The sequence below is a fragment of the Gymnoscopelus braueri genome, assembly GCF_963280865.1.
Source record: "Gymnoscopelus braueri genome assembly, chromosome: 19".
Lineage (NCBI taxonomy): Eukaryota > Metazoa > Chordata > Actinopteri > Myctophiformes > Myctophidae > Gymnoscopelus > Gymnoscopelus braueri.
Window position 1 is genome coordinate 9489784 of NC_137621.1, and position 70346 is coordinate 9560129.

Genomic DNA, 70346 nt, shown 5'->3' on the forward strand with positions numbered 1-70346 from the left:
CTCATCCTAATCCCATAGTGCTATGTGATGTGAACCTCTGCTGACCTGCAGCCATTTCTGGCATTGCTATTATTATTTTTATAGATTTTTTGGCGCCTGAATCGGGATTGGGCTGATTAATGTACAGTGTGTTATGATTGGGCTCAGGCAGGGCTCGGGTTTCAACTCATTCAGGCTTTCATTTTCCATCCTGTTGAGAACTAAACACCTCGCACTGGGTGAAAAGGGGGATATACCTGGATGTGTGGGCAGGGCATATCCCCGCCCAACATAAATGATCGGTGGGAGTTTTTGAATGAATTCGGGAGAGGACTGTTCACCTTCAAATGCCTTTACCTGGATATGCGTCTCTCTTTTCTCTGCTAGGGAATCTTCCCATACACGTGTGATGTGTATATTTCATAAACATAGATACAAATCTCAGTCATATGTTTGCTTACAGGTAGCCTACAGACAGGGGAGCATATTCAAAGAGGTGGCTGTTGGCTGACCAGGGTGTGGGGTTAAGATTAACATTCTCTTTGTTGTTTACCTGGGAGGTTCTATGCACGTGTCTCCATCCCCTTCCTGTCCCAACAGTTGCAAATGTTTGGACCGGGTGGGGGCTCACCTTTGAAGTCTGACACACCCATACCTGTACCTCCTCTTTCTTTAGATCTCTCTGTTATAAAGACTATACTGAAATGCGACTTGGTGTGTGACACTCAGTGGCCGGCAGGCTGCTGAGAGGACCTCAGGGTCCATGGAAGAGCTGTTTTGTACTGTTTTGTACATATGCAATAAATCGGAAGCAAAGAAACCTCACTGACCAGTGATGACTCCATTCATTCTACCACCATTCATTCTCACCACTGGGACAACAAACTAACTACAATATGGCGTTGTTGGCAACTACAAAAGTGCAATAGAGCCTTTAAGGCCGTGGAAGAGATACTTCACGTGTAAATGAGCTATTTGTTCAAACAATGGGAGGTGTGGGGTTCAGAGTGGGGGGGACTAGTTTACAGAAAGGACATACGAATAAAGCATGACACACACACACACACACACACACACACACACACACACACACACACACACACACACACACACACACACACACACACACACACACACACACACACACACACAGATCAGAGTGCAGTCTTGGGGCAAATATTGTACTTTTGCTCCACTACAATTATTTGAAAACTTTAGTTACTTTGCAGATATAAATGATTACATTATAAAACATACATTAACCACTTTAGCCTTATTTTATACCTAAGCTACGTTTAAGGGTCATTAAATGGATACAATTATATCACAAACAAGGCTTACTTTATGTGTGTTTTCGTGTGTATTTTAGGGGGTAGAGATTTACATGCAGGCACAACATTTGCATGAAAGGTGTTGATGGGTTCAGTGGCCCTATTGTCTCAGGTCTCTGAGACAATAGGAGCACCACCTCTATCACCACATTAACCACTTTAGCCCTATTTTATACATAGGCTATTTGAAAATAGCCAATCTACAAGCTTGTAGATCTGCTATTTTCAAACATTTTAATACTTTCACTTTTGGTACTTTAAGTATATTTTGATGCCAATACTTTTTTTTGCCAGACCCAGAGGGTCGGCCTACATGAGGCTCTGCCCCCTTTCGTCCATACATGGGCGAAAAAGACCGGCTGTATAAAAGGGACCCTTTCTTCTCCATACATGGGCATAAAAGGGACACAGGCTGACACGTAATACGAAGTCCGTCATACGAAGTCCTTATAAAGTACTAGGAATTTATTCTGGGTCTGGCAGAACCAGGTCTCCTGGTCTTGTTACTATTACTCAAGTAACATTTTGAACACAGGCCTTTTACTTGTTTTTATATTTTTTAGTATTTTTATATTGTGGTATTGCTACTTTTACTTAAGTAAAATATCTGAGTACTTCTGCCATCACTGCCAAAAATACAGGTTACCACCAGTCATGTGGTTAATAAACTATTTAGTGTGTTTTCTAGTCTAGGCCCAGTAGTGCTCAAAAGAACAAAATGTAATGGACTTTTACTTGTAACAAGTAAGAGCATTTCTACATTACACTATTGATTCTTTTACTTAAGTATAAAATGTCAGTACTTTTTTTTGTGCTTGTTGTTTAGTGCAAAGCATTAGTACAGTACCTCTACATAGTAACTTTTAACTTGTTAAAACTAACTAAACTAAGTAAATAGTTTATTTCCAGTCTCTCTCTCTCTCTCTCTCTCTCTCTCTCTCTCTCTCTCTCTCTCTCTCTCTCTCTCTCGGTGGGGAGGGGAACCTGTGTCAGATTCGTCCAAACAGAGATTTCAAACGTTCGAACTGTTTGGGCGGTTGGGTGAATTCATTCTTCTCACCCATGTACTGCTGGCCTGTTGATGTTTTCGGACTAGCTTTGTAAATGGTAAGCTGCTATTTTATCTAATTGTAAATCATTAGTAGGTTATACTGTTTATTGTATTTACTTTGATCAGTTCTCTACAGTCTGTTTGATCAGTTGTAGGCTAGTGTTTCTTTACCTGTATGAGTTCAGATTGTTTTAAAACATGTGGCCTAGTTAAGTAGCTATTAGTCAAGTCATATGCCATGATTTAATTTGTCAGCATAATGCAGTATAGTAAAATACACATACTTTATAAATGTTAGTAACTAAAGTTGGATTGCTTTGTAGTTTGTCTTTACTATGGCTACATAGAATACAATGGCAAAGCATTGCTTCATCCCACCGACCCCTAAAATTATATTTGCAGGGAGCATTCATTGATTTCCCCACTGTTGACGAGGAAGTTTTAAAAGGTACTACACACCCACACTCTTCTTCTTCTTCATTTAACTTTTTTTTTTGTGCACTCCTGTTTCAGTTGAAGTTTTCTGAGTTTTAATTGCTGTTATATATTTTACAGTTGTTGGCATCCAGCGGTACATGTGTGAGGACCTTTTGGAGTTTTAACAGGTAATCTCCAGCACACACTCTCTTTTTTTTTTCTTTCTTTCTTCTTTTTGTTTAAGGCTCGCAAATTCAGCAAGAAATTATGTACTTTTACTTTGATAATATAAGTATACTGCTGCTATTCCCTGCCAGTGCAGTGAAACTGTCTCTCAAATAAATTGCAATTTGCATGTCAACAGTCAAAGGACAATGGCTTGGTAGAAGATTCAGCAGACAGTCAGCAGACAAGACAAGACAATACACACACACACACACACACGCACACGCACACGCACACACACACACACACACACACACACACACACACACACACACACTGTAGTGTGGTAGAGTGTGGTAATTGTATTAACATTGTTGTGTTCCTGTTTAAGTGGTTTTGTGGTTTAATTGTAATTCATTTTTTTCCTTCTCTTTTCCTTCAAGGCTTCAAGGACTGCCATTTTGGATCTTCAGCCCTCCAGCAGTCCAAAGTTCAGGAGATCATCTCCAGGACCTCATACCAAACGCTGCATTCTCCAGGACCAGCAACTCCAAAGATGGACTGCCATTTTGGATCTTCAGCCCTCCAGCAGGAAGAAGTTCACAAGATCATCTCCAGGACCTTGTACCAAACGCTGTGTTCTCCAGGACCCAATGCTTGACGACAAAGAGCTTGAGGACCACAAAGTATTTTTCGTGCCGCTCTATGAGCTTGTACATAGCGAGATCTGCTGTAGATCTGCTGTTTTTGAAAATGTGTGCAAATCTTTGAATATATGTTTTTAGTGAGAACATTTTAACTCAAATCTTTGATTCTGGGGTCCCTGGAACAAAATGTATTTCTTTATTTTCTGTATTTCTTCCTGTGGATTATACCAGGGACAAATGACTTGGATTTAGCTCTTCCTTGGACCCACCCACCGTGGATTACACCAAGTAGCCTACAAGTGACTTTGTTTTCCTCTTCCCCCTATTTTTCTTTGCTCTTCCTCATGGCACTACTTGCTGACTATACCAGTGTCAGTCTACTCATGTGGATTATGCGGTCGACACACACTGACATTTTGCACCGTAATCCAGTGTATAACGCACTGACTTTTGTCTTTTATTGTGTTTTTTTCCCCAAGCACCTTAACTAACGTCTATCCAAGGTATATCATGCACAGTATACATTGCTGCTATGTTCACGCACATATCTTATCTCAGGCACTAGTGTGAATATATAGACACGAATTTCACCCACTTTTTTTTATTAAACCTGTGATTTGACAATAAACCTGATTCTGATTCAGAATCTTTGAATATATGTAGCCAGGTGGAAAATAGTGTTCCCACAAATGACCACTAGATGGCACTTTACCGTTGTGGGTTTTCTCAGACTCAGGGTACCTCAAGGGGAGTAGTAGAAGAAACAGGAAGTGAAGCGTCTGCCATCTTACTATCACTGTCCATGCTTGTGAGGAGTTGTGGAGGAGTTGTTGATATTATATAAAGTGGTAAATATACTTAATCTGTTCCTTCTGTACAAAATGATCAACAGATATGCAGTAACATGATTGTATAGAATGTAAGAAATGTAACGTTTGTCAAGGATGGTCATATTATCCATTTGATGTTTACAGATTGTGTTCACATGCACTGATCAGTCAGCACTTTGAGTAAGGCAGCAGAGAAGTGTCATGCAGCTGTGTTCTGCAAGCATTGTAAGTTTATTTCTAGACAATTGTTCTTTTATATGTATTGTTTGAGAATGTTTCATTTTGTCCATTATGCTGAAAGTATATTGTGTTCATTGTATAGTGCTGAAGAAGATTGCTGAAACCTGTGTTACATTGTGCATCTGTGTGAGCACCAAGATTTCATGTAGTGAGTACATTATGAGATATGTTAGCTACTTCAGTTCATATTGATGTACCAAATGTTTACTGTTCTTTGTAAAGTAACTGTATGTGATTGTGTTTGTTTTCTTTTATTTTCGTTTAACAGAGAAGTTATCACTACAGTTATTTTGTGCATTTAAGTTCAGGATCTAAGCTGTCTATATACAGAAGCTGAAGTTATTCAGTCTAGTGACCAAAGACTGTGAAAGGCCAAGAACTGAGAACTGTGACCAAGGCCTGTGGTCAAGGACTGTGTCCTATGAGAATTGTCTGAGACAGACCAATGTGATTTTGTTTGTTTTATTCTTTTATTTTGAACACCGGATTGGAAACTCTAAAACCTTATATTAATATTTCTCTCACCTTCTGAGAGTAATCAGATAATAAAATAACCCAAATACAGTCTTGTGTCCGGTGTCATCCATATCACCAGGTCACATTTTGGTACCAGGAGTGGGGTTATCAATAATTTTTTTGAGTTTCCTGAGTTTTTTTTATAAATTAGACAGATTATTAGAGTGCACAAATAACTGTAGTGGTAACGAGCGGCCCGGTGCTGGAGAGGATTTGAGACGGCGAGGCCAGTCTGGAACTGCTGTGGAGAGCCAGTGACCAGACCGCTGAGATCCACACGCCACTGAGGACGTGGAGGAAGAAGATCATCGTAGGAGAAGGAGACGCAGTCATCACCAACTCCAATCTGCAGCATTGCAAGTGACTGAGTGAGTCAAGACTGCACAGAGACATTTCACCATGGAAGGGGAAGACGCCACTCCTGTTGAGCAGTTGCAAGCCCAGCTTTCTGAACTGAGTAAGAAACATGATACAGCCATGGAAGCTATTGCCACTTTAACTGCGTCAAACAGGTCATATGTTTATGTGCCTAGAGAGCGTCAGATTGAGCCCTTTAGCGGCGACCCAGACAAAGACGGTCGCTCAGTGGAGGAATTTATTGAGGAGGTAAATCGTGTAATCAGGACCAGAGGTCAGAGTCCTGCAGACAAGGTTGATTTCATTCTCTCTCTTCTAAAAGGGTCTGCGTTAGAGGAGATCAGATTATGCAGTGATGGAGATCCTAAAGATCCTAACGAGTTGTTCACTTTGCTACGTGAGGCTTATGCAGAGAAGCGTACCGTAGCTCAGCTGTTACAAGCTTTTTATGGTCGACAGCAGAGAGAGGATGAGGATATTCAGGAGTATTCCCATGCACTCTCCCAGATCCTACGGCTAGCTTTGAAACAAAAACCAGATGCTGTATCGGATGCTAAGATGGCAGTGAGAGACCAATTCATTGAGGGTGTGCAAGATTCCTCTCTTAGAAGGGAGTTACGCAAGATGGTTAGGGAGAAGCCCCAGTCCACTCTGTTAAATGTACGTGAGGAGGCTATTGCCTGGTCCCTTGAAGAGAAGCCCTGTAACACTAAGGTTGCCAAGAGCAGGCAGGTAGTGTGTGACAGTATCAGGGGGGAGGGCCAGTGCTCTGGTAATACATCTCAGAAGTCTACCACACTAGATGACCTTGTCAAAGTGATGGCAGAGCAGAGCAAGGCTATAGGGGAGCTAACCATGGCGTTTAAGGAGAGTCTCACTCTCAAGGAAACATTTAACAGAGACAAGGGTGGAAAGCCTAGACTAAAACCCCAGTTCACAGAGGATGGGAAGCCCATTTGTTTTAGATGTAAGGAGGTGGGACATATTGCCAAGGAGTGTACACAGCGCAAACCAGAGAGCCAGCCTACTACCAACAGTGCATCTAATCAGGGAAACTAGCACCCTCGGAGGCCACGAGCCGGGCAATCCGAGGGCAGACTAAAGGCTCTAAGACCCTTAATCGTGAGCGATTTCTTGAGCGCGCAGTGGGTGAGTGTCGGGAAGTTAAGGTCCAGATTGGGGGGGTTCCAGTGAAGTGCCTGTTAGATACAGGGAGCCAGGTCAGTACCCTTTCGGCATCCTTTTTCAGACAGCATCTACTAGGGAAGGAAGAGGATGTGATCCCCACAGCCAAATGGCTCAAATTGACCGCAGCAAACAATCTGCCAATACCATACTTAGGTTATGTTGAACTGGATATGGAGACTATGGGGTTAAACATAACTGAGTGTGGTTTCTTAGTTGTCAAAGATCCAACCACACAGGAGACAGTGAGGGAAAACACAGAGTTGAGTAAACTAGGAAAGGGTTTTCAGGAACCAGTGCCAGGCCTCATTGGTATGAACATAATAAAAAGATGCAAACAGTTGGTTACGGCTGAGTTTGACATCACTCTTGGAGGAGAACTTGATCCAGACTGGGGGGAAGCCTTCCAGCAAGTACAGACATGTGAGTTAGTAGGGAAGTCATCCACAGCCAGGATAACAGGCAGAGATGCTGTACACATACCTGCTAGTTCTGTTTCCACAGTGTATGCAAAAGGGATCAAACCAGCGCCTGACGATAACACTTACATGTTGTTGGAGCCGGCCAACACACCCTTACCAGGAGGTCTTGTGTTGTTGCCCACTGTAGCCGAGGCCACTAGACATATATTCCCAGTGCAGGTAGTGAATTTTTCTCAGGAGGATGTATGGTTGAATCCTCGGACCAGGCTAGGCATATTGTCTCAGGTGGAGTTTGTTGACAATGACCAGACAGAGGTGCGCTTCCAACGTATTTCAGCTGACCAGGAAGAAGTAACTATTGACCAGAAAGAGAGACAGATCACAGAAAGTGACATTCAGGCAGTACTGGGTCGGCTACACATAGGAGGCACAGAGGAAGAGCAGGCTCAATTAGCTGTACTTCTAGCCCAGTTTTCAGATGTGTTTGCTTTCCAAGATGAGGATCTGGGTTACACTGACCGAGTCAGACATGAGATCCACTTAGTAGATGACGTGCCTGTGGCACAGCCCTACCGCCGTATACCACCTACACAGTATAACGAGGTTAGGGAGCACATCACCAATCTGTTAAAGAAGGGTGTTATCAAGGAAAGCACTAGTGCTTATGCTTCACCGGTAGTTCTAGTCAGGAAGGCTGACGGTAGTCTACGACTATGTGTCGACTACAGGAAACTAAACTCAAAGACCAGACGTGACGCTTTCCCTTTGCCACGCATTGATGAGTGTTTCGATGCCTTGCATGGTGCAAAGTTCTTTTCAACTATAGACCTTGCTAGTGGGTACCATCAGGTCGCAGTACATGAGGAAGATAGACCTAAGACAGCCTTTACAACACCCTTTGGGTTGTATGAATATTCTAGGTTGCCTTTCGGGGTATGCAATGGACCTGCTACTTTTCAGAGATTAATGCAGGCGACAATGAGTGACTTGGTATTCCAAATCATGCTTGTATATCTAGATGATATTCTTGTGTACTCACAGTCCTTTGAGGATCATCTAGTGAGGCTTGAGAAAGTCCTGCATAGACTGAGAGAGACAGGGCTTAAGGTCAAGGTAGAAAAGTGTCACTTTTTGCAATCAGAAGTACGGTTCCTTGGGCACCAGATCTCAGCAGAGGGCATAGGGACTGACCCTGATAAAATAGCTGCAGTGAAGCAGTGGAAGGTCCCCAGTACAGCAAAGGATCTACGGTCCTATTTAGGTTTCTGTTCTTATTACAGAAAGTTCATAGAGGGGTTTTCTCAGCTCGCAGCCCCATTGCATGACGTGGTGAATGCCTGTAACCAGAACACCAGCCCGTCCAGGTCTAAACAGCTGTTTGGTAGTTTATGGACTACAGAGTGTCAGGAAGCTTTTGAGCTGCTGAAGGAGAAACTCACCAGTGCTCCGTTGTTAGGTTATGCTGACTTTTCTCTTCCTTTCACTGTTGAGACAGATGCCAGCAGCCTAGGATTAGGTGCAGTCCTATACCAACAGCAAGGCAAGACTAAAAGAGTAATAGCATATGCCAGTAGGAGACTGCGTAATGCAGAGAGGAATGACAGGAACTACAGCAGTATGAAACTTGAACTGCTTGCCCTTAAGTGGGCAATATCAGAAAAGTTCAGAGGTTACTTACTAGGCTCTAAATTCACAGTCATAACAGATAACAATCCCTTATGCCACCTTAACACAGCTAAGTTAGGCGCCATTGAACAACGCTGGGTAGCTCAGATAGCTGTTTTTGACTTTGAGGTCAAGTACCGCCCAGGCCGCTGTAACACGGCTGCAGATGCCCTCTCTAGGCAGCCGTTAGCAGGGGAGCCCAAACCATACCCAGATGACCTTGAGTTTGATGATTGTATAGCCATTTGTAATCTCAGAAAAGGTACAGCTCTGAGTCCAGAGCTAGCTACTGCAGGGATTAAGAGTTGTACAGTGAGACAGGTTCGTGCCTCAGAGGCCGCTCAGAGTGTAGATGGAAGTGATGGGCAGGGTAACTCCCCCACTTTGCCTGGGTACTCTAAGGAAGAGTTACGCCAGTTCCAGAGCACTGACTCCGCACTCAGTACATTCAGACAGTTCTGGGACAGGAAACAGAAACCCACCTTTAGAGAGAGAACAGGATTAGTCAAGCCTGTAAAGTCCTTACTTAGACAGTGGTCCCGGATTAAGGAGGTAGATGGCTTACTCTATCGTGTGATAGATGATGTTCATGTAGGCAAATGTCACCAGCTCCTCTTACCTACCTGTTTGAAGGAAACGGTCCTTGGGAGTGTGCATGATTGCATGGGGCACCAAGGAATAGAAAGAACACAGAGCCTTCTTAAACAGAGATGTTTCTGGGTAGGAATGTATGATGACGTAGAGCAGTGGGTTAAACAATGTCAGAGATGTGTCCTCACCAAAATGCCACAGCCCAAGATACGTGCTCCTATGCAGTCGTTTTTAGCCACACGGCCTCTAGAGGTGGTTGCTGTAGACTTCACCATCTTAGAACCGGCCTCTGATGGTCGGGAAAATGTTTTAGTAGTGACAGATGTGTTCACAAAGTTCACACAGGCTTTCCCTACCCGGGATCAGAAAGCAGATACTACTGCTAAAGTTCTCCTCCGAGAGTGGTTTATGAAATATGGGGCCCCTGCAAGGCTACATTCGGATCGGGGACGAAACTTTGAGAGTGAAGTTATTGCAGAATTGTGCAAACTTTATGGTGTAAAGAAAACCCGCACCACACCTCACCACCCTCAGGGGAACGCACAGTGTGAGAGGTATAATAGAACACTTCATGACCTTTTACGTACTTTGCCAACAGAGAAGAAGCGCCGTTGGCCTGAGCACTTAGCAGAGCTAGTCTATGCCTATAATGTGACACCTCATGCGACTACTGGTTATGCACCTTACTACCTGCTGTTCGGGGTCGAGCCACACCTCCCTATAGATGCTCTGTTGGGACAGGAGCCAGTGCAGGATAAGAAGCATGATTGGTTAATAGCACATCAGGAGAGACTTACTGAAGCACACGCTAGGGCAAAGGAGTATTCTGAGCTGAAGGCAGCAGAAAGGGTGGAGTTAGGCAAACACAAAGTGTATTGTCCTCAGGTTGATGTGGGTCAGTTGGTGTACCTTCGCCACAGACCTCAGGGCAGAAATAAGATCCAAGATGCTTGGGGTCCTACTGTTCATAGGGTGGTTGAGATCCAAGGTACCACTCATACTGTAGAGCCTGTGGAGGGTGGTCCAATTAAGACGGTCCATAGAGTTGACCTTAGACCATGTGTAGGCCCTGTTCCTGCTCCCAAGAGTGAGAGAGTTAGTGCCCCTACAGTGACACCTGTTCATGCCCCCCCTGAGTCTGTCCTTGTCTATGCAGATCCTGAGTGTGTAGTGTTAGAAGAAGTCTCTTGTCCACAGCTGCACCAGGGGGTAAATATGGACAGAGTTGAGGGTCAGGATGTCAATGGAGAGAGGGGTGAGACATCTGATGGTCAGGACAGAGAGGACACAGAGTCTAGAGATGATGCTGAGCCAGTACATTTGACATCTTCTGATAGTGAACCAGAGGTAGAAATACATGTTCCGATGACCAGAGAGAACTCAGATAGGGATATAGGGGTTAATGTACCTGTTTCTACAGCACGTAGGACTCAGAGAGCAAACGCTGGGATACACCCAAATCCACACCATGTACCTAGATCTGCATGTGATGCCATTTCACCCAGAGTTGATGTAGTGTGAGGTTTTGATGGAAGTTAATAAGATTAATTAAGTCACCGAGGACGGTGACTCTTTTGCAGGGGAGTATGTAGCCAGGTGGAAAATAGTGTTCCCACAAATGACCACTAGATGGCACTTTACCGTTGTGGGTTTTCTCAGACTCAGGGTACCTCAAGGGGAGTAGTAGAAGAAACAGGAAGTGAAGCGTCTGCCATCTTACTATCACTGTCCATGCTTGTGAGGAGTTGTGGAGGAGTTGTTGATATTATATAAAGTGGTAAATATACTTAATCTGTTCCTTCTGTACAAAATGATCAACAGATATGCAGTAACATGATTGTATAGAATGTAAGAAATGTAACGTTTGTCAAGGATGGTCATATTATCCATTTGATGTTTACAGATTGTGTTCACATGCACTGATCAGTCAGCACTTTGAGTAAGGCAGCAGAGAAGTGTCATGCAGCTGTGTTCTGCAAGCATTGTAAGTTTATTTCTAGACAATTGTTCTTTTATATGTATTGTTTGAGAATGTTTCATTTTGTCCATTATGCTGAAAGTATATTGTGTTCATTGTATAGTGCTGAAGAAGATTGCTGAAACCTGTGTTACATTGTGCATCTGTGTGAGCACCAAGATTTCATGTAGTGAGTACATTATGAGATATGTTAGCTACTTCAGTTCATATTGATGTACCAAATGTTTACTGTTCTTTGTAAAGTAACTGTATGTGATTGTGTTTGTTTTCTTTTATTTTCGTTTAACAGAGAAGTTATCACTACAGTTATTTTGTGCATTTAAGTTCAGGATCTAAGCTGTCTATATACAGAAGCTGAAGTTATTCAGTCTAGTGACCAAAGACTGTGAAAGGCCAAGAACTGAGAACTGTGACCAAGGCCTGTGGTCAAGGACTGTGTCCTATGAGAATTGTCTGAGACAGACCAATGTGATTTTGTTTGTTTTATTCTTTTATTTTGAACACCGGATTGGAAACTCTAAAACCTTATATTAATATTTCTCTCACCTTCTGAGAGTAATCAGATAATAAAATAACCCAAATACAGTCTTGTGTCCGGTGTCATCCATATCACCAGGTCACATATATATTTTTAGAGTGAACATTTTTAACTCAAATCTTTGCTTCTTTGCAAAACCAAATGTCCTGGTTCTACCCATGCTGGCCACTGACACTCATACTGCTTTATTCAGACCCACTGGGTGTATCCTATACCTCCTTGGTAATGTGGGATACAGCGGCAAAGTACCTGCCCAACACCACAGTGTCTAGGCCCTAGACACTGTGGTGTTGGGCAGGTACTTTGCCCAACACCACAGTGCCTCCTTGGGACATGTGTTCGGACAGTAACCAGGCGTACTTATTTGGGGCATGTCATTTATTTGTAGCAGATCTACAAGCTCACAGCTAGTTCATCGGGGCATGTCATGGGCATGTCATCTTTGTCACCGTGCTAGTAAGTAGGGTGGAGGCGCTGCAACCTCCCAGTGGAGGCTTCTTACTGGCAAGTGAGCCAGTAGGCACAACCCTAGACTCTTGAACCCTAGACTCTAGGGTTCAAATCCACCATGGTGCATAAGTTGAGGGTGTGATGCCCATATATTAGTCTGGGTGGTTGTGGGTGTGATGCTTTGCACTAATTCTTGCCCTATAGGGGAGCAGGGTGGGGCTGATTGCTCATTGGAGAGCACCTGGGCCCGGTGCCTTCAGGAGGCTATAAAGGCCCCACCCTGGCCAGTCTCTAGGAGAAGCCTGAGAGAAGCAGACCTGTCTCCACCAGCTCCAACCCCTATTCTTCATGCCCTTATTATTATGATTATGTTCTTCCTTTCCATCCACACACCTCGCACTACACCATACTTCACACATCCACATCTACACTACTGATTACTGACTCCACACCTCATATGTTCTTACCATGTTCTGTTCATACCTCCTTAGTTCGTTGTCATTAGGTCTTGTTCAATACATATGTATTTACTTTATACCTTCAACCTGGTCTCCTCCCTAATGTTTGTCACGGCCTAGAGCCAAGCTGTGACAAGGGAAAGAAAGGTACCCGCAAGACTATGCATGGCAGGGGCGTCTACCTCCCTGAGCCAAGCTTTAACCTGACCGCATACCTCACTGCACCAGTTGAGTGTCTTCTGCAGGTTTTCAAATGAGCACCCCCATTCCATCCCTTCTGGCCACTGACACTCATACTGCTGTATCCAGATCCACTGGGTGTATCCTGTACCTCCTTGGTAATGTGGGCTACAGTGGCAAAGTACCTGCCCACCACCACAGTGTCTAGGGTTCAAATCCACCATGGTGCATCCGGCTTGGCCAACAGTTAAAAGAACACAATTGACCATGTATGGGCGAGAAAAGTCGGGCGAGGCGGGCGATCTTTGTCACTGTGCTAGTGAGTATGGGTGTATAGGCGCTGCAACCTCCTGGTGGAGGCTTCTTACTGGCAAGTGAGCCAGTAGGCACTATAGACCATATTCACACGGCGGCCATTTTGGAAGTTAACATTGAAAATGCCACCCGTTGCCGTGGAAACCGGGGTGGCATTTCATTAACTTAATAGCAATGTGGCCGCCGCCAATATGGTCTATTGGGCTCAACAGTATATTTCCAGAGTAACCTCCCATATAAAGATATATATATTTAAATTAATTAATGTATTTATCCATTGTTTTTATTTTTTAATTAGTAGGATTAACTAGCTGTGAGCTTGTAGATCTGCAACAAATAAATGACATGCCCAAAATAAGTATGCCTGGTTTCCACATGTCCCAATTGCTTGCCGTGGCCATGACCCATTTGCTGCTGTACTTCTCTCCTGGCCTGATAAAGTGAATGAAACAAGACCCATGGGACAGTTGTTTTATCTTCTTTCTTGCCTGCTCTACACCATCAACCAACTGTGTCACAATCATGTCACTTGGGTGGGGCAGGGGTAAAGTCATTCATGTCCACTCAGAGAATTGCTATTCCCTTGAAGTTATTTTTTATAAAACAGTGACATGAGAACTGATTCATCATAGTGCTAAGATGTCACATTATCACAAAATCTCAAGGTTTCTCATCATCAATCAACAGATGATTTGAATCAGACAGCCATATAAGATTCCATGCTCCTGTAGTACTTGGCCAGTTTGATAGAAAATAAGATGCTGGGGATGAAGAAGATCAGACAAAAGCCCAGACTAAACCAGAAAGTGTTCAGAGACTCCACCATGTCTTCACAGATGATGCTCTCTACAGAGTCGACGACAGCTCTGGCCACCGACCCACAGCGGCCCACTTGGTGTGTCAGGTTGACCCACTCAGCATATGTGATGTTGAGGTTTCCCAACTGACTTTCAACAAACTCTCTGTTTTCAGTCTTGATGATCTGCGCTGTGTATTTTTTGAGGAAATTTTGTGCAGTTCCCACATTACTCCACACATCGCTGACTGCTCTGAGGATTTCCTCCACATTGGATTGAAGTCCCTCTATGACTATAACTTTGAGCGTTGTTATATTTGTCCATAAATTAGATTCAGGTTTCAGATAGCCCTCTACCATTTGCAGGTGTACATTCGCTGTTTCTAGATCACCCTTTAAACCAAGTTCGTTTTTATATTTTTCAATCAACCTTTTAACCTCGTCTAACATTGCAGTGGCATTAAGGAGGCGGATCCTTTTGATCTGCTGTATAAATAACACTTTGAAGTTCATATGTTCTGCCACAATAGAGATGTTTGAGATCTGATCTTCAACTTCATTGCTCAGCAAAGTGATGGGAGTGATTGTAACGTTCCTCAGGATCTCATTCGATACATTGAGCACCTCCTCCAGGTTTACAAGCTCATTCATGTGCAGTGTGTACCACAGAGACATGTTCTTCTTGCAGTTACTGTAAACATCAGTGAGTGTGAGATTTCTTTTCAGTCCCAGCATCGGTCCTAATTCAAATCCAATCAGCCGTGGGGTGTCAATAAGCTTTAACAAAACTCTGTCATTCCAGGGCTTACACACCAGTGAGTAGATGTTCCCTCCTGGCACAAACAGCAATAGTACCACAACCATGAGCAGCCAGGAGAACAGGAAGATGAAACCTGCACCCATTAACAAGAAGTTGCCTCCATAGTGTGCAGTACCTGACCGATCTTTGGGGTCCGCTTTAGGCTTCACTCCCAGAGGGCCCAGAAGTAGACCCAGGATATTACACACAACCACAAGTAGAACCATACAGCACAGGGCCACACCTACTGCCTTTGTGATATGCTCTGCTCTCTCAACCACTGGAGTGATCATGTTGATGTTTTTCTGCAGCTGTTGCAAAGGGTGGGTCACGTTAGTTGAGACAGAGATGAGGAAGTCACTGGTTACATGGGTGGTGTGTTTTTTTGTGTCCTCCAGTTTGTTCTTAATATCCTGAACTACACCCTTGGTGTCATTGATGACCTTCTGATGAATCATCTCCAAAGAAGTGATTCCTTTCTGGAGGTGAGAGTCCCACATCACTGCACCCACTTTAGACTTGAATTCAGTAAAATTCTGACTAATGTACTCAAACTTGAATGTGTCCTCTAACTGTAGTTTTTCAGGAAACTGTTTAAGTGTTTCACAGTCGTCGCACTGAGACCTGCCCGTTGCGTCATTGATGGCCTTTATTGCTTTATCTGTGCTGTCCAAAAGTTCCCTCACAATTGCTTCTTTCTTCATCAATTCCTCCAGAATGTTTTCAAATTCTATCACTAGGTCATTGGTGGTGTTGGCCTTACTGAAGTTGGCCATAATTCCAAACGAGTCCAGGGCAGGGTGCACTTGTCCTTCTAACCTTGTATTGATCTTTTTACCCAGCTTGGGGACGAGCTGACCAAGGTTTTTGGTCAGCTCGTCAACAATCTTGTAGCTTTCATTCACCACGTGGCCAATCTGCTGTGGTACCGCAGTGAAGTAGCTATGAAGGCTGTTTAAAGTCCCTTCGATCTGGTCCAAATCCACTTTGAAGGCTCCGTTGCTCATGAACATGTGTATGTTCCCGATGAGAATCATGACCGTCGCGATGCAAAGAGCTCTTTTCTTAAATTTGGTGCTGCCGGTCAGTTTCTGCTTGCCACGGTGGCAGCCTACCACAAACCCAGCAGCAAATAAAGGCATCAGCACCATGTACAGGAGGCCTATTCCTGTGCACACCAAGAATCCCATCTGGTACCATAACAATTCCTTCATGGTATTTTCATCGAAGAGTGCGTCTCTTCCGTTCTGGACAATCTTTATCGCCAAATTGGTTGGAAAAGCATTTTGTTGGACAATATTCAGAAACGCCCTCATCAGTTCTCCCATGACGCCCATTCCGGAGCAGCACTGCGTTGCCCTGGTAACGGAGACACAGCTGGATCTGGGGGTTCGTCCGAAAAAATCACTCAATTAGATCTGTCGAATAGATTTCTATAGTTAGTTTTTAATAACCCAGGTTAAATGACAAATCGTCTTTTTTTCGTTTGCAGGCTGTTTTTATAGAAAACTATGGTGGCGATGACGACATTGATGATGTCATTAAGTCGTCATGTGTGTTCTAAACGTCATGGCAACCCAACCCTCTACCAAAGCGTGATTAAACCCGGGAAAGAATCAGTGTTATTTTAGATTTTAGGGTTGGCTATTCAAAAATAGCACATATACAAGCTCACAGCGCGTTACTTCGTGTCGCGCTGCGAGCTTGTATTATGTGCTATTTTTGAACATTTTTGAAAAATCTTGAAAGTATTAACAATTTAGATTTTTTTATATAGTAATAATTATAATAGCTTGAATTCATATAGCGCCTTTCATAAACCCTAGGACTCTTTACATCAAAAACAATGAACAAACAAAACAACAAACAACTATATGCTATAAGCCTGAGAGAATAGGTGTCTTTTCAAGGCTGCTTTAACACAATCTTTTCTTCTGGAGGTTCCTGACACAAAACATTTTCAGATGGGGGTCCGCGGCCAAATACACATCAATTTGGGAGTCCTCGGCATAAAAAAGTTTGAGAACCACTGATTTAGAAGGCATTAGTATAATCGGCCTCAGGTCTTAATGGGTTTAGAGAGTTTTTGTGTTCACGCCCTACACATTCTGGTCCAATCAGAAAGCTGATATTCAGACGACAGAGCGAACATCTTCCAGAGGAAACACAGAGAGACAGAAGTGTGATCAACACTTGACTAATGATGTTCAGGTTCATCTTCACTCAGTAACTTTAAACATAGACTGAGGGCCAGCCTGATGAATCAAGCCTCTCCACACGCACGCACGCACGCACGCACGCACGCACACACACACACACACACACACACACACACACACACACACACTCTATACACACACTCTATACACAGACACTCACACCCAATACACAGACACTCACACCCACACATTCAACTGCACACTAGGTATTTGTTGTTTGTCATATCTTATGTTTGATTATTATGTTTAATGTGATTATTATGTTTAACTACTTGTTTATTATTTTTTAGGTGAGAACCCTTTATAAGCCCTTTATGGGTTTCTTTTCTCACCTGCACTTATTTCTGAATCCCATAGTGCTATGTGATGTGAACCTCTGCTGACCTGCAGCCATTTCTGGCATTGCTATTATTATTTTTATAGATTTTTTGGCGCCTGAATCGGGATTGGGCTGATTAATGTACAGTGTGTTATGATTGGGCTCAGGCAGGGCTCGGGTTTCAACTCATTCAGGCTTTCATTTTCCATCCTGTTGAGAACTAAACACCTCGCACTGGGTGAAAAGGGGGATATACCTGGATGTGTGGGCAGGGCATATCCCCGCCCAACATAAATGATCGGTGGGAGTTTTTGAATGAATTCGGGAGAGGACTGTTCACCTTCAAATGCCTTTACCTGGATATGCGTCTCTCTTTTCTCTGCTAGGGAATCTTCCCATACACGTGTGATGTGTATATTTCATAAACATAGATACAAATCTCAGTCATATGTTTGCTTACAGGTAGCCTACAGACAGGGGAGCGTATTCAAAGAGGTGGCTGTTGGCTGACCAGGGTGTGGGGTTAAGATTAACATTCTCTTTGTTGTTTACCTGGGAGGTTCTATGCACGTGTCTCCATCCCCTTCCTGTCCCAACAGTTGCAAATGTTTGGACCGGGTGGGGGCTCACCTTTGAAGTCTGACACACCCATACCTGTACCTCCTCTTTCTTTAGATCTCTCTGTTATAAAGACTATACTGAAATGCGACTTGGTGTGTGACACTCAGTGGCCGGCAGGCTGCTGAGAGGACCTCAGGGTCCATGGAAGAGCTGTTTTGTACTGTTTTGTACTTATGCAATAAATCGGAAGCAAAGAAACCTCACTGACCAGTGATGACTCCATTCATTCTACCACCATTCATTCTCACCACTGGGACAACAAACTAACTACAATATGGCGTTGTTGGCAACTACAAAAGTGCAATAGAGCCTTTAAGGCCGTGGAAGAGATACTTCACGTGTAAATGAGCTATTTGTTCAAACAATGGGAGGTGTGGGGTTCAGAGTGGGGGGGACTAGTTTACAGAAAGGACATACGAATAAAGCATGACACACACACACACACACACACACACACACACACACACACACACACACACACACACAGATCAGAGTGCAGTCTTGGGGCAAATATTGTACCTTTGCTCCACTACAATTATTTGAAAACTTTAGTTACTTTGCAGATATAAATGATTACATTATAAAACATACATTAACCACTTTAGCCTTATTTTATACCTAAGCTACGTTTAAGGGTCATTAAATGGATACAATTATATCACAAACAAGGCTTACTTTATGTGTGTTTTCGTGTGTATTTTAGGGGGTAGAGATTTACATGCAGGCACAACATTTGCATGAAAGGTGTTGATGGGTTCAGTGGCCCTATTGTCTCAGGTCTCTGAGACAATAGGAGCACCACCTCTATCACCACATTAACCACTTTAGCCCTATTTTATACATAGGCTATTTGAAAATAGCCAATCTACAAGCTTGTAGATCTGCTATTTTCAAACATTTTAATACTTTCACTTTTGGTACTTTAAGTATATTTTGATGCCAATACTTTTTTTTGCCAGACCCAGAGGGTCGGCCTACATGAGGCTCTGCCCCCTTTCGTCCATACATGGGCGAAAAAGACCGGCTGTATAAAAGGGACCCTTTCTTCTCCATACATGGGCATAAAAGGGACACAGGCTGACACGTAATACGAAGTCCGTCATACGAAGTCCTTATAAAGTACTAGGAATTTATTCTGGGTCTGGCAGAACCAGGTCTCCTGGTCTTGTTACTATTACTCAAGTAACATTTTGAACACAGGCCTTTTACTTGTTTTTATATTTTTTAGTATTTTTATATTGTGGTATTGCTACTTTTACTTAAGTAAAATATCTGAGTACTTCTGCCATCACTGCCAAAAATACAGGTTACCACCAGTCATGTGGTTAATAAACTATTTAGTGTGTTTTCTAGTCTAGGCCCAGTAGTGCTCAAAAGAACACAATGTAATGGACTTTTACTTGTAACAAGTAAGAGCATTTCTACATTACACTATTGATTCTTTTACTTAAGTATAAAATGTCAGTACTTTTTTTTGTGCTTGTTGTTTAGTGCAAAGCATTAGTACAGTACCTCTACATAGTAACTTTTAACTTGTTAAAACTAACTAAACTAAGTAAATAGTTTATTTCCAGTCTCTCTCTCTCTCTCTCTCTCTCTCTCTCTCTCTCTCTCTCTCTCTCTCTCTCTCTCGGTGGGGAGGGGAACCTGTGTCAGATTCGTCCAAACAGAGATTTCAAACGTTCGAACTGTTTGGGCGGTTGGGTGAATTCATTCTTCTCACCCATGTACTGCTGGCCTGTTGATGTTTTCGGACTAGCTTTGTAAATGGTAAGCTGCTATTTTATCTAATTGTAAATCATTAGTAGGTTATACTGTTTATTGTATTTACTTTGATCAGTTCTCTACAGTCTGTTTGATCAGTTGTAGGCTAGTGTTTCTTTACCTGTATGAGTTCAGATTGTTTTAAAACATGTGGCCTAGTTAAGTAGCTATTAGTCAAGTCATATGCCATGATTTAATTTGTCAGCATAATGCAGTATAGTAAAATACACATACTTTATAAATGTTAGTAACTAAAGTTGGATTGCTTTGTAGTTTGTCTTTACTATGGCTACATAGAATACAATGGCAAAGCATTGCTTCATCCCACCGACCCCTAAAATTATATTTGCAGGGAGCATTCATTGATTTCCCCACTGTTGACGAGGAAGTTTTAAAAGGTACTACACACCCACACTCTTCTTCTTCTTCATTTAACTTTTTTTTTTGTGCACTCCTGTTTCAGTTGAAGTTTTCTGAGTTTTAATTGCTGTTATATATTTTACAGTTGTTGGCATCCAGCGGTACATGTGTGAGGACCTTTCGGAGTTTTAACAGGTAATCTCCAGCACACACTCTCTTTTTTTTTTCTTTCTTTCTTCTTTTTGTTTAAGGCTCGCAAATTCAGCAAGAAATTATGTACTTTTACTTTGATAATATAAGTATACTGCTGCTATTCCCTGCCAGTGCAGTGAAACTGTCTCTCAAATAAATTGCAATTTGCATGTCAACAGTCAAAGGACAATGGCTTGGTAGAAGATTCAGCAGACAGTCAGCAGACAAGACAAGACAATACAATACACACACACACACGCACACGCACACGCACACACACACACACACACACACACACACACACACACACACACACACACACACACACACACACTGTAGTGTGGTAGAGTGTGGTAATTGTATTAACATTGTTGTGTTCCTGTTTAAGTGGTTTTGTGGTTTAATTGTAATTCATTTTTTTCTTTCTCTTTTCCTTCAAGGCTTCAAGGACTGCCATTTTGGATCTTCAGCCCTCCAGCAGTCCAAAGTTCAGGAGATCATCTCCAGGACCTCATACCAAACGCTGCATTCTCCAGGACCAGCAACTCCAAAGATGGACTGCCATTTTGGATCTTCAGCCCTCCAGCAGGAAGAAGTTCACGAGATCATCTCCAGGACCTTGTACCAAACGCTGTGTTCTCCAGGACCCAATGCTTGACGACAAAGAGCTTGAGGACCACAAAGTATTTTTCGTGCCGCTCTATGAGCTTGTACATAGCGAGATCTGCTGTAGATCTGCTGTTTTTGAAAATGTGTGCAAATCTTTGAATATATGTTTTTAGTGAGAACATTTTAACTCAAATCTTTGATTCTGGGGTCCCTGGAACAAAATGTATTTCTTTATTTTCTGTATTTCTTCCTGTGGATTATACCAGGGACAAATGACTTGGATTTAGCTCTTCCTTGGACCCACCCACCGTGGATTACACCAAGTAGCCTACAAGTGACTTTGTTTTCCTCTTCCCCCTATTTTTCTTTGCTCTTCCTCATGGCACTACTTGCTGACTATACCAGTGTCAGTCTACTCATGTGGATTATGCGGTCGACACACACTGACATTTTGCACCGTAATCCAGTGTATAACGCACTGACTTTTGTCTTTTATTGTGTTTTTTTCCCCAAGCACCTTAACTAACGTCTATCCAAGGTATATCATGCACAGTATACATTGCTGCTATGTTCACGCACATATCTTATCTCAGGCACTAGTGTGAATATATAGACACGAATTTCACCCACTTTTTTTTATTAAACCTGTGATTTGACAATAAACCTGATTCTGATTCAGAATCTTTGAATATATATTTTTAGAGTGAACATTTTTAACTCAAATCTTTGCTTCTTTGCAAAACCAAATGTCCTGGTTCTACCCATGCTGGCCACTGACACTCATACTGCTTTATTCAGACCCACTGGGTGTATCCTATACCTCCTTGGTAATGTGGGATACAGCGGCAAAGTACCTGCCCAACACCACAGTGTCTAGGCCCTAGACACTGTGGTGTTGGGCAGGTACTTTGCCCAACACCACAGTGCCTCCTTGGGACATGTGTTCGGACAGTAACCAGGCGTACTTATTTGGGGCATGTCATTTATTTGTAGCAGATCTACAAGCTCACAGCTAGTTCATCGGGGCATGTCATGGGCATGTCATCTTTGTCACCGTGCTAGTAAGTAGGGTGGAGGCGCTGCAACCTCCCAGTGGAGGCTTCTTACTGGCAAGTGAGCCAGTAGGCACAACCCTAGACTCTTGAACCCTAGACTCTAGGGTTCAAATCCACCATGGTGCATAAGTTGAGGGTGTGATGCCCATATATTAGTCTGGGTGGTTGTGGGTGTGATGCTTTGCACTAACTCTTGCCCTATAGGGGAGCAGGGTGGGGTTGATTGCTCATTGGAGAGCACCTGGGCCCGGTGCCTTCAGGAGGCTATAAAGGCCCCACCCTGGCCAGTCTCTAGGAGAAGCCTGAGAGAAGCAGACCTGTCTCCACCAGCTCCAACCCCTATTCTTCATGCCCTTATTATTATGATTATGTTCTTCCTTTCCATCCACACACCTCGCACTACACCATACTTCACACATCCACATCTACACTACTGATTACTGACTCCACACCTCATATGTTCTTACCATGTTCTGTTCATACCTCCTTAGTTCGTTGTCATTAGGTCTTGTTCAATACATATGTATTTACTTTATACCTTCAACCTGGTCTCCTCCCTAATGTTTGTCACGGCCTAGAGCCAAGCTGTGACAAGGGAAAGAAAGGTACCCGCAAGACTATGCATGGCAGGGGCGTCTACCTCCCTGAGCCAAGCTTTAACCTGACCGCATACCTCACTGCACCAGTTGAGTGTCTTCTGCAGGTTTTCAAATGAGCACCCCCATTCCATCCCTTCTGGCCACTGACACTCATACTGCTGTATCCAGATCCACTGGGTGTATCCTGTACCTCCTTGGTAATGTGGGCTACAGTGGCAAAGTACCTGCCCACCACCACAGTGTCTAGGGTTCAAATCCACCATGGTGCATCCGGCTTGGCCAACAGTTAAAAGAACACAATTGACCATGTATGGGCGAGAAAAGTCGGGCGAGGCGGGCGATCTTTGTCACTGTGCTAGTGAGTATGGGTGTATAGGCGCTGCAACCTCCTGGTGGAGGCTTCTTACTGGCAAGTGAGCCAGTAGGCACTATAGACCATATTCACACGGCGGCCATTTTGGAAGTTAACATTGAAAATGCCACCCGTTGCCGTGGAAACCGGGGTGGCATTTCATTAACTTAATAGCAATGTGGCCGCCGCCAATATGGTCTATTGGGCTCAACAGTATATTTCCAGAGTAACCTCCCATATAAAGATATATATATTTAAATTAATTAATGTATTTATCCATTGTTTTTATTTTTTAATTAGTAGGATTAACTAGCTGTGAGCTTGTAGATCTGCAACAAATAAATGACATGCCCAAAATAAGTATGCCTGGTTTCCACATGTCCCAATTGCTTGCCGTGGCCATGACCCATTTGCTGCTGTACTTCTCTCCTGGCCTGATAAAGTGAATGAAACAAGACCCATGGGACAGTTGTTTTATCTTCTTTCTTGCCTGCTCTACACCATCAACCAACTGTGTCACAATCATGTCACTTGGGTGGGGCAGGGGTAAAGTCATTCATGTCCACTCAGAGAATTGCTATTCCCTTGAAGTTATTTTTTATAAAACAGTGACATGAGAACTGATTCATCATAGTGCTAAGATGTCACATTATCACAAAATCTCAAGGTTTCTCATCATCAATCAACAGCCATATAAGATTCCATGCTCCTGTAGTACTTGGCCAGTTTGATAGAAAATAAGATGCTGGGGATGAAGAAGATCAGACAAAAGCCCAGACTAAACCAGAAAGTGTTCAGAGACTCCACCATGTCTTCACAGATGATGCTCTCTACAGAGTCGACGACAGCTCTGGCCACCGACCCACAGCGGCCCACTTGGTGTGTCAGGTTGACCCACTCAGCATATGTGATGTTGAGGTTTCCCAACTGACTTTCAACAAACTCTCTGTTTTCAGTCTTGATGATCTGCGCTGTGTATTTTTTGAGGAAATTTTGTGCAGTTCCCACATTACTCCACACATCGCTGACTGCTCTGAGGATTTCCTCCACATTGGATTGAAGTCCCTCTATGACTATAACTTTGAGCATTGTTATATTTGTCCATAAATTAGATTCAGGTTTCAGATAGCCCTCTACCATTTGCAGGTGTACATTCGCTGTTTCTAGATCACCCTTTAAACCAGGTTCGTTTTTATATTTTTCAATCAACCTTTTAACCTCGTCTAACATTGCAGTGGCATTAAGGAGGCGGATCCTTTTGATCTGCTGTATAAATAACACTTTGAAGTTCATATGTTCTGCCACAATAGAGATGTTTGAGATCTGATCTTCAACTTCATTGCTCAGCAAAGTGATGGGAGTGATTGTAACGTTCCTCAGGATCTCATTCGATACATTGAGCACCTCCTCCAGGTTTACAAGCTCATTCATGTGCAGTGTGTACCACAGAGACATGTTCTTCTTGCAGTTACTGTAAACATCAGTGAGTGTGAGATTTCTTTTCAGTCCCAGCATCGGTCCTAATTCAAATCCAATCAGCCGTGGGGTGTCAATAAGCTTTAACAAATCTCTGTCATTCCAGGGCTTACACACCAGTGAGTAGATGTTCCCTCCTGGCACAAACAGCAATAGTACCACAACCATGAGCAGCCAGGAGAACAGGAAGATGAAACCTGCACCCATTAACAAGAAGTTGCCTCCATAGTGTGCAGTACCTGACCGATCTTTGGGGTCCGCTTTAGGCTTCACTCCCAGAGGGCCCAGAAGTAGACCCAGGATATTACACACAACCACAAGTAGAACCATACAGCACAGGGCCACACCTACTGCCTTTGTGATATGCTCTGCTCTCTCAACCACTGGAGTGATCATGTTGATGTTTTTCTGCAGCTGTTGCAAAGGGTGGGTCACGTTAGTTGAGACAGAGATGAGGAAGTCACTGGTTACATGGGTGGTGTGTTTTTTTGTGTCCTCCAGTTTGTTCTTAATATCCTGAACTACACCCTTGGTGTCATTGATGACCTTCTGATGAATCATCTCCAAAGAAGTGATTCCTTTCTGGAGGTGAGAGTCCCACATCACTGCACCCACTTTAGACTTGAATTCAGTAAAATTCTGACTAATGTACTCAAACTTGAATGTGTCCTCTAACTGTAGTTTTTCAGGAAACTGTTTAAGTGTTTCACAGTCGTCGCACTGAGACCTGCCCGTTGCGTCATTGATGGCCTTTATTGCTTTATCTGTGCTGTCCAAAAGTTCCCTCACAATTGCTTCTTTCTTCATCAATTCCTCCAGAATGTTTTCAAATTCTATCACTAGGTCATTGGTGGTGTTGGCCTTACTGAAGTTGGCCATAATTCCAAACGAGTCCAGGGCAGGGTGCACTTGTCCTTCTAACCTTGTATTGATCTTTTTACCCAGCTTGGGGACGAGCTGACCAAGGTTTTTGGTCAGCTCGTCAACAATCTTGTAGCTTTCATTCACCACGTGGCCAATCTGCTGTGGTACCGCAGTGAAGTAGCTATGAAGGCTGTTTAAAGTCCCTTCGATCTGGTCCAAATCCACTTTGAAGGCTCCGTTGCTCATGAACATGTGTATGTTCCCGATGAGAATCATGACCGTCGCGATGCAAAGAGCTCTCTTCTTAAATTTGGTGCTGCCGGTCAGTTTCTGCTTGCCACGGTGGCAGCCTACCACAAACCCAGCAGCAAATAAAGGCATCAGCACCATGTACAGGAGGCCTATTCCTGTGCACACCAAGAATCCCATCTGGTACCATAACAATTCCTTCATGGTATTTTCATCGAAGAGTGCGTCTCTTCCGTTCTGGACAATCTTTATCGCCAAATTGGTTGGAAAAGCATTTTGTTGGACAATATTCAGAAACGCCCTCATCAGTTCTCCCATGACGCCCATTCCGGAGCAGCACTGCGTTGTCCTGGTAACGGAGACACAGCTGGATCTGGGGGTTCGTCCGAAAAAATCACTCAATTAGATCTGTCGAATAGATTTCTATAAGTTAGTTTTTAATAACCCAGGTTAAATGACAAATCGTCTTTTTTTCGTTTGCAGGCTGTTTTTATAGAAAACTATGGTGGCGATGACGACATTGATGATGTCATTAAGTCGTCATGTGTGTTCTAAACGTCATGGCAACCCAACCCTCTACCAAAGCGTGATTAAACCCGGGAAAGAATCAGTGTTATTTTAGATTTTAGGGTTGGCTATTCAAAAATAGCACATATACAAGCTCACAGCGCGTTACTTCGTGTCGTGCTGCGAGCTTGTATTATGTGCTATTTTTGAACATTTTTGAAAAATCTTGAAAGTATTAACAATTTAGATTTTTTTATATAGTAATAATTATAATAGCTTGAATTCATATAGCGCCTTTCATAAACCCTAGGACTCTTTACATCAAAAACAATGAACAAACAAAACAACAAACAACTATATGCTATAAGCCTGAGAGAATAGGTGTCTTTTCAAGGCTGCTTTAACACAATCTTTTCTTCTGGAGGTTCCTGACACAAAACATTTTCAGATGGGGGTCCGCGGCCAAATACACATCAATTTGGGAGTCCTCGGCATAAAAAAGTTTGAGAACCACTGATTTAGAAGGCATTAGTATAATCGGCCTCAGGTCTTAATGGGTTTAGAGAGTTTTTGTGTTCACGCCCTACACATTCTGGTCCAATCAGAAAGCTGATATTCAGACGACAGAGCGAACATCTTCCAGAGGAAACACAGAGAGACAGAAGTGTGATCAACACTTGACTAATGATGTTCAGGTTCATCTTCACTCAGTAACTTTAAACATAGACTGAGGGCCAGCCTGATGAATCAAGCCTCTCCACACGCACGCACGCACGCACGCACGCACGCACGCACGCACGCACGCACGCACACACACACACACACACACACACACACACACACACACACACACACACACTCTATACACACACTCTATACACAGACACTCACACCCAATACACAGACACTCACACCCACACATTCAACTGCACACTAGGTATTTGTTGTTTGTCATATCTTATGTTTGATTATTATGTTTAATGTGATTATTATGTTTAACTACTTGTTTATTATTTTTTAGGTGAGAACCCTTTATAAGCCCTTTATGGGTTTCTTTTCTCACCTGCACTTATTTCTGAATCCCATAGTGCTATGTGATGTGAACCTCTGCTGACCTGCAGCCATTTCTGGCATTGCTATTATTATTTTTATAGATTTTTTGGCGCCTGAATCGGGATTGGGCTGATTAATGTACAGTGTGTTATGATTGGGCTCAGGCAGGGCTCGGGTTTCAACTCATTCAGGCTTTCATTTTCCATCCTGTTGAGAACTAAACACCTCGCACTGGGTGAAAAGGGGGATATACCTGGATGTGTGGGCAGGGCATATCCCCGCCCAACATAAATGATCGGTGGGAGTTTTTGAATGAATTCGGGAGAGGACTGTTCACCTTCAAATGCCTTTACCTGGATATGCGTCTCTCTTTTCTCTGCTAGGGAATCTTCCCATACACGTGTGATGTGTATATTTCATAAACATAGATACAAATCTCAGTCATATGTTTGCTTACAGGTAGCCTACAGACAGGGGAGCGTATTCAAAGAGGTGGCTGTTGGCTGACCAGGGTGTGGGGTTAAGATTAACATTCTCTTTGTTGTTTACCTGGGAGGTTCTATGCACGTGTCTCCATCCCCTTCCTGTCCCAACAGTTGCAAATGTTTGGACCGGGTGGGGGCTCACCTTTGAAGTCTGACACACCCATACCTGTACCTCCTCTTTCTTTAGATCTCTCTGTTATAAAGACTATACTGAAATGCGACTTGGTGTGTGACACTCAGTGGCCGGCAGGCTGCTGAGAGGACCTCAGGGTCCATGGAAGAGCTGTTTTGTACTGTTTTGTACTTATGCAATAAATCGGAAGCAAAGAAACCTCACTGACCAGTGATGACTCCATTCATTCTACCACCATTCATTCTCACCACTGGGACAACAAACTAACTACAATATGGCGTTGTTGGCAACTACAAAAGTGCAATAGAGCCTTTAAGGCCGTGGAAGAGATACTTCACGTGTAAATGAGCTATTTGTTCAAACAATGGGAGGTGTGGGGTTCAGAGTGGGGGGGACTAGTTTACAGAAAGGACATACGAATAAAGCATGACACACACACACACACACACACACACACACACACACACACACACACACACACACACACACACAGATCAGAGTGCAGTCTTGGGGCAAATATTGTACTTTTGCTCCACTACAATTATTTGAAAACTTTAGTTACTTTGCAGATATAAATGATTACATTATAAAACATACATTAACCACTTTAGCCTTATTTTATACCTAAGCTACGTTTAAGGGTCATTAAATGGATACAATTATATCACAAACAAGGCTTACTTTATGTGTGTTTTCGTGTGTATTTTAGGGGGTAGAGATTTACATGCAGGCACAACATTTGCATGAAAGGTGTTGATGGGTTCAGTGGCCCTATTGTCTCAGGTCTCTGAGACAATAGGAGCACCACCTCTATCACCACATTAACCACTTTAGCCCTATTTTATACATAGGCTATTTGAAAATAGCCAATCTACAAGCTTGTAGATCTGCTATTTTCAAACATTTTAATACTTTCACTTTTGGTACTTTAAGTATATTTTGATGCCAATACTTTTTTTTGCCAGACCCAGAGGGTCGGCCTACATGAGGCTCTGCCCCCTTTCGTCCATACATGGGCGAAAAAGACCGGCTGTATAAAAGGGACCCTTTCTTCTCCATACATGGGCATAAAAGGGACACAGGCTGACACGTAATACGAAGTCCGTCATACGAAGTCCTTATAAAGTACTAGGAATTTATTCTGGGTCTGGCAGAACCAGGTCTCCTGGTCTTGTTACTATTACTCAAGTAACATTTTGAACACAGGCCTTTTACTTGTTTTTATATTTTTTAGTATTTTTATATTGTGGTATTGCTACTTTTACTTAAGTAAAATATCTGAGTACTTCTGCCATCACTGCCAAAAATACAGGTTACCACCAGTCATGTGGTTAATAAACTATTTAGTGTGTTTTCTAGTCTAGGCCCAGTAGTGCTCAAAAGAACAAAATGTAATGGACTTTTACTTGTAACAAGTAAGAGCATTTCTACATTACACTATTGATTCTTTTACTTAAGTATAAAATGTCAGTACTTTTTTTTGTGCTTGTTGTTTAGTGCAAAGCATTAGTACAGTACCTCTACATAGTAACTTTTAACTTGTTAAAACTAACTAAACTAAGTAAATAGTTTATTTCCAGTCTCTCTCTCTCTCTCTCTCTCTCTCTCTCTCTCTCTCTCTCTCTCTCTCTCTCTCTCTCTCTCTCTCTCTCTCTCTCTCTCTCTCTCGGTGGGGAGGGGAACCTGTGTCAGATTCGTCCAAACAGAGATTTCAAACGTTCGAACTGTTTGGGCGGTTGGGTGAATTCATTCTTCTCACCCATGTACTGCTGGCCTGTTGATGTTTTCGGACTAGCTTTGTAAATGGTAAGCTGCTATTTTATCTAATTGTAAATCATTAGTAGGTTATACTGTTTATTGTATTTACTTTGATCAGTTCTCTACAGTCTGTTTGATCAGTTGTAGGCTAGTGTTTCTTTACCTGTATGAGTTCAGATTGTTTTAAAACATGTGGCCTAGTTAAGTAGCTATTAGTCAAGTCATATGCCATGATTTAATTTGTCAGCATAATGCAGTATAGTAAAATACACATACTTTATAAATGTTAGTAACTAAAGTTGGATTGCTTTGTAGTTTGTCTTTACTATGGCTACATAGAATACAATGGCAAAGCATTGCTTCATCCCACCGACCCCTAAAATTATATTTGCAGGGAGCATTCATTGATTTCCCCACTGTTGACGAGGAAGTTTTAAAAGGTACTACACACCCACACTCTTCTTCTTCTTCATTTAACTTTTTTTTTTGTGCACTCCTGTTTCAGTTGAAGTTTTCTGAGTTTTAATTGCTGTTATATATTTTACAGTTGTTGGCATCCAGCGGTACATGTGTGAGGACCTTTCGGAGTTTTAACAGGTAATCTCCAGCACACACTCTCTTTTTTTTTTCTTTCTTTCTTCTTTTTGTTTAAGGCTCGCAAATTCAGCAAGAAATTATGTACTTTTACTTTGATAATATAAGTATACTGCTGCTATTCCCTGCCAGTGCAGTGAAACTGTCTCTCAAATAAATTGCAATTTGCATGTCAACAGTCAAAGGACAATGGCTTGGTAGAAGATTCAGCAGACAGTCAGCAGACAAGACAAGACAATACAATACACACACACACACACACACACACGCACACGCACACGCACACGCACACACACACACACACACACACACACACACACACACACTGTAGTGTGGTAGAGTGTGGTAATTGTATTAACATTGTTGTGTTCCTGTTTAAGTGGTTTTGTGGTTTAATTGTAATTCATTTTTTTCTTTCTCTTTTCCTTCAAGGCTTCAAGGACTGCCATTTTGGATCTTCAGCCCTCCAGCAGTCCAAAGTTCAGGAGATCATCTCCAGGACCTCATACCAAACGCTGCATTCTCCAGGACCAGCAACTCCAAAGATGGACTGCCATTTTGGATCTTCAGCCCTCCAGCAGGAAGAAGTTCACGAGATCATCTCCAGGACCTTGTACCAAACGCTGTGTTCTCCAGGACCCAATGCTTGACGACAAAGAGCTTGAGGACCACAAAGTATTTTTCGTGCCGCTCTATGAGCTTGTACATAGCGAGATCTGCTGTAGATCTGCTGTTTTTGAAAATGTGTGCAAATCTTTGAATATATGTTTTTAGTGAGAACATTTTAACTCAAATCTTTGATTCTGGGGTCCCTGGAACAAAATGTATTTCTTTATTTTCTGTATTTCTTCCTGTGGATTATACCAGGGACAAATGACTTGGATTTAGCTCTTCCTTGGACCCACCCACCGTGGATTACACCAAGTAGCCTACAAGTGACTTTGTTTTCCTCTTCCCCCTATTTTTCTTTGCTCTTCCTCATGGCACTACTTGCTGACTATACCAGTGTCAGTCTACTCATGTGGATTATGCGGTCGACACACACTGACATTTTGCACCGTAATCCAGTGTATAACGCACTGACTTTTGTCTTTTATTGTGTTTTTTTCCCCAAGCACCTTAACTAACGTCTATCCAAGGTATATCATGCACAGTATACATTGCTGCTATGTTCACGCACATATCTTATCTCAGGCACTAGTGTGAATATATAGACACGAATTTCACCCACTTTTTTTTATTAAACCTGTGATTTGACAATAAACCTGATTCTGATTCAGAATCTTTGAATATATATTTTTAGAGTGAACATTTTTAACTCAAATCTTTGCTTCTTTGCAAAACCAAATGTCCTGGTTCTACCCATGCTGGCCACTGACACTCATACTGCTTTATTCAGACCCACTGGGTGTATCCTATACCTCCTTGGTAATGTGGGATACAGCGGCAAAGTACCTGCCCAACACCACAGTGTCTAGGCCCTAGACACTGTGGTGTTGGGCAGGTACTTTGCCCAACACCACAGTGCCTCCTTGGGACATGTGTTCGGACAGTAACCAGGCGTACTTATTTGGGGCATGTCATTTATTTGTAGCAGATCTACAAGCTCACAGCTAGTTCATCGGGGCATGTCATGGGCATGTCATCTTTGTCACCGTGCTAGTAAGTAGGGTGGAGGCGCTGCAACCTCCCAGTGGAGGCTTCTTACTGGCAAGTGAGCCAGTAGGCACAACCCTAGACTCTTGAACCCTAGACTCTAGGGTTCAAATCCACCATGGTGCATAAGTTGAGGGTGTGATGCCCATATATTAGTCTGGGTGGTTGTGGGTGTGATGCTTTGCACTAACTCTTGCCCTATAGATGGGTTTCCCGTTTGTAAACATTGAGGATGATGCGCGCGCAGTGGAGGGAAGAGCCTGTAGAGGGCGCTATTACCCGCAGCATCTCTGGCCACTGTACATTGATAAAATAAATGGTCTTCACCGGGTTTAATGAAAGTAGATTAAATGATGCAGTTTGTAATATCTTCTTTACTCAATAAAAATGATTTGTCGGAAGTTGGATCTGTCTGTATATAATAGCAGCATTATGCCTATTCTGCCTATAATAGCAGCATTATGCCTATCTAAATCCCGAAAATAACAATAGAGTGAATGGCACTTCCGGGTCGTTCTACCTCCCGCATGCGCAGAATGCACACTCTGCTCTGTGATGACGTCGCGCGGAAACCCATCTATAGGGGAGCAGGGTGGGGTTGATTGCTCATTGGAGAGCACCTGGGCCCGGTGCCTTCAGGAGGCTATAAAGGCCCCACCCTGGCCAGTCTCTAGGAGAAGCCTGAGAGAAGCAGACCTGTCTCCACCAGCTCCAACCCCTATTCTTCATGCCCTTATTATTATGATTATGTTCTTCCTTTCCATCCACACACCTCGCACTACACCATACTTCACACATCCACATCTACACTACTGATTACTGACTCCACACCTCATATGTTCTTACCATGTTCTGTTCATACCTCCTTAGTTCGTTGTCATTAGGTCTTGTTCAATACATATGTATTTACTTTATACCTTCAACCTGGTCTCCTCCCTAATGTTTGTCACGGCCTAGAGCCAAGCTGTGACAAGGGAAAGAAAGGTACCCGCAAGACTATGCATGGCAGGGGCGTCTACCTCCCTGAGCCAAGCTTTAACCTGACCGCATACCTCACTGCACCAGTTGAGTGTCTTCTGCAGGTTTTCAAATGAGCACCCCCATTCCATCCCTTCTGGCCACTGACACTCATACTGCTGTATCCAGATCCACTGGGTGTATCCTGTACCTCCTTGGTAATGTGGGCTACAGTGGCAAAGTACCTGCCCACCACCACAGTGTCTAGGGTTCAAATCCACCATGGTGCATCCGGCTTGGCCAACAGTTAAAAGAACACAATTGACCATGTATGGGCGAGAAAAGTCGGGCGAGGCGGGCGATCTTTGTCACTGTGCTAGTGAGTATGGGTGTATAGGCGCTGCAACCTCCTGGTGGAGGCTTCTTACTGGCAAGTGAGCCAGTAGGCACTATAGACCATATTCACACGGCGGCCATTTTGGAAGTTAACATTGAAAATGCCACCCGTTGCCGTGGAAACCGGGGTGGCATTTCATTAACTTAATAGCAATGTGGCCGCCGCCAATATGGTCTATTGGGCTCAACAGTATATTTCCAGAGTAACCTCCCATATAAAGATATATATATTTAAATTAATTAATGTATTTATCCATTGTTTTTATTTTTTAATTAGTAGGATTAACTAGCTGTGAGCTTGTAGATCTGCAACAAATAAATGACATGCCCAAAATAAGTATGCCTGGTTTCCACATGTCCCAATTGCTTGCCGTGGCCATGACCCATTTGCTGCTGTACTTCTCTCCTGGCCTGATAAAGTGAATGAAACAAGACCCATGGGACAGTTGTTTTATCTTCTTTCTTGCCTGCTCTACACCATCAACCAACTGTGTCACAATCATGTCACTTGGGTGGGGCAGGGGTAAAGTCATTCATGTCCACTCAGAGAATTGCTATTCCCTTGAAGTTATTTTTTATAAAACAGTGACATGAGAACTGATTCATCATAGTGCTAAGATGTCACATTATCACAAAATCTCAAGGTTTCTCATCATCAATCAACAGCCATATAAGATTCCATGCTCCTGTAGTACTTGGCCAGTTTGATAGAAAATAAGATGCTGGGGATGAAGAAGATCAGACAAAAGCCCAGACTAAACCAGAAAGTGTTCAGAGACTCCACCATGTCTTCACAGATGATGCTCTCTACAGAGTCGACGACAGCTCTGGCCACCGACCCACAGCGGCCCACTTGGTGTGTCAGGTTGACCCACTCAGCATATGTGATGTTGAGGTTTCCCAACTGACTTTCAACAAACTCTCTGTTTTCAGTCTTGATGATCTGCGCTGTGTATTTTTTGAGGAAATTTTGTGCAGTTCCCACATTACTCCACACATCGCTGACTGCTCTGAGGATTTCCTCCACATTGGATTGAAGTCCCTCTATGACTATAACTTTGAGCATTGTTATATTTGTCCATAAATTAGATTCAGGTTTCAGATAGCCCTCTACCATTTGCAGGTGTACATTCGCTGTTTCTAGATCACCCTTTAAACCAGGTTCGTTTTTATATTTTTCAATCAACCTTTTAACCTCGTCTAACATTGCAGTGGCATTAAGGAGGCGGATCCTTTTGATCTGCTGTATAAATAACACTTTGAAGTTCATATGTTCTGCCACAATAGAGATGTTTGAGATCTGATCTTCAACTTCATTGCTCAGCAAAGTGATGGGAGTGATTGTAACGTTCCTCAGGATCTCATTCGATACATTGAGCACCTCCTCCAGGTTTACAAGCTCATTCATGTGCAGTGTGTACCACAGAGACATGTTCTTCTTGCAGTTACTGTAAACATCAGTGAGTGTGAGATTTCTTTTCAGTCCCAGCATCGGTCCTAATTCAAATCCAATCAGCCGTGGGGTGTCAATAAGCTTTAACAAATCTCTGTCATTCCAGGGCTTACACACCAGTGAGTAGATGTTCCCTCCTGGCACAAACAGCAATAGTACCACAACCATGAGCAGCCAGGAGAACAGGAAGATGAAACCTGCACCCATTAACAAGAAGTTGCCTCCATAGTGTGCAGTACCTGACCGATCTTTGGGGTCCGCTTTAGGCTTCACTCCCAGAGGGCCCAGAAGTAGACCCAGGATATTACACACAACCACAAGTAGAACCATACAGCACAGGGCCACACCTACTGCCTTTGTGATATGCTCTGCTCTCTCAACCACTGGAGTGATCATGTTGATGTTTTTCTGCAGCTGTTGCAAAGGGTGGGTCACGTTAGTTGAGACAGAGATGAGGAAGTCACTGGTTACATGGGTGGTGTGTTTTTTTGTGTCCTCCAGTTTGTTCTTAATATCCTGAACTACACCCTTGGTGTCATTGATGACCTTCTGATGAATCATCTCCAAAGAAGTGATTCCTTTCTGGAGGTGAGAGTCCCACATCACTGCACCCACTTTAGACTTGAATTCAGTAAAATTCTGACTAATGTACTCAAACTTGAATGTGTCCTCTAACTGTAGTTTTTCAGGAAACTGTTTAAGTGTTTCACAGTCGTCGCACTGAGACCTGCCCGTTGCGTCATTGATGGCCTTTATTGCTTTATCTGTGCTGTCCAAAAGTTCCCTCACAATTGCTTCTTTCTTCATCAATTCCTCCAGAATGTTTTCAAATTCTATCACTAGGTCATTGGTGGTGTTGGCCTTACTGAAGTTGGCCATAATTCCAAACGAGTCCAGGGCAGGGTGCACTTGTCCTTCTAACCTTGTATTGATCTTTTTACCCAGCTTGGGGACGAGCTGACCAAGGTTTTTGGTCAGCTCGTCAACAATCTTGTAGCTTTCATTCACCACGTGGCCAATCTGCTGTGGTACCGCAGTGAAGTAGCTATGAAGGCTGTTTAAAGTCCCTTCGATCTGGTCCAAATCCACTTTGAAGGCTCCGTTGCTCATGAACATGTGTATGTTCCCGATGAGAATCATGACCGTCGCGATGCAAAGAGCTCTCTTCTTAAATTTGGTGCTGCCGGTCAGTTTCTGCTTGCCACGGTGGCAGCCTACCACAAACCCAGCAGCAAATAAAGGCATCAGCACCATGTACAGGAGGCCTATTCCTGTGCACACCAAGAATCCCATCTGGTACCATAACAATTCCTTCATGGTATTTTCATCGAAGAGTGCGTCTCTTCCGTTCTGGACAATCTTTATCGCCAAATTGGTTGGAAAAGCATTTTGTTGGACAATATTCAGAAACGCCCTCATCAGTTCTCCCATGACGCCCATTCCGGAGCAGCACTGCGTTGTCCTGGTAACGGAGACACAGCTGGATCTGGGGGTTCGTCCGAAAAAATCACTCAATTAGATCTGTCGAATAGATTTCTATAAGTTAGTTTTTAATAACCCAGGTTAAATGACAAATCGTCTTTTTTTCGTTTGCAGGCTGTTTTTATAGAAAACTATGGTGGCGATGACGACATTGATGATGTCATTAAGTCGTCATGTGTGTTCTAAACGTCATGGCAACCCAACCCTCTACCAAAGCGTGATTAAACCCGGGAAAGAATCAGTGTTATTTTAGATTTTAGGGTTGGCTATTCAAAAATAGCACATATACAAGCTCACAGCGCGTTACTTCGTGTCGTGCTGCGAGCTTGTATTATGTGCTATTTTTGAACATTTTTGAAAAATCTTGAAAGTATTAACAATTTAGATTTTTTTATATAGTAATAATTATAATAGCTTGAATTCATATAGCGCCTTTCATAAACCCTAGGACTCTTTACATCAAAAACAATGAACAAACAAAACAACAAACAACTATATGCTATAAGCCTGAGAGAATAGGTGTCTTTTCAAGGCTGCTTTAACACAATCTTTTCTTCTGGAGGTTCCTGACACAAAACATTTTCAGATGGGGGTCCGCGGCCAAATACACATCAATTTGGGAGTCCTCGGCATAAAAAAGTTTGAGAACCACTGATTTAGAAGGCATTAGTATAATCGGCCTCAGGTCTTAATGGGTTTAGAGAGTTTTTGTGTTCACGCCCTACACATTCTGGTCCAATCAGAAAGCTGATATTCAGACGACAGAGCGAACATCTTCCAGAGGAAACACAGAGAGACAGAAGTGTGATCAACACTTGACTAATGATGTTCAGGTTCATCTTCACTCAGTAACTTTAAACATAGACTGAGGGCCAGCCTGATGAATCAAGCCTCTCCACACGCACGCACGCACGCACGCACGCACGCACGCACGCACGCACGCACGCACGCACGCACGCACACACACACACACACACACACACACACACACACACACACACTCTATACACACACTCTATACACAGACACTCACACCCAATACACAGACACTCACACCCACACATTCAACTGCACACTAGGTATTTGTTGTTTGTCATATCTTATGTTTGATTATTATGTTTAATGTGATTATTATGTTTAACTACTTGTTTATTATTTTTTAGGTGAGAACCCTTTATAAGCCCTTTATGGGTTTCTTTTCTCACCTGCACTTATTTCTGAATCCCATAGTGCTATGTGATGTGAACCTCTGCTGACCTGCAGCCATTTCTGGCATTGCTATTATTATTTTTATAGATTTTTTGGCGCCTGAATCGGGATTGGGCTGATTAATGTACAGTGTGTTATGATTGGGCTCAGGCAGGGCTCGGGTTTCAACTCATTCAGGCTTTCATTTTCCATCCTGTTGAGAACTAAACACCTCGCACTGGGTGAAAAGGGGGATATACCTGGATGTGTGGGCAGGGCATATCCCCGCCCAACATAAATGATCGGTGGGAGTTTTTGAATGAATTCGGGAGAGGACTGTTCACCTTCAAATGCCTTTACCTGGATATGCGTCTCTCTTTTCTCTGCTAGGGAATCTTCCCATACACGTGTGATGTGTATATTTCATAAACATAGATACAAATCTCAGTCATATGTTTGCTTACAGGTAGCCTACAGACAGGGGAGCGTATTCAAAGAGGTGGCTGTTGGCTGACCAGGGTGTGGGGTTAAGATTAACATTCTCTTTGTTGTTTACCTGGGAGGTTCTATGCACGTGTCTCCATCCCCTTCCTGTCCCAACAGTTGCAAATGTTTGGACCGGGTGGGGGCTCACCTTTGAAGTCTGACACACCCATACCTGTACCTCCTCTTTCTTTAGATCTCTCTGTTATAAAGACTATACTGAAATGCGACTTGGTGTGTGACACTCAGTGGCCGGCAGGCTGCTGAGAGGACCTCAGGGTCCATGGAAGAGCTGTTTTGTACTGTTTTGTACTTATGCAATAAATCGGAAGCAAAGAAACCTCACTGACCAGTGATGACTCCATTCATTCTACCACCATTCATTCTCACCACTGGGACAACAAACTAACTACAATATGGCGTTGTTGGCAACTACAAAAGTGCAATAGAGCCTTTAAGGCCGTGGAAGAGATACTTCACGTGTAAATGAGCTATTTGTTCAAACAATGGGAGGTGTGGGGTTCAGAGTGGGGGGGACTAGTTTACAGAAAGGACATACGAATAAAGCATGACACACACACACACACACACACACACACACACACACACACACACACACACACAGATCAGAGTGCAGTCTTGGGGCAAATATTGTACTTTTGCTCCACTACAATTATTTGAAAACTTTAGTTACTTTGCAGATATAAATGATTACATTATAAAACATACATTAACCACTTTAGCCTTATTTTATACCTAAGCTACGTTTAAGGGTCATTAAATGGATACAATTATATCACAAACAAGGCTTACTTTATGTGTGTTTTCGTGTGTATTTTAGGGGGTAGAGATTTACATGCAGGCACAACATTTGCATGAAAGGTGTTGATGGGTTCAGTGGCCCTATTGTCTCAGGTCTCTGAGACAATAGGAGCACCACCTCTATCACCACATTAACCACTTTAGCCCTATTTTATACATAGGCTATTTGAAAATAGCCAATCTACAAGCTTGTAGATCTGCTATTTTCAAACATTTTAATACTTTCACTTTTGGTACTTTAAGTATATTTTGATGCCAATACTTTTTTTTGCCAGACCCAGAGGGTCGGCCTACATGAGGCTCTGCCCCCTTTCGTCCATACATGGGCGAAAAAGACCGGCTGTATAAAAGGGACCCTTTCTTCTCCATACATGGGCATAAAAGGGACACAGGCTGACACGTAATACGAAGTCCGTCATACGAAGTCCTTATAAAGTACTAGGAATTTATTCTGGGTCTGGCAGAACCAGGTCTCCTGGTCTTGTTACTATTACTCAAGTAACATTTTGAACACAGGCCTTTTACTTGTTTTTATATTTTTTAGTATTTTTATATTGTGGTATTGCTACTTTTACTTAAGTAAAATATCTGAGTACTTCTGCCATCACTGCCAAAAATACAGGTTACCACCAGTCATGTGGTTAATAAACTATTTAGTGTGTTTTCTAGTCTAGGCCCAGTAGTGCTCAAAAGAACAAAATGTAATGGACTTTTACTTGTAACAAGTAAGAGCATTTCTACATTACACTATTGATTCTTTTACTTAAGTATAAAATGTCAGTACTTTTTTTTGTGCTTGTTGTTTAGTGCAAAGCATTAGTACAGTACCTCTACATAGTAACTTTTAACTTGTTAAAACTAACTAAACTAAGTAAATAGTTTATTTCCAGTCTCTCTCTCTCTCTCTCTCTCTCTCTCTCTCTCTCTCTCTCTCTCTCTCTCTCTCTCTCTCTCTCGGTGGGGAGGGGAACCTGTGTCAGATTCGTCCAAACAGAGATTTCAAACGTTCGAACTGTTTGGGCGGTTGGGTGAATTCATTCTTCTCACCCATGTACTGCTGGCCTGTTGATGTTTTCGGACTAGCTTTGTAAATGGTAAGCTGCTATTTTATCTAATTGTAAATCATTAGTAGGTTATACTGTTTATTGTATTTACTTTGATCAGTTCTCTACAGTCTGTTTGATCAGTTGTAGGCTAGTGTTTCTTTACCTGTATGAGTTCAGATTGTTTTAAAACATGTGGCCTAGTTAAGTAGCTATTAGTCAAGTCATATGCCATGATTTAATTTGTCAGCATAATGCAGTATAGTAAAATACACATACTTTATAAATGTTAGTAACTAAAGTTGGATTGCTTTGTAGTTTGTCTTTACTATGGCTACATAGAATACAATGGCAAAGCATTGCTTCATCCCACCGACCCCTAAAATTATATTTGCAGGGAGCATTCATTGATTTCCCCACTGTTGACGAGGAAGTTTTAAAAGGTACTACACACCCACACTCTTCTTCTTCTTCATTTAACTTTTTTTTTTGTGCACTCCTGTTTCAGTTGAAGTTTTCTGAGTTTTAATTGCTGTTATATATTTTACAGTTGTTGGCATCCAGCGGTACATGTGTGAGGACCTTTCGGAGTTTTAACAGGTAATCTCCAGCACACACTCTCTTTTTTTTTTCTTTCTTTCTTCTTTTTGTTTAAGGCTCGCAAATTCAGCAAGAAATTATGTACTTTTACTTTGATAATATAAGTATACTGCTGCTATTCCCTGCCAGTGCAGTGAAACTGTCTCTCAAATAAATTGCAATTTGCATGTCAACAGTCAAAGGACAATGGCTTGGTAGAAGATTCAGCAGACAGTCAGCAGACAAGACAAGACAATACAATACACACACACACACACACACACACGCACACGCACACGCACACGCACACACACACACACACACACACACACACACACACACACACACACTGTAGTGTGGTAGAGTGTGGTAATTGTATTAACATTGTTGTGTTCCTGTTTAAGTGGTTTTGTGGTTTAATTGTAATTCATTTTTTTCTTTCTCTTTTCCTTCAAGGCTTCAAGGACTGCCATTTTGGATCTTCAGCCCTCCAGCAGTCCAAAGTTCAGGAGATCATCTCCAGGACCTCATACCAAACGCTGCATTCTCCAGGACCAGCAACTCCAAAGATGGACTGCCATTTTGGATCTTCAGCCCTCCAGCAGGAAGAAGTTCACGAGATCATCTCCAGGACCTTGTACCAAACGCTGTGTTCTCCAGGACCCAATGCTTGACGACAAAGAGCTTGAGGACCACAAAGTATTTTTCGTGCCGCTCTATGAGCTTGTACATAGCGAGATCTGCTGTAGATCTGCTGTTTTTGAAAATGTGTGCAAATCTTTGAATATATGTTTTTAGTGAGAACATTTTAACTCAAATCTTTGATTCTGGGGTCCCTGGAACAAAATGTATTTCTTTATTTTCTGTATTTCTTCCTGTGGATTATACCAGGGACAAATGACTTGGATTTAGCTCTTCCTTGGACCCACCCACCGTGGATTACACCAAGTAGCCTACAAGTGACTTTGTTTTCCTCTTCCCCCTATTTTTCTTTGCTCTTCCTCATGGCACTACTTGCTGACTATACCAGTGTCAGTCTACTCATGTGGATTATGCGGTCGACACACACTGACATTTTGCACCGTAATCCAGTGTATAACGCACTGACTTTTGTCTTTTATTGTGTTTTTTTCCCCAAGCACCTTAACTAACGTCTATCCAAGGTATATCATGCACAGTATACATTGCTGCTATGTTCACGCACATATCTTATCTCAGGCACTAGTGTGAATATATAGACACGAATTTCACCCACTTTTTTTTATTAAACCTGTGATTTGACAATAAACCTGATTCTGATTCAGAATCTTTGAATATATATTTTTAGAGTGAACATTTTTAACTCAAATCTTTGCTTCTTTGCAAAACCAAATGTCCTGGTTCTACCCATGCTGGCCACTGACACTCATACTGCTTTATTCAGACCCACTGGGTGTATCCTATACCTCCTTGGTAATGTGGGATACAGCGGCAAAGTACCTGCCCAACACCACAGTGTCTAGGCCCTAGACACTGTGGTGTTGGGCAGGTACTTTGCCCAACACCACAGTGCCTCCTTGGGACATGTGTTCGGACAGTAACCAGGCGTACTTATTTGGGGCATGTCATTTATTTGTAGCAGATCTACAAGCTCACAGCTAGTTCATCGGGGCATGTCATGGGCATGTCATCTTTGTCACCGTGCTAGTAAGTAGGGTGGAGGCGCTGCAACCTCCCAGTGGAGGCTTCTTACTGGCAAGTGAGCCAGTAGGCACAACCCTAGACTCTTGAACCCTAGACTCTAGGGTTCAAATCCACCATGGTGCATAAGTTGAGGGTGTGATGCCCATATATTAGTCTGGGTGGTTGTGGGTGTGATGCTTTGCACTAACTCTTGCCCTATAGATGGGTTTCCCGTTTGTAAACATTGAGGATGATGCGCGCGCAGTGGAGGGAAGAGCCTGTAGAGGGCGCTATTACCCGCAGCATCTCTGGCCACTGTACATTGATAAAATAAATGGTCTTCACCGGGTTTAATGAAAGTAGATTAAATGATGCAGTTTGTAATATCTTCTTTACTCAATAAAAATGATTTGTCGGAAGTTGGATCTGTCTGTATATAATAGCAGCATTATGCCTATTCTGCCTATAATAGCAGCATTATGCCTATCTAAATCCCGAAAATAACAATAGAGTGAATGGCACTTCCGGGTCGTTCTACCTCCCGCATGCGCAGAATGCACACTCTGCTCTGTGATGACGTCGCGCGGAAACCCATCTATAGGGGAGCAGGGTGGGGTTGATTGCTCATTGGAGAGCACCTGGGCCCGGTGCCTTCAGGAGGCTATAAAGGCCCCACCCTGGCCAGTCTCTAGGAGAAGCCTGAGAGAAGCAGACCTGTCTCCACCAGCTCCAACCCCTATTCTTCATGCCCTTATTATTATGATTATGTTCTTCCTTTCCATCCACACACCTCGCACTACACCATACTTCACACATCCACATCTACACTACTGATTACTGACTCCACACCTCATATGTTCTTACCATGTTCTGTTCATACCTCCTTAGTTCGTTGTCATTAGGTCTTGTTCAATACATATGTATTTACTTTATACCTTCAACCTGGTCTCCTCCCTAATGTTTGTCACGGCCTAGAGCCAAGCTGTGACAAGGGAAAGAAAGGTACCCGCAAGACTATGCATGGCAGGGGCGTCTACCTCCCTGAGCCAAGCTTTAACCTGACCGCATACCTCACTGCACCAGTTGAGTGTCTTCTGCAGGTTTTCAAATGAGCACCCCCATTCCATCCCTTCTGGCCACTGACACTCATACTGCTGTATCCAGATCCACTGGGTGTATCCTGTACCTCCTTGGTAATGTGGGCTACAGTGGCAAAGTACCTGCCCACCACCACAGTGTCTAGGGTTCAAATCCACCATGGTGCATCCGGCTTGGCCAACAGTTAAAAGAACACAATTGACCATGTATGGGCGAGAAAAGTCGGGCGAGGCGGGCGATCTTTGTCACTGTGCTAGTGAGTATGGGTGTATAGGCGCTGCAACCTCCTGGTGGAGGCTTCTTACTGGCAAGTGAGCCAGTAGGCACTATAGACCATATTCACACGGCGGCCATTTTGGAAGTTAACATTGAAAATGCCACCCGTTGCCGTGGAAACCGGGGTGGCATTTCATTAACTTAATAGCAATGTGGCCGCCGCCAATATGGTCTATTGGGCTCAACAGTATATTTCCAGAGTAACCTCCCATATAAAGATATATATATTTAAATTAATTAATGTATTTATCCATTGTTTTTATTTTTTAATTAGTAGGATTAACTAGCTGTGAGCTTGTAGATCTGCAACAAATAAATGACATGCCCAAAATAAGTATGCCTGGTTTCCACATGTCCCAATTGCTTGCCGTGGCCATGACCCATTTGCTGCTGTACTTCTCTCCTGGCCTGATAAAGTGAATGAAACAAGACCCATGGGACAGTTGTTTTATCTTCTTTCTTGCCTGCTCTACACCATCAACCAACTGTGTCACAATCATGTCACTTGGGTGGGGCAGGGGTAAAGTCATTCATGTCCACTCAGAGAATTGCTATTCCCTTGAAGTTATTTTTTATAAAACAGTGACATGAGAACTGATTCATCATAGTGCTAAGATGTCACATTATCACAAAATCTCAAGGTTTCTCATCATCAATCAACAGATGATTTGAATCAGACAGCCATATAAGATTCCATGCTCCTGTAGTACTTGGCCAGTTTGATAGAAAATAAGATGCTGGGGATGAAGAAGATCAGACAAAAGCCCAGACTAAACCAGAAAGTGTTCAGAGACTCCACCATGTCTTCACAGATGATGCTCTCTACAGAGTCGACGACAGCTCTGGCCACCGACCCACAGCGGCCCACTTGGTGTGTCAGGTTGACCCACTCAGCATATGTGATGTTGAGGTTTCCCAACTGACTTTCAACAAACTCTCTGTTTTCAGTCTTGATGATCTGCGCTGTGTATTTTTTGAGGAAATTTTGTGCAGTTCCCACATTACTCCACACATCGCTGACTGCTCTGAGGATTTCCTCCACATTGGATTGAAGTCCCTCTATGACTATAACTTTGAGCATTGTTATATTTGTCCATAAATTAGATTCAGGTTTCAGATAGCCCTCTACCATTTGCAGGTGTACATTCGCTGTTTCTAGATCACCCTTTAAACCAGGTTCGTTTTTATATTTTTCAATCAACCTTTTAACCTCGTCTAACATTGCAGTGGCATTAAGGAGGCGGATCCTTTTGATCTGCTGTAGAAATAACACTTTGAAGTTCATATGTTCTGCCACAATAGAGATGTTTGAGATCTGATCTTCAACTTCATTGCTCAGCAAAGTGATGGGAGTGATTGTAACGTTCCTCAGGATCTCATTCGATACATTGAGCACCTCCTCCAGGTTTACAAGCTCATTCATGTGCAGTGTGTACCACAGAGACATGTTCTTCTTGCAGTTACTGTAAACATCAGTGAGTGTGAGATTTCTTTTCAGTCCCAGCATCGGTCCTAATTCAAATCCAATCAGCCGTGGGGTGTCAATAAGCTTTAACAAATCTCTGTCATTCCAGGGCTTACACACCAGTGAGTAGATGTTCCCTCCTGGCACAAACAGCAATAGTACCACAACCATGAGCAGCCAGGAGAACAGGAAGATGAAACCTGCACCCATTAACAAGAAGTTGCCTCCATAGTGTGCAGTACCTGACCGATCTTTGGGGTCCGCTTTAGGCTTCACTCCCAGAGGGCCCAGAAGTAGACCCAGGATATTACACACAACCACAAGTAGAACCATACAGCACAGGGCCACACCTACTGCCTTTGTGATATGCTCTGCTCTCTCAACCACTGGAGTGATCATGTTGATGTTTTTCTGCAGCTGTTGCAAAGGGTGGGTCACGTTAGTTGAGACAGAGATGAGGAAGTCACTGGTTACATGGGTGGTGTGTTTTTTTGTGTCCTCCAGTTTGTTCTTAATATCCTGAACTACACCCTTGGTGTCATTGATGACCTTCTGATGAATCATCTCCAAAGAAGTGATTCCTTTCTGGAGGTGAGAGTCCCACATCACTGCACCCACTTTAGACTTGAATTCAGTAAAATTCTGACTAATGTACTCAAACTTGAATGTGTCCTCTAACTGTAGTTTTTCAGGAAACTGTTTAAGTGTTTCACAGTCGTCGCACTGAGACCTGCCCGTTGCGTCATTGATGGCCTTTATTGCTTTATCTGTGCTGTCCAAAAGTTCCCTCACAATTGCTTCTTTCTTCATCAATTCCTCCAGAATGTTTTCAAATTCTATCACTAGGTCATTGGTGGTGTTGGCCTTACTGAAGTTGGCCATAATTCCAAACGAGTCCAGGGCAGGGTGCACTTGTCCTTCTAACCTTGTATTGATCTTTTTACCCAGCTTGGGGACGAGCTGACCAAGGTTTTTGGTCAGCTCGTCAACAATCTTGTAGCTTTCATTCACCACGTGGCCAATCTGCTGTGGTACCGCAGTGAAGTAGCTATGAAGGCTGTTTAAAGTCCCTTCGATCTGGTCCAAATCCACTTTGAAGGCTCCGTTGCTCATGAACATGTGTATGTTCCCGATGAGAATCATGACCGTCGCGATGCAAAGAGCTCTCTTCTTAAATTTGGTGCTGCCGGTCAGTTTCTGCTTGCCACGGTGGCAGCCTACCACAAACCCAGCAGCAAATAAAGGCATCAGCACCATGTACAGGAGGCCTATTCCTGTGCACACCAAGAATCCCATCTGGTACCATAACAATTCCTTCATGGTATTTTCATCGAAGAGTGCGTCTCTTCCGTTCTGGACAATCTTTATCGCCAAATTGGTTGGAAAAGCATTTTGTTGGACAATATTCAGAAACGCCCTCATCAGTTCTCCCATGACGCCCATTCCGGAGCAGCACTGCGTTGTCCTGGTAACGGAGACACAGCTGGATCTGGGGGTTCGTCCGAAAAAATCACTCAATTAGATCTGTCGAATAGATTTCTATAAGTTAGTTTTTAATAACCCAGGTTAAATGACAAATCGTCTTTTTTTCGTTTGCAGGCTGTTTTTATAGAAAACTATGGTGGCGATGACGACATTGATGATGTCATTAAGTCGTCATGTGTGTTCTAAACGTCATGGCAACCCAACCCTCTACCAAAGCGTGATTAAACCCGGGAAAGAATCAGTGTTATTTTAGATTTTAGGGTTGGCTATTCAAAAATAGCACATATACAAGCTCACAGCGCGTTACTTCGTGTCGCGCTGCGAGCTTGTATTATGTGCTATTTTTTAACATTTTTGAAAAATCTTGAAAGTATTAACAATTTAGATTTTTTTTATATAGTAATAATTATAATAGCTTGAATTCATATAGCGCCTTTCATAAACCCTAGGACTCTTTACATCAAAAACAATGAACAAACAAAATAACAAACAACTATATGCTATAAGCCTGAGAGAATAGGTGTCTTTTCAAGGCTGCTTTAACACAATCTTTTCTTCTGGAGGTTCCTGACACAAAACATTTTCAGATGGGGGTCCGCGGCCAAATACACATCAATTTGGGAGTCCTCGGCATAAAAAAGTTTGAGAACCACTGATTTAGAAGGCATTAGTATAATCGGCCTCAGGTCTTAATGGGTTTAGAGAGTTTTTGTGTTCACGCCCTACACATTCTGGTCCAATCAGAAAGCTGATATTCAGACGACAGAGCGAACATCTTCCAGAGGAAACACAGAGAGACAGAAGTGTGATCAACACTTGACTAATGATGTTCAGGTTCATCTTCACTCAGTAACTTTAAACATAGACTGAGGGCCAGCCTGATGCGCACGCACGCACGCACGCACGCACGCACGCACGCACGCACGCACGCACGCACGCACGCACGCACACACAAACACACACACACACACACACACACACACACACACACACACACTCTATACACACACTCTATACACAGACACTCACACCCAATACACAGACACTCACACCCACACATTCAACTGCACACTAGGTATTTGTTGTTTGTCATATCTTATGTTTGATTATTATGTTTAATGTGATTATTATGTTTAACTACTTGTTTATTATTTTTTAGGTGAGAACCCTTTATAAGCCCTTTATGGGTTTCTTTTCTCACCTGCACTTATTTCTGTATTGTTTTTAATGATGTTACCTTTGTAATGTTTTTTTTATTGTGCGAATAAATCAATCAAAAATCAAATCAGGTTGTGAGTACAATTCCCTTCGGTCATGCCTTAACCACTTAAAACCATCGATTCTCAACCTGTGGGCCGGGGGGGATATTGTACAAGTAAGACGCGCGAACGCTGGAAGCGAACGCAGCTCGGAAATATTGTGTATTTACGGACTTGTAATCCGTGTTATGCCACCGTGATGGGGAGAGAAGTGTGTGTGTGTGAGTGTGTGTGTGTGTGTGTGTGTGTATGTGTGTGTGTGTGTGTGTGTGTGTGTGTGTGTGTGTGTGTGTGTGTGTGTGTGTGTGTGTGTGTGTGTGTGTGTGTGTGTGTGTGTGTGTGTGTGTGTGCTGTTGTGCATTTTCATTCCTGCACTCTGCCGCCTCTGGGGGCCAGAGTGCACAGTGCATGCACACAGAGACGCAGAGACGCAGACACACAACCCGAGCACGTTTACATAGTAAGCTCCACTTGGTCGGAGGCGCCTCCTTCCGCGTTCGCAATGAGGGCCCCTAAATAATTGTCAAAACAAAGATTTTATTGATCATATAACTTCATCTCTTACTCCCCTCAAGAGACAGTGGGGGCAGTAGCATGCCACTTGGACACAGGGCGGGGTCTGATCAGCCTCGGCCGGGTCTGTTGCAAGACTCGAAACACCCAGTGACTCCAGGAAACAACACAACACTGATGATGTGTCCAAGTTTGTGCATCAGTAGATGTTTTTATTTATTAAACACAACGTTATGTTTTCTTTAACTGAGTTTTCATGGTGATATATAAGAGCTTAAAGTATATTGATCCAAACCGGAACATAATCGATTAATTGCTGCTCTAAACAAGGTCTTAAAGTGCTCGTGGCTCGTGTTAAGTGGTCAGATGGGTGGGCCGTGAACGGAACGCTTTTCAGATTTTCAAGTGGGCCCTGATCCAGAAAAGGCTGAGAATCCACGGTTCATTTTGATTGATTGATTGATTGATTGATGTAGGCTACTTTATTTAGTAAGACATGAGAACAACATGGAAGTACAGATTCACAATACAAGGTCTACTAAACTGGAAGGCTCATAAAGCATTAAAGCTTGTTTAAAATGAAGTCCCCACGCACACAAATCATGATGACATAGATATACAGTAAGAGACTGACAGATATACACACTACTATACAGAACGTCACATCTAATCAGACTTTAGTGTTGCTCCCCAGACAGTTTTTTTTTTAAGTTGCTTAAATCGATATTTAGATATTCCATATTAATTTGATCACAACCGATGCATTTGTGAGTTTGTAGATCTTCTGGATTTCCACCAAGGATATTTAGTCTATAATTTATTTATGTTTTAATTTGTATTTTATATTTACTTTACACACACACACACACACACTTCAAAATACTTATTTTTAATTGTGTGGTTAGAATATGTTCAAATGTGAAACATGTTAACATTTTAATTAAGGATATTATTAATTATTAACTAAAATGTGACAGTTTCCCACATTTTCAATGGTTGGTTGGTGTGAACAGTGAACCCGAAAACACCATTAACATACCTGTTAAAACTGCGGTGTGGAAAGGTTTCTGAATATTTACATTTTATTGTTTAAACAATTATAATAATAATTTAAAAAGAAAATAAATGATGAAAGCATTTAGTCCTATAACTCTATTGGTTCACACCTCTCTCCATCTTGTATGAGACATTTCTAGCATCCACATCAAAATGACAAAGATTAGTTTGGAATGCGGTCAGCTGAAAGGTGTTTTCATTCCATAGTCTCTGTTTCCCTCCAGTGGACAAAGTGAGACTTACAAGTAAAATTCTCATAACCCAAAACAGCATGATTTAATTAAAACAAACTACAAAGAACATGTAATAAAGAGCAGTGGTGTAAAGTAAATAAGTACATTTACTCAAGTACTGTACTTAAGTAAAATTTTGAGGTATTTTTTACTTTACTGGAGTACTTCCAATTTTCAATAATTGTACTTCTACTCCACTACATCTCAAAAATGTTGTACTCCACTATAATTATTTTAAAACTTTAGTTATAGTAACTTTGTAGATTTTAATTGTTACAAAACGAATTCAGATCTATATATACATTGGCAAATTGAAAATAGTCTATCTACAAGCTCATAGCGTGTCAAGTGATGCGTTATGAGCTTGTAGATCTGCTATTTATTTGAAAACATGTTAAAATATTCTGCATAATGACTACTTGTACTTTTGGTAGCCTACTGTAAGTATATTGGATGACAATAAATACTTATGTAGCCTACTTTTACTCAAGTAAATTCTGAATACCGATCTTGTAGGCTACTAGTAACAGACTATTTCTACAATATGGGTATTGATACTTTTACGACTTTTAAACTGTTTATATGATGTTCTGCATATCTGTCTGTCATTTAATGTCACTATGAATTGAGTGAATTTTATCCTATTAGCTGACCTTGAACTGTACTTTTCATGTGCTTTGTTCTGCAAACTTCAAATAAAGTAATCAATCAATCAATCAATCAATCAATCAATCAATCAATCAATCAATCTATCACTTAAGTAAAATATTTGAGTACTTCTTCCATCACTGATAAAGAGCTCTTATTCCTTTATCGGTTTCTTTGATCGTATTTGCAGTATTTTTGCATTTACTGATTGATTGATTGAATACTTTATTAGCAGTTTGACAAAAAAATAAGCACATGAACGTACAGTTCAATACAAGGTCAGCTAATAGGATTTTAAACTCAAGAAAGCCTATGGCTTGTTTCCATTGTGGTCCATTGTACTCTCTCTCTCACTCTCACACACACACACACACACACACACACACACACACACACACACACACACACACACACACACACACACACACACACACACACACACACACAGGGGGGGGGGACTGGAATCCCCTCAAGGACCCCTGGCGGTCCTCGGACCCCAGTTTGAGCATCGTTTATTGTCGCGTAACAAATAACGTCACTTCCAGGCGACAACGACTCACGCTCTGGACGCAGAGCATCAACCAGTAGTTCTAGTTCTAGTTCTAGTTGTTGTGAAACATCTGATGAACATGAACGTTGACATGCCGTCCGACGTGGAGTCCTACGGGATAGAGGAATGTCCCAGTGATGAGGAGAGAGCAGCCAGCAGGTTAGCATTAGCAACACCTTTTATACACATCAATACTGTAGCATGATGCTATGCTAATGCTAATGCTAAACCACTGCTAACATGTAAACAAGGTGGACAGTAGGGGGGAAAGGCAGATATATGTATCAATTCAAGGGTCCTCCTTGACTATAATAGCATAAAGTTGCTTGCAGATAGTTCTTGACATACACTACCTTATATGGATGGACACTTTGAAACAGGGACAATCCCAGTCAATCCCAGACAATCCCAGTCAAAACCTTATGACATGCCCCCAAATAATATTCTTTGAGATAAGAGATACAGTTATTACACACACACACACACACACACACACACACACACACACACACACACACACTTATTTGGGGGTGTGGTCAAGTCCCCGCTTTGAGGAGATGGATCATTCATACAGTGCATGTATTTTTATGTCTTAGAGCAAAATGATGGTTAAGTATTGCTCTTCATGGATGTGCAACATGAAAGATCACCACAGGACGGCCATAATACATTTTTTAAGTACTCGAGTCACAAAAAGGTGCCAAATCCATTTATTCCCTTCCCCTATTGTGTACAGTGACACGTGATGTCACTGTAGCTAAGAGGATGGCTGCCAGGTTTAGTTGAAAGTAGGACAAAAAGAGACATTAGTACTCTTTAGCCTATGTCATGAAGTGATATTGAGAGTATGTTGTTATCATTTAGAAAGAAGGGCTCGCAACTAATTTCTCTAATGATCCAAACTTTATTAGACATGATGTTTTCGACCCTCACAGGCTGGAAGATTAATGTTGCATAACTTGCATGATATGGTGTCCATTTTCAGCTGTTATGCAATGTGTGGTACCTCACCTGCTCACTAGGTGGAGCCGATACCTAATTTGTGTGTCTTTATAAAGAGATGTCAATTCCTTTAATGTTACTTTTTAACCCTATATTGTTATTAACCACTTAAACCCTAGCATGTGTATTTAGTTGACCGGGGTCCCCCAGGGCTCAATACCAGTAGTTCTCAAACAGTTTCATATCAAGGATCTCGGACCCCCATCAGAAAATATGTTATGCCAGGGACCCCCATACAACATTTGTGTTGTTAAAGTGTTTCAAAACTATTCCAAATCTTTCACATTTTTTCCCCTGATTATTTGAAAATAGCTGATGCATATATAAGTGGTTAAACTGATTGTTATGCTATATTAACTCATTTAGCTGGTGGGACCCCTAGGGACCCTATTCGTCAAACGTTTGGCCCTGAGAATAGGGACACTATAAGGTTCACATGTTCACAGTGAATTCAAAATCAAAGCAGTTAAATTCAGAATGGAACCGAACAATGACTTTGTGCTGTGGTTCCAGTTCAGAGGACGAGCTGGAGGTCCTGTTGAACGGCACTCCAGACCAGAAGAGGAAGCTGATCCGGGAATATCTGACCGGAGAGAGCGAGTCGTCCAGCGGAGACGAGTTTGAGAAGGAGATGAACGCTGAACTCAACTCCACCATCAGGACCATGGAGGGCAGCTGGGGAGCCACAGCCACACGCACAGGTCTGATGACCGCACACACACACACACACACACACACACACACACACACACACACTCACACAACCCTGGGGATGTTAGTGTTCATGTGTTTTCAAAACGGGGCGGGGGGGGGGGCGTTTACACTTTGGGTGGCGATACCACTTAAGCTAAACTAAAGGTCCGTTACAGATTACATTAAGGTGTGTGTGTGTGTGTGTGTGTGTGTGTGTGTGAGAGAGAGAGAGAGAGGGAGCAGGGGAGTAGAGAAGGTCAGAAGAATGTAGTAGCAGAAAGAAAAAGGTAATTTACACTTCACAGAAAAAGAGTTGGATAGGAACTAAAGAACAAGCAATCTGGGAACCCATCGTCAAATAAAATGAAAAAGCAGCACCCCCAGCGCAGCTCTGAATCTGTTCTTGAGAGATTAAAGAACAAGAGACATACAAATGCCACATGGAAGGGGAAGAATAATGGAGACGGAACAGAACAGAGACATTTGGAGAAGAGGAGAGAGAAGTAGAGACGTTGTATTTATTGATCTGATGTTTTTACCGAGCGGGATTCCCTTCAGATGTATTTATATTTAAGCCAGATAATGTATATATATATATATATACTGTATATAATTGTTACCCACCCTGGGGAAAATGCCTTCAAAGCCTAGTTTACAACCAACAGTTCAAGATGAGACGAAACAGTTTTTAGCCTGATTTATACTTTATTATTAGACGGTATCGTCACGCCCCAAAATATCCTCCCTGCACCTACAAGCTTGCAACGTACGACAGAGCATACATTTAATTTATTAGAACTTTGCTTCTCTGTCCCGGTTTGGGTGTTTGTAAATATGGTCACCCTAGGAAGATGGAGCCAGATGGATGATGACACACTCACATATGTCTGTCTGTCTGTCTGTCTGTCTGTCTGTCTGTCTGTCTTCCAGCAGAGCCAGTGGGACAGGCAATTGTCCCAGTGGGACAGACCAATGACCCAGTACCCCCAACTCTGTATGACGATGTCTATTTTGACTCTGACTCTGAAGAGGAAACCGGTCCAAGTACGTATTTATTTCCATTTATTTGTGCATATAATGTTGTTTTTTCTCACCTAACCCATTAAGACCGGGAACGCATCTGTGTAACCACATGAACCATTATTTTATACTTTGAATATTAAGAAAATAGCAGATATACAAGCTCTATGCGCTTGTAGATCTGCTATTTTTATCCTGCAGGTACACACTGCAGGATATTTGGTCCGATTATGCTGTCTCAGACCTTTTTTGGCGCTCGCCGACAAAACCTCCCGATCTGACGCAGATCGGCCTTTGATCGGCAAGGTTTTGGTCGCTGTGTGTGAAAGGCTCTGCGAGAGGATGTGGCCACGATAATTACGCTCGGCGATGGCTTCCCGACCGTTTTCAAATATCTAGCAGGTTAGATATTCGGCTTTGTCGGCGACTAGACATCATACAGTATCAAACAGTATGAAAGGGTCTGAGATAAATCTGCGAGGAGATGCACGCTACAGCCAATGAGAACACATAGCCACCCTGGCTATGGAGGGTCGCTGCCTGGATCTGACCACAACAAACAGATCCCCCGCATATTTACCGTCCAGTCCTGTATTAAGTGAAACATTATTATAAAACAGAATGAGAGTGAGCGAGCGTGCTCGAAGGGGGATGTTTATTTGAGAAGAATTGCACAGAGAGAGAGAGGGAGAGACAGAGAGAGAGCTCGCAGCCGCTGCCTCGCACACGGAGCCTGTCTGTAATGTTGTGAAATTTTGAGAGAGAAATAAACAACCAGATCTATGAAAACAATCCCAACAAAAGCGACCACAGGAGCACTTTAAACCTATACAAATACATTGCATATTTGAAAATAGACGATCTACAAGCTCACGTTTTCAAAGAAGAAAATCTTGGAAAAAAATGAAAATTGTGGAATATTTTCCAAATCCACACAGATCTTGTATGGATGGGGGTCTACTATGGCACAATATATTGTCAGAAGGGGGGAGGTCTGCGGACAAATATTATTTTGGGGGTCCTTGCCATTAAAATGTTTGAGAACAACTGGTTCAAACAACATTAGGAAACAAGGCCAAATAAGCAACTACACTTTCAAGCAACTTTACAGAAAAAACAAGCCTGAAGTCGCTTATAATAAGCGGACATGGCAACACTGCTTCTGTGCACTTGACGAGAGAGATAGATGCGCATATATCACGGGAGACGTCTGTTAAATGAATTGGAATAAAAACAAATGTATGTATTGGGTCTGACCCTGGATAGCATCCTAGTGAACTATCCTACAGTGTGTAATCCCTGGTCGGAGATCAATCTACCGTAAATCCTCTAATAGTGACCCGGGCTTGTATTTGTTTCAACTGTAGTGTGTACTGGGCTTTTATTGAAAGGAGGCATGTATAAGAGAGAGGCCTATATTTCTATTTTTCAAACAGATCAGAATGAATACATCAATATTTTGTGTCATTTACAAGTGGTCACTGGTTATTTTAACCTTTTCATTACTCACCGTTGGGTAGATTTCCTTCGCTTTGTTTTGTATTATTTTCCTTGACGGCTTGATCACTCAGCTGTATCCCCTCAAACCTAATTTATGCTCCGCCGTGCGGACGTGTTGCACGCTGAGAACGGCAGAGAACAGCAGACCTACAAGCTCACAACGGTTGCATCTGCAACGCGTTGTGAGCTTGTATGTCAGCTGTTCTCGGCACACAATACCGTTGCGGGGTGGAGTATATATGTCTTGCTAGGAGCGTCTCACCAGCCAACACACAAGGGGAGGTTGAATGAAAACCAGCGCTCCCCAAAACAGGTTTGGACCATGCAGTCTCAATGTTTGTAAACAAGAAACCCGTCTATAAGGAAGTATAAAATCAGGGGCGGGTCATGCATCTTCATATAACTCTATGGGTATCTTAGTAAACAGCGCCCCCTCTTGAGACTTAAAAAAAAAGGAAGGAAAAAAAGAGGCTTCTATTAGAAGACCGGCTTGTATTTGCTTTTTTCAACAACGCCCCCGGTCATTAATAGAGGCCCAGTTTTACATTGAATAGGGGTTACTATTAGAGGAAATACGGTATACGGTGAAAACCACAACGGTATATGACCGATTTCAAGAAATAAACTCCTGCAGTGTGTAATGCTCAACGATCAGGTGACTCCCCGACCACTTTAAAAGTCCTACAGTGTGTACCTGCCCTTAATGGGTTAAAGCACTATGGTGTTGTGTAAATTCAGTCATTAATATCATGCAGCTCTTCAGATTTCGTAGTGCTTTGTGAAAGTGTTTTTAAACATGACTCTTGTTAGATTCTCTTCTCTTCTATTTCTGTTCCCAGCCAGTTCTACAGGAAAGAGGAGGAGCCAGCGGAGGATTCTAACCAATGATGAGCTATTATACGATCCTGATGAGGATGACAGAGACCAGGCCTGGGTCGATGCCAAGAGGAGAGAGTACGACGCATCTTTATTGTCTTAGAAGAATCTAGCACACTGTATAACTATCTATAAGCAGGGGTGCACATACCAAAATAAATAATGCGCGGCACATCAGACGACGCGAGGCGCTTTTGCGTACCAACAGCTGGGACAGGAATTTCCAAGCTTTTATTTTTTAGCAAAACTAAAAAATAAAATCCTGGAGATCGAGGCTAGGAATTTACTTCCTGAAGCCACACTCACACAATCACGCTAAAGCACGCGTTGGCCCCATGTACAGCCATTAGGCGCAGGGGGAGGGGACGCATGCTGCACGTGATTGTGTGAGTGTTGCCTCGCAGCTTGCTGCACGCAGCCAGCAGCGGCTGTTAGAGGCACTCGTCACCGCTGATGAACGCACCGTAATGGTGCAGAATATGCCATGAACGTCCCAATCTGGCGGATAAAAGCAGCGCAGCACAGGGCACCAACCTTGGGGGATTCACCAAACGGCGTGAGAAAAAAAAACGGTGAAAATGGCGGAATTTGGAAGTCCAGGTGCTCTTCTGAGTACTAGACCTAAAAAGTTATGTGCACACCTGTCTATAAGCTCACATGTCTTTGCTGTCTTAGAAGAATCTAGCACACTGTATAACTATCTATAAGCTCACATTTCTTTACTGTCTTAGAAGAATCTAGCACACTGTATAACTATCTATAAGCTCACATTTCTTTACTGTCTTTGAAGAATCTAGCACACTGTATAACTATAAGCTCACAACCCGACGCCAAGTCAATCTGTCGATCAATCTCAAGATATTTCGGGAGACAGACACACAGACGGATAGATATTCTGTGCATTTCTAGAGACATGGCAGCATGACGTCACCAAAACAATAACGACATCGGTATTGGCAATTTGAAAAAGTGATTCGTTGATGTATGAAAATAGGAAGAAAGAAATCAAGCAAAACTTCTCGATTCATTGAAATATAAACTGTACACATGCTGCTGCATTCACAGCTATGCTGCCAATTCTCACCGTCATGTTCGACTTGCCTGGTTGGAAAGTAAAGTTTGTCTGTACAGAATGACAAGTATAAGGTAAACTAAACCTTGTATGTCTGTCTGTATTGTCCAGGTACAGTGGAAAGCGTGCCAAGTTGTGTAAAGAGTCTGTCCAGAATCTGTCCAGCAGTGACGCGGTCCTCAACTGTCCCTCCTGTATGATCACACTCTGTCTGGATTGTCAGAGGTCAGAATAATCACAATGATATTAATAATAATGATGTGAATCTAACTAATTTAGACCTGTTACACCTCTATGTTGTTATACATTTCAAGCCAGGAACGGCTCTGTGTCATTTAAGGTGTGGCTATACAGGTATATAGCAACATTATAAATGTTTCTTATAAAGATTTGAATTTCATCAGGTCTGAATTTCCCTGTTTTCTTGAGAAAAGACATCGTGACAGGATACCAATTTCATCCAGTCAGGAGAGAGAACTCATACAGGATTAACAAATGAAATAGGTGTTGAAAAGTGATGAAACAAATACAAAACAATGAGCAGACAAAATTGAACTTGGAGTACTATAAAATGTAAACTGATAAATCGTCTCTTGATTGGATTGGTGACCCACCTGAACGTATTTTTTTTCTGTTAAAGAGCTGTAGAGACAGGGAGACTTATTGAACAAACGCTCTATTGCAATGATTACTATCAGAATATAGAGCTTTAACTTTGTATCAAAACATATCACTTGTTTTAACCAAAAAATATAACTTGGAGCATCTTCAACTGTCTCCTCTGCTGAAGGAACTCTGTATTTCCCACATGATGCTGCATTGATCAAATGTGATCATGTTGTCTTTTTTGATTACATAGGGTCCCCTTAGAGATAATTAGGACGCTAATTAATTATCACCCTGCCGTTCGTTGTTACCTTTATTAACCAACCTCAGGAAACAACAAATGCCAGAGTTAATAATCTGTATGTATTATGTATATTTTAGCCGATTGGAACTTTTTAGCCTCCCTGCTTGGCACTCAGCATTAAGGGTTGTTTTGGGAGTAAGTCCCTGACCCTGACACATACTAGCGTCATGTCCAGGGGGTGTACTTGTACATCATGGCTGGGGGATGTACTTGTACATCAAGCTACCTCACGCTTCAGAAACAGGAGATGGGCTCCTAACCCTATGCGCCACTTGGCTTGGGAACCAACAAGGCTACTTATTTATTATATTTGATTGTTTTGCTATTATATTTTAATTGTTATATGTTCTACTGTTGAGGTATCATGTTGTATTCTGATTGCACTGTGACATTGTAGTGTATTTTCTTCTGTTCCAGACATGAGAGGTATCGCTCTCAGTACAGAGCCATGTTTGTTCTGAACTGTAGCGTCAACACCGCTGAGATGCTTCGATACAAAACACAAAACCACAGGAGAAACCGGAACAGGAAGAGGAAGAATACGCCGGCAGCATCAACAACAACAACAACAACAACGTCAGGAGCATCAACGTCAGAAGCCGCAACAACAACAACAACAGCAGCAGTGTTGGACTCAGAGGAGGTCTATCATCCTGTCCTGTGTACAGAGTGTTCCACCGAAGTGGCCGTGTTTGATAAAGACGAAGTTTATCATTTCTTCAACATCCTGGCTAGTCACTGCTAAACTAGAAGGAGTGAATGCGAGCACAACTTCGAACCGCACTCAAACAATAACGACATGACAAACTTACTGGGTTTCACGGCTCTAAATAGTTCTACATAAAGAGAATAACGCCAGCACTTTCTCACTTTTATTTTAAAGTGAGAACAGACATTTTGCCATGTCGCCCGCTAAAAACACACCTGAACACACACTGAACACTGACTCTGCTCAACACAGTGTTTGTACAGTGTTTTGTAAAATCAGACTGTTGAGTTTGTTGAGTCCAACATTAAACCCAGGTGTAGAGCTCCCAGATCCTGACCTGGAAGAACGGTCAGCAATACATCATGCACTTCTTTGAGAACATGTTGTCCAAATTTAATCTACCCTGGAAAATGGAATAAAAAATAATCAACTACAGTGACAGAATTATCTGTGTTTTGTTTTGGAGGTCTTTGAAGAGGTCCCTGCTTGACAACAGACTAGCCAATAACTGTGACAGTGAGTTCCTCTTGACTATGGGATCTACACTCCACCATCTCTTGCTTTTAGCCGACGCTCTTTTCTAGATTAGTGGTTCTCAAAGTGGGGTCCAGGGACCCTCAGGGTTCCATGAGGGGGGTTCCTTGAGGGCGGTTCCATAACATTGGTATGCACTCAGAGTTATACAGGTCAAGTTTGAGAAATACTGATAATGTGAAGGGGCGGCCATAGCTGAGTGGTTAGTGAGCCCGCCTAGGGAGCCAGAGGCCCTGGTTGCCCCAGGTACAATTCCAGGCCAGGCCAGCAAATGTGTCGATGAAATGAAATTTGTCCCTGAGCAAGACTTTTAATTGCTCACAGGCCCTCATTGGAAACAAGACCGCAAGGACTTTCATGAACGAACCTGTTAAAGGAATTATCCTTATCGTTATCCTTGATCTCTAGAGCGACTTATAAAGTACAAGATCAGTACAAGATCAGAGTTAAGTTAACTTAATTAATTTGAGTGGGCCGACAACGGGGTCAGAGATTAAGGGAAGAGAATGACAGGAGAATAATGAAGTGCTACTAAGTAACTAGGATAGTAGCCCCTCCCCACATCAGTGACGTCACCACCCACCCACCTGACGTTGGGCCTTTGGCCCCTAGATTCAGTCACATAAGGTTACCGTACCTGGTTTGAAATAGAGCTTGGCAATTAACCAAAGATCTATCAAACCCATATTTAGAACCAATAAACAACTTAATCTTACTCATGTAGGTTAATCGAATAATGAGAAGCAGTTCTTTTATGTCGTTGTTTGGGGTAATGTCATAGTAATCATACATATATCAACGAATCGACACAAAAGCGATTAGTCTGATAGTACAATGGTGGCATTAATAAATGGTGAAAATAGCTGATCTGCAAACTGACAACATGTGAGCTTGTAGAATTGGCATCTTTAAGCATCCCTTCGTTGGGCATGTCATATTGTCAAAAATAGTCCGAATATGGTGCCCGGATTTGGAGAGGTGAAAACAAGTGAACTACACTGTTGGTGTAATTGATGGATTCAGGGACTTTATGAGAGCAATGAGGAAGCTACATCTGATGATATCAGGTCTTTATTGAAGTGCACTTTAGTCACCCCATGCATCACTGCAGAGTGAAAGGGGAATCAGCCAAATTAATCAAATTATTATTATATCCGAGATGAGGTTCCACGTTTGTCGGTGCCGTTTGAGCAGGACATTGTTGCACGAGAGAGAGAGAGAGAGAGAGAGAGAGAGAGAGAGTACGAAGTATCGAATCATGTAAGTGTTGCCTTTATAAAAATGTAAATCTGAATAAGTAAACTCTTGATATCAAATGTGAAACGCATTTGAAGCAGTGGTGGAAAGTAACTAAGTACATTTACTCAAGTACTGCACTTAAGTACAATTTTTAGATATGTTTTACTTTACTGGAGTATTTCCAATTTTCTGTACTTTTACTTCTACTCCACTACATCTCAGAGGCAAATATTGTAGCCTACTTTTACTCCACTACAATTATTTGAAAACTTTAGTTACTAGTTACTTTGTAGATTTTGATTATTATTACAAAACATACATTAACCACTTACTTCAGCCCTATTGAAAATAGCAGATCTACAAGTCGCAAGGTGTGCTTGTATAGATCTGCTATTTTCAAAAGATTTTTATACAGTTTGAAAACTTGAAATGGGACATTTCTGCATAATGAGTACTTACTTTTGGTACTTCAAGTATATTTTGATGCCAATACTTTGGAACTTTTACTCAAGTACGTTTTTAATACCGAACTTGTACTTGTAACTTGTACTTGTATATTGATACTTTCATTTAAGTAAAAAATGTGTGTACTTTTTCCACCACTGATTTGAAGTGAATGAAATGCGACATTGAATGATGAATGCATTGTAATGGCATTAAAGGAGCTGATATATATATTGTGTCATTTGATTAAACCTTGTTGCCAAGTTATGCCATTATTTTGCATTTGTGCGCAATAGCATGTTTTGATAGTTTGTAAAACTAATTTCAGTGTTCAGTTATTAATAATAATTATATATATTTTTTTTAAGCGAACATTTTCTACTCAAAATCTTTGCTCTTGGGGGTCCCTGGAACTAAATATGTTCAGATGGGGGTCCGCAGATTTAGAAGACATTTTTAGAATCGGCCTCAGGTCTTAATGGGTTAAATGAATAGAATGGTATAGAGTGTGGGATGTTTCTCACCTGAAGAAGAGGCAGGTATAGTCTCTGTGGAGATGGAATTTTGTATCTTGTAACAGAGTATATTTCTACATTGCTACTTTTACTTAAGTAAAAACAAATCTGAGTACTTTTACATTGCTGGCTACTGATGTCTCTTTCAGTGCATCTTTGTAGTCTTAGACTGCCATCTACTGGAAACAATTGGTAGCTGCTGTTACCAATATTACATTTGATTACATTACAATATGGATATATCTTATATAACTTGAAAGAAACCCACGACCCAGTAGTCGACAGATGATGTACGTGTAATTATTGCTGTCCGAGCAGCATGTAGTTTGGAATATATTTCATATTGTGGATGATTGTTTTCCCTTGATTTATTTTTGCCAGGGTTTCTTTGGTAATGTGGGATTTGATCTTGGTCTTTGTTTCTAGAAACCACTCATAACTCAGAGAGAGAGAGAGAGAGAGAGAGAGAGAGAGAGAGAGAGAGAGAGGGAGGGAGAGGTGGAGAGAGAGGGAGGGAGGGAGAGGTGAGAGAGAGAGAGAGAGAGAGAGAGAGAGAGAGAGAGAGAGAGAGACCTTTAACCAGGCCTTTATTAACCTTCCTTTACACTCAAAACATACATCAGAACATTCCTACTTCTTCAAGAGAGGACACTCTAAAAAAGTACATTCTTTTGACACCCTCCATTTCATTTAAAAGCACATTCGTGTAATTTAACCCCCCCCCCCCCCCTTAAAGAGACAAAACCAGTGACTCCTGCTCAATGCTACACAAGATGTCCCTTCGTCCCCACATCTCAACAAATTCCTCTAGACAAGAAATCATTTTGTAATAGGCAAACTGAACTCTATTCTGATACGAGCTGCTACAAGTCCTTTTGCCATGGGTTCAGCTTCAACTGAACCCGCTCCCTGGATCTTGTTCCTTCTCGAAAGCCAGATACTCATTTTTACCTGCCCTGCCAGAAAATTAAGCAATCCAACCGTCTCTTTTGTGACACTTTGTACCTTGGCCCAAAAATAAACATTTCATCACTTAGCTCTTCATTAAACCTGTTAAGAGAGAGAGAGAGAGAGAGAGAGAGAGAGAGAGAGAGAGAGAGAGGGAAGGGGGGGAGAGAGAGAGAGAGAGAGAGAGAGAGAGAGAGAGAGAGAGAGAGAGAGAGAGAGCACAGAATATACTGTATCATATACTGTACATAGGTAATGTACTCCACTCCACACACTCTCTAGTGCAGTGGTCCTCAAACCTTTCTACTTTCAATGATGCCCATTTTTTTTACTGTATAAGGGCCCCATTTGGAACCACCCCCCTCCTACCCCAAGGTGGGCAGTTGGTACTCGCTCATTTTATTTAGGCTCAGCTGTTTGTCGCTGAGACTTTCTTCACAGCGAGACGAAATGGATGCAAGTGAAGTTATAGTTTGGCATCTGACTTTTGGGTGGGCAAACAATGTATTTGTTTCGGTTGTTGATTGATTGGATGCTTTATTAACAGTTTGCAAAAAAAGCACAGAGATACAGTTTTATACAAAGGATACTAAAAGGATAAACCTAAGAAAGCACTATGGGTTGTTTCCTAAGTGCTCTTATTGCTGTTTATAATAATCAAAGTGTTCATGTAATTTTAGATGGCTTTTCACCTCATCCTCGTTATGATGCTTGGCTTGCCTATTACTACATGCAGTCCACGCAACATGAAACATCCGACTTTTTTTTAACTTTTATGACACCTTTATTTTAACAAGACCTGTGTTTACACACACTATACAATATGTTCATTCAATATTCTCACATAAAGTACAATAATTTAAAAAAAATGCTCTAGTCTAGGCACTTTTCATCTAATGACTTAAGAGGCATTCATAACCTTCACCAACAGCAGTGCATGATGATGCATCTGGGCGTGCATGATGATGTGCATGATGATGTGCATGTGTGTGTGTGTGTGTGTGTGTGTGTGTGTGTGTGTGTGTGTGTGTGTGTGTGTGTGTGTGTGTGTGTGTGTGTGTGTGTGTGTGTGTGTGTGCGTGTGTGTGTGTGTGTGTGTGCGCGTGTGTGTGCGCGTGCGTGGGCGTGCATGCGTGTGTGTGCATTACATTACAGTTTATCAGTTCTGTGGAACGTGTCTTGACTCTCAATCAAAAACAACCAGGATTAATTGTGTTCTGGAACAGAAATCGGGGGATGAGTTCCACTGACAGCTGAACTGAGGTCAGCTCAGGAACACGTCACTGGTTGACGTTCAGACGTACAACTGAACCCAGACCAGCTACAGTACAGTCCCAGTACAGAAAGTAATTGGACCTGGTTGAAGGCGACTCTAATTCTTGTGACGAGAACCCTCTTTAGTGACCGACTCCGAGGTCGCCCCTGGATCACCCCGAAGGTCACGCCAGCCGCCAGGGTAACAGAAATGTAAGGGTGACCCTGGGAGTGAGGGTCCCCAAGGATGGGAGTGAGGGTCCCCAAGGATGGGAGCCATAAACGTGTTAAAAGTGTTAATCGTCTTCCATGTTTAAATCGTGTAGAGAAAGTGGTTCTCAGAGTGGTTGCTTGAGGGGGTTCCAATGGACCCTTACAGGTCTGTATGTGAGAGAGAGAGGGCGGGGAGAGTTCCCTCTGATGTCAAAACACTTCGTCCCAGAATGTATTCTTCTTCTGCTGTTCATCGAACTTCCTGACGTCTGTCCGTCCGTCCGTCCATCCGTCCGTCCGTCCGGAGACGGACAGACAGACAGACAGACAGACAGACAGACAGACAGACAGACAGACAGACAGACGGAGGGGTGCTGGGAGAGAAGCCGTCTGTCTGCTTGGAAGAGACAGACAGTTAACTGTCTCCTTTCAAAACGCCAAGGCAACTCTGCAACAACTGAAGGTTCCCCTGGACACACAGAATTAATTGATATTAGTTTTAGTTCAATTCAATTATTTATTTATTTTAACTTAAAGACACCCTGGGCAATGCTGCAAGTGTCCTAGACTCTTCAACACCCCCTAGCACTCACCTCTTCAGACTGCACCTCACCCCCTAGCACTCGTCTCTTAATTGGGAAGGCAACAGAACACAGAGTTCCAGAGATGACATGTGAACCCAGAGGATACAAATCAAACGACCATTATGGTTAACGGCCCCCTTATCTGTGTGTTTACATTCTTTGCTGGAACATTTAGAGAACTTTGACGGACTGCAGCAGTGCACTAGCTGGAGCCTGAACGAGATCTGCTACCAGATATTCTGTGCCGGAATTTCTCTTACTTCATCCAGCCTTTTATATTAAACTCGTGTTAACTGATGAGTGAGCAGACACATGCTATTATATGGGCACATTTCCTAATAACGATGACCACAATTCCACTTCTTGAGATTCCAATTCCCTTTTCTGTGGAAGCTCCAGTGACTGCTGTCAACAACATTGACGTGTCATATTAGGTCACCAGGTCATTGAGTGAATTGTTTCTCAACTAGTGGACCATGACATGATCACAGGTGGTCCATGTTTGGCTCTTCTTGGCTATATAGTGGAGTTTCATGTCATTTTCTGTCTCGAACCTTGCCCTGTACATATTTTCCAGGTTTGCCAGCATGAATATATTACTGTCACAGAGATACGTAGTTACAAAAGGTCAAAACACATTTTGCTTTTACTGCAAGCTCTGGGAATTGTGCTTGACAACTCATCCAGAACTTCACAAGGGACTGTGTTTCATACATGTGCCTCTTGATACAGTCTGTGTCTCAGAGGAGGGCTGTGGACAGTTCAGAAACCTGTCTGTCTACCAGTGACATCATCGATGCGGAATCTAACCTAATAGAAACTACAGGCTTTCTATTCCTAGAAAGTTAGCATGCTATAATGGAAGCCTCTTCTTCACCTCTCTTCCACACTCCCCAATATTTTGGATAGTTGACCCCAGGTACCACCTCCATTCCTTGCAACCTCGCTGTTCCACTGTCCTCCCTCTCGTTCAGGCGAGAGAGAGAGAGAGAGAGAGAGAGAGAGAGAGAGAGAGAGGGGTGGGGGGAGAGAGAGAGAGAGAGAGAGAGGGGTGGGGGGGAGAGAGAGAGAGAGAGAGAGAGAGAGAGGGGGGGAGAGAGAGAGAGACAGAGGCAGACAGAGAGAGAGACAGAGGCAGACAGAGAGAGAGACAGAGACAGAGGCAGACAGAGAGAGAGACAGAGACAGAGGCAGACACACAGACACACACAGATCTAATGGACAGCCCAGGGTCACCGTTGAGACAATATTCCTACAAACACATCATTCATTCATATCATTAATCCATTAAGACTGGGAACGCATCTGTGTCATCTTAAGATTTATTTGGCTATTCAAAAATAGCAGATATAAAGCTCACAGATATGCTATTTTTGAACACTTTTTGAAAAATCTTGAAAGGGTTTGATTTTTTTTTCATAATGTAAAATTTTTGAACACAAATCTTCTCTTTTTAATACTACGATATTACCACATTCCTACGATAAAAACTCTGTCAAAATAAGTAGGTATTTGCACTAGTTACTTTATAGGTTATGTTGAAGCTACTTTGTACCTAATGTAATGTGGCTGAGGACATTGAATATTGAATAAAATATACGACTGTAAAGCAACAAATGGATTCAAAATGGGTCCTAACCAAGTATAGTGTGTAATTATTTTCTTTTTATATACAGTATATAAACACATTTTTGTAGACTACAGCTAACTCATGGTGTAGTTAACAGTAGGCTACTGTTGACATCATGAGTAAGTATAAACTTAATTTAACCACTGACAGGAAATTCTGCCACTTGACATCTTTGGTGACATTTGCTTAGAAATGTGTCATAGATCACGTTACACAGCTATTCCATCCAGCAGAAACATACTTTTAAACACTAGATCATGGCACACACGATGCACTAAGTAGGCAACTCCTGCGCCAGATTAGAGACAGGGTTAAATAACCTGGCCCTGACCATGCCCTGCAGTGACGTCATCGATATCATTATGATTATCATTATCATTATCATTATCATTATTGTTATTGTTATTGTTATTATATTATACATAAAAATGTATAACATCTTTTGAAAATAGCAGATCTACAAGCTCACAATTGTGAAATGGGACTCATTGTGAGCTTGTAGATCTGCTATTTTCAAATTGCCAAAAATCTACAAAGTAACTAGTAGGCTAACTAAAGTTTTCAAATACTTGTAGTGGAGTAAAAGTACAATATTTGCCTCTGAGATGTAGTGGAGTAGAAGTAAAAGTACTGCAAATTGGAAATAAAGTACTGTACTTAAGTACTTGAGTACATGTGCTTGCCTGTGTAGTTTTGATTTTAGTCGAAATGACCATAGACCAGGGGTCCTCAACGTTTTTCAGGCCAACGATTTCATGCAATGTGCATGTATGTAAGTCCATGGAGCAATTAGCACACAGTCATGAGTTCAACAACCCTCAAAGGCACAATGTGTACCTCATAAATAAACAATAACATTTTCATACGCCAAACATTATTGATCCTGCCATGGAAGGACATGAATTGTTGTCCTTGGCACAAGTTAGCAGGATCAATCAGTGTTGCATTGCTGAATTGGAACGGGGATGCGCTCTATTTTAATGATGTCACGCGCACGTCGCTTAACACCTACACTACAGGGCACACAATGGACATTTGATGCATCTAGGTTCCTTCCTATGTTAATCCTATGTTAATTCATGCTGGTGTGGCAACTGGCAACCGGCGGTCGGCAGCCTTGGTTAACTTTGTGGCACACACACGCACACACACACACACACACACACGCGCACACACACACACACACACACACACACACACACGCACGCATGCACGCACGCACGCACACACACACACACACACACACACACACACACACACACACACACACACACACACACACACACACAACAGACACACACACACACACACACACACACACACACACGACGCACACACGCACGCAGCACGCACGCACGCACACACACACACACACACACACACACACACACACACACACACACACACACACACACACACACACACACACACACACACACACACACACACGCGCGGGGGGTATGTGGGTGTGTCTTAGGTTGACAGACAGGAACACAGAGGGGAGGGGTGTGTTTGGATCGGTTTGGATATAACTAGGCACCAAGCCCACTGGTCCAATACGTGAGTCAACCCTATCCGAACGCACCTTCAGTTGGGGCATAGAGAGAGACAGAGAGAGTACGAAGTATCTTATAATGTAAGTGTTGCCTTTATAAAAATGTAAATCTGAATAAGTAGACTCTTGATCAAATGTGAAACGCATTTGAAGCAGTGGTGGAAAGTAACTAAGTAGGCCTAAATTTACTCAAGTACTGCACTTAAGTACAATTTTTAGATATGTTTTACTTTACTGGAGTATTTCCAATTTTCTGTACTTTTACTTTTACTCCACTAATACATCTCAGAGGCAAATATTGTAGCCTACTTTTACTCCACTACAATTATTTGAAAACTTTAGTTAGTTAGCCTACTTTGTAGATTTTGATTATCATTACAAAACATACATTAACCACTCCAGCCCTATTGAAAATATAGCAGATCTACAAGTCGCAACACGTGCTTGTAGATCTGCTATTTTCAAAAGATTTCTATACAGTTTGAAAACTTGAAATGTGACATTTGTGCATAATGAGTACTTACTTTTGGTACTTTAAAGGGGAAATCCACCCATTTTCAATATTTAACTATGTCATTAATATAGCATAAAGGAGTTGTGTGGAAATAAGAAAAAATTAAAAAAAAGAATAACATTGCAAAAAAATGTAACATTGCAAAAAAATTAACATTGCAAATTACACTGTGATGACTCATCATGGTGTAATTTGCAATGTTATTTTTTTTGCAATGTTACATTTTTTTGCAATGTTAATTTTTTTTTAATTTTTTTCTTATTTCCACACAACTCCTTTATGCTATATTAATGACATAGTTAAATATTGAAAATGGGTGGATTTCCCCTTTAAGTATATTTTGATGCCAATACTTTGGAACTTTTACTCAAGTACATTTTTAATACCGAACTTGTACTTGTAACAGAGTATTTTGTGGTATTGATACTTTCATCTAAGTAAAAAATTGGTGTACTTTTTCCACCACTGATTTGAAGTGAAATGAAATGCGACATCTGAATGATGAATGCGTTGTAATGGCATTATTATTATATATAGAGCTGTTTATTGTCAACTTGTGTGCAGTTGCTTGCTATATATTGTGTCATTTGATTAAACCTTGTTGCCATTGTTATGCCATTATTTTGCATTTGTGCGCAATAGCATGTTTTGATAGTTTGTGAAACTAATTTCAGTGTTCTGTTTTCAGTTATAATTAATAACAACTGATCCACAAAACAGAACACAGAAATACTTTTAATAACTTATTATGGTAGGCTACCTGACTCAGAAGCGCAATAACTTCCGACTAAACTTGCAGTCATTGGAAAATTACCCAGAAGAGAAAGAAATAATAACTGTGATGCTGCAAACAGAAGGGTGTTTTAAAAGGCAATCTAAGAACTAAGAGTGGCTGCCGACCCATGGCGTTATATAATAAATATAATACTTGCGCTTTTTAGTCTCGCTAAATTGTAGGATAATATTTATGACTGGGCCAGTCTGGTCTATACTGCCCTGCCAAGGTATAGCAGTAACTATGTTTTTGGACACACCGACTTATTTGTGTATCCCAAAGGTCAAATTAGCCTTTGTGATTTTGGGGGATAAACTATTACCTCAAGAACAGATGTAAAATTAGTGTAATATCACTTATTTGCCGATATCTCATTTGGTTGACCAGTTGAATCACTTTTAAACCCATTTTTCAGTGTTTTCCCCCCCCGTATAGTTACTGCACTTTACCTTGGCAGGGCAGTATATGCCACCTGATGTAATATTACAATGTAGAATGGAGTACCCTATATAATGCCCGCATCTTCTATACAGTAGGGCCTATAACCACCTGCCTAAATAGGTCTGTGTGTGTGTGTGTACAGGTAGCGTCGCCAGGCTGTCTTAGCTCTGGTCCATAGCGTTAGAAGGAGTTCTCCTTAAGGCTCGAAAATACCACAGCGTTATGGAGAACTTCTTCAGACGCTATGGACCAGAGCACCATATGCAGTGATGTAAAGTAACTAAGTACATTTACTCAAGTAGGCTACCTACTGTACTTAAGTACAATTTTGAGGTTTTCAAATGTTCAATACTTGTACTTTACTCCACTACAATTATTTGAACACTTTAGTTACTAGTTACTTTGCAATTATCGATTATTATATTTGAAAACATACATTAAGCACTTCAGCCCAGTGGTGTGTTATAAATTTCTTTTGAGGGTATGCTATAATTATTCCCTCCCTCCCACACGCACGGCACGTGCACATGCGCGCATATATAATTAATTAAAACATATAACTCCTTGATTCTCACAATCCAAATATTGTAATGTTTATTTTGTTACTGTTGACTCTGTTGACTCTGTTACTGTAATGCAGTCAGAGTCTGTTACTTATTATTAACAATAAGCCTTGTTGTAAAATGTAAACCCTTTCCAGTGAAAGTGTATAATGTTTATTTTGTGTGCGGGGGGATCTGGATTCTGACAGTCCAAGTTGGCAGCCCTGCTCTTAGCTTTTATTGCCCATCTTCTTGGCAAATAAGTCATAAGGGAAAAATGGACCCCTCTCTCTCTCTCTCTCTCTCTCTCTCTCTCTCTCTCTCTCTCTCTCTCTCTCTCTCTCTCATATATTTTATACATTGGCTATTCAAAAATAGCAGATATACAAGCTCATAGCACGTCACTTCGTGCTGCACTACAAGCTTGTAGATCTGCTATTCATGAAAAATCGTGAACATTTGGGACAAATCTTTATACATATATATTTTTTTTTAAAGCGAACATTTTCAACTCAAAATCTTTGCTCCTGGGGGTCCCTGGAACTAAATATGTTCAGATGGGGGTCCGCAGATTTAGAAGACATTTTTAGAATCGGTCTCAGGTCTTAATGGGTTAAATGAATAGAATGGTATAGAGTGTGGGATGTTTCTATTCTCACCTGAAGAAGAGGTATAGTCTCTGTGGAGATGGAATTGTGTATCTTGTAACAGAGTATATATCTACATTGCTACTTTTACTCAAGTAAAAACATCTGAGTACTTTTACATTGCTGGCTACTGATGTCTCTTTCAGTGAGTTCATCTTTGTGGTCTTAGACTGCCATCTACTGGAAACAATTGGTAACTGCTGTTACCAATATTATATTTGATTACATTACAATATGGTTACATCTTATATAACTATATAATCTGATATTTTCAATGGATCTGTATACATTTGAACTTGTGAAATG

General features: G+C 42.1%; 6 protein-coding genes and 4 long non-coding RNA genes across 11 annotated transcripts in view; 6 read left to right on the forward strand and 4 right to left on the reverse strand.

The window, feature by feature from the left end:
- Positions 1–2771: 2771 nt before the first annotated feature.
- On the forward strand, positions 2772–3617 carry LOC308075015. Its single transcript, XR_013932151.1, has 3 exons — positions 2772–2809; positions 2917–2966; positions 3387–3617. It is a non-coding gene; the product is annotated as an uncharacterized lncRNA (long non-coding RNA).
- Positions 3618–14012: 10395 nt separating this feature from the next.
- Positions 14013–16247, reverse strand: LOC308074644 (prominin-1-A-like; the record flags this gene model as incomplete). The annotated part of the gene is made up of 1 exon (XM_080414151.1): positions 14013–16247. The coding sequence occupies one exon, from the start codon at positions 16245–16247 to the stop codon at positions 14013–14015; it is 2235 nt and encodes a 744-aa protein (XP_080270277.1).
- A 3946-nt stretch (positions 16248–20193) lies between these two features.
- LOC308074453 lies at positions 20194–20925 on the forward strand. The gene is made up of 3 exons (XR_013932112.1): positions 20194–20231; positions 20339–20388; positions 20826–20925. It is a non-coding gene; the product is annotated as an uncharacterized lncRNA (long non-coding RNA).
- A 2753-nt stretch (positions 20926–23678) lies between these two features.
- LOC308074645 (prominin-1-A-like) lies at positions 23679–25916 on the reverse strand (the record flags this gene model as incomplete). Its single annotated transcript, XM_080414152.1, has 1 exon — positions 23679–25916. One exon carries the CDS (start codon positions 25914–25916, stop codon positions 23679–23681), a length of 2238 nt encoding a protein of 745 aa, XP_080270278.1.
- A 4011-nt stretch (positions 25917–29927) lies between these two features.
- On the forward strand, positions 29928–30651 carry LOC308074561. Its single transcript, XR_013932126.1, has 3 exons — positions 29928–29965; positions 30073–30122; positions 30552–30651. It is a non-coding gene; the product is annotated as an uncharacterized lncRNA (long non-coding RNA).
- Positions 30652–33783: 3132 nt separating this feature from the next.
- Positions 33784–36021, reverse strand: LOC308074646 (prominin-1-A-like; the record flags this gene model as incomplete). The annotated part of the gene is made up of 1 exon (XM_080414153.1): positions 33784–36021. The coding sequence occupies one exon, from the start codon at positions 36019–36021 to the stop codon at positions 33784–33786; it is 2238 nt and encodes a 745-aa protein (XP_080270279.1).
- A 3983-nt stretch (positions 36022–40004) lies between these two features.
- Positions 40005–40734, forward strand: LOC308074411. Its single transcript, XR_013932106.1, has 3 exons — positions 40005–40042; positions 40150–40199; positions 40635–40734. It is a non-coding gene; the product is annotated as an uncharacterized lncRNA (long non-coding RNA).
- A 3153-nt stretch (positions 40735–43887) lies between these two features.
- LOC308074647 (prominin-1-A-like) lies at positions 43888–46122 on the reverse strand (the record flags this gene model as incomplete). The annotated part of the gene is made up of 1 exon (XM_080414154.1): positions 43888–46122. One exon carries the CDS (start codon positions 46120–46122, stop codon positions 43888–43890), a length of 2235 nt encoding a protein of 744 aa, XP_080270280.1.
- Positions 46123–50428: 4306 nt separating this feature from the next.
- eapp (e2f-associated phosphoprotein) lies at positions 50429–58631 on the forward strand. Of its 2 annotated transcripts, none has more exons than XM_080414520.1 (6): positions 50429–50582; positions 51939–52126; positions 53049–53162; positions 55478–55592; positions 56698–56811; positions 57914–58631. In XM_080414520.1, exons 1-6 carry the CDS (start codon positions 50497–50499, stop codon positions 58239–58241), a joined length of 945 nt encoding a protein of 314 aa, XP_080270646.1. In that variant the 5' UTR covers positions 50429–50496; the 3' UTR covers positions 58242–58631. The 2 variants fall into 2 exon arrangements, with proteins under 2 accessions (XP_080270646.1, XP_080270647.1); XM_080414521.1 differs by having other exon boundaries at positions 53052–53162.
- Positions 58632–66346: 7715 nt separating this feature from the next.
- The window catches only part of LOC308074087 (uncharacterized protein), a gene marked incomplete at its 5' end in the record, with an annotated part of 10548 nt that continues 6548 nt past the window's right edge, over positions 66347–70346 (forward strand). The window contains one exon of the mRNA XM_080413421.1: positions 66347–66399. Within this exon, the coding sequence (XP_080269547.1) occupies positions 66347–66399 (53 nt within the window). The remainder of the gene's footprint in view (positions 66400–70346) is intronic.

Bases quoted from the DNA above. Each gene is read 5' to 3' on its own strand.
- eapp (XM_080414520.1), top strand. From the start codon at position 50,497: ATGAACATGAACGTTGACATGCCGTCCGACGTGGAGTCCTACGGGATA. The intron at 52,127-53,048 runs GTCTGATGACCG...TCTGTCTTCCAG, and splicing joins AGCCACAGCCACACGCACAG to CAGAGCCAGTGGGACAGGCA. The intron at 53,163-55,477 runs GTACGTATTTAT...TTCTGTTCCCAG, and splicing joins TGAAGAGGAAACCGGTCCAA to CCAGTTCTACAGGAAAGAGG.